The sequence below is a fragment of the Marmota monax genome, unplaced genomic scaffold, assembly GCF_021218885.2.
Source record: "Marmota monax isolate L192 unplaced genomic scaffold, Marmota_monax_Labrador192_F-V1.1 WCK01_AAM20220418_F8-fsc00044, whole genome shotgun sequence".
NCBI classification, from domain to species: domain Eukaryota; kingdom Metazoa; phylum Chordata; class Mammalia; order Rodentia; family Sciuridae; genus Marmota; species Marmota monax.
This window is the reverse complement of record NW_026695198.1, coordinates 8,893,736-8,965,824: the sequence shown is the minus strand read 5'-3', so window position 1 is coordinate 8,965,824 and position 72,089 is coordinate 8,893,736. Positions and strand designations below refer to the sequence as shown.

The 72,089-nt window shown below is 38.6% G+C and overlaps 2 pseudogenes; both read right to left on the bottom strand.

The window, feature by feature from the left end:
• Positions 1 to 43,610: 43,610 nt before the first annotated feature.
• Positions 43,611 to 59,896, bottom strand: LOC131423585 (small ribosomal subunit protein uS10-like; annotated as a pseudogene).
• Positions 59,897 to 60,521: 625 nt separating this feature from the next.
• Positions 60,522 to 60,580, bottom strand: LOC124082178 (U6 spliceosomal RNA; annotated as a pseudogene).
• Between the last annotated feature and the right edge of the window lie 11,509 nt (positions 60,581 to 72,089).

The window sequence follows — 72,089 nt, the reverse complement described above, 5'->3', positions numbered from 1 at the left end:
AGCCAAATGATAGCAAGTGTGCAAGGTGACTCCTTGGGCCCCATTATACTTAATACCTTCTGTATGGTCTTCATATATGGGGCGGGCGGGGGGGTATATGCCCAACTGTAAAGACTACTGTTCTAGAAAATCAAGTTAGTGCACGGAAAGGAAATACACAGACTCATATAGGGAACTCTTCCTACTCTCTGACTATAGGCTGAGACTTAACAAATGACAATGACTCATTCCACTTCTAAACATGTTCAGCACATGAAATGCTGCAAAAACTTGAACAATGTCATTCTTTTATTCAACCAACAGACATTGAGCATTTACTCTGTCAAGCCCTGTCCTACTGAAACACTGAGAATCTAGTGCTGAAAAGAAGAGCCAGGCACGGTGGCACATGCCTGTAATACCAGCAACTTGGGAGGCTGAGCCAGGAGGATCGCAAGTTCCAGACTAGCTTCAGTAACTTAGTGAGACCCTGTCTCAAAATTAAAATAAAAATAATAAGGGTTGAGGATTCACCGAAGGGTAAAGTGCCCTGAGGTTCAACTGCAATATAAAAGAAAAACAGAGTTGAAAGGAAGAATGTTGGGCACTGAGACAATAGAACATGGAGAGGTGAGATAATGGGATAATGAAGGATGAGGGGCATAGGGATTATAAGATGGTCCCCATAGTTCAGTTCAAAGCCCCTAAAAGGAAGTCAGAAAAGAAGCATGAATGGAAGGAGATAGTCATGAGTTTGACCTGTAGTCCTGGGACGGAGATGTTTGGAGGCAATAGAGATTGATGCAAGTCATTCAATGTGCCTGTGATGTAATTGGAAGACATATATATATATATATATATATATATATCTCCTATAAAAATATATATATATATATATATTTTTTTTTTTTTAAACTGAAAGGCTAAGAAGGCTCATTGAACATGTATTTTATTCCATGCAGTGTGCACGTTTTGTGTACTTCACAGATAGAGATGATCCTTGGTATCCTGATGCTCACAGGCAAGTGGATGAGCCAAGTATGGAAAGAAGGCAAAAGAGGAGGTTTGGATTTATCTCTTAGGCCAGACCTGGGCCTGGACCAACCAAACTTCAGAAATTGGAACACCAATAGAGCAGAAGAGCATATCTAACAGAATCCTCTTATTGTACTGATAAATTTTAAGGTAGTTTCTCACAGCACTGACGTTCAGCCTCAGTTGATATCCAAAGGACTTCTTTTTGCTTTATGCACTGCAACATTCTTCAGTTTACAACATCTTCAAGCCACAGAGAAAAATTAAGGGACCTTCTACAGACGAAAAGAAAGGTCACCCCCAACCCGGGAAGAGAGCTCTATAGGGGTCCGTCTGCTTGCCATCCAGCAAAGCAAGCAGAACCTGGGCTATTTTGGGGGACTCTCAGAAGAAATTAGTCTACATTTAAATGTAGACTATACTTTTCCTAAAAGGAAACCTGGGTTCTTCATTTTGAACAAATCCATTTTTAAGGCAAGAGGAGATGAACAAATATCTAAAAATCAAATATAAAAGATGACAAAATGCCTCAAAAATTCTCTTGTCCCCCACTTTCCCCTGCCCTGCTCTCTGATGGCTCTCTGGGTTCCTCAGCAAGAGGTGGGTTATTGCATTCTTGAGTTCATCCTTTTCCACATAGTCCAGCAATTCACCTCTCATTCCTTATGAGAACCTCACCTGCACACCAGCCCAATTGTGGACAGGCCATGGGGGCATGGACACGGGGTTGCCTCTAGGTCACCATGTTGATAAGGCCAGCAGTACCATGGGTCCAATTAATACTAATACGCCTCAAGAGCCTCTTTCAAAGTTCACATTTTATAGAAGCTCAGGGGACTTCCTTTACTGGCTCATATACAGGCATAAGCTTTTGTTATGTTGCATGGGAGGATCTTTCAAAGATTCAGCTCAGGCAGACTATTTCCTTCTATTCTCTGCAGGATTGTCTGGCTCTAGGACACCAAGCCTGGCTGGAGCTTGAACTTCCCTCATTGACAAATGGATCGCCTAGCACATTGTTTTGGGTCCCGAGAGCCTATTTTAAAGCATCCTCAATTTTTTTTCATTTGCTTATAATGACTTAATATTTTTTAAAAGTATGTATTCCTTTTTCACATTCATATATACTGAAATAAAATAATTTTGTTTCCTTTTTTTCTTAACTTGGTATTTTCCCCCTACAAATCCAGATTGTAGGTCAAGGCCATACTGGCTGACTGAACTCCAGTAGATGAAGGCATCATAAAGAGAGAGAAAGAAAGAGAATAGTTTTCCAGATGGATTGGCAAGTTGTAAGACGTATGGATTCTGATAAACTGTCCACTTCAGTAGAATACTCAACAACCAAAATGGTTAAGTATGGATTTCATAAAAAAATTTTCACAGAGAAGCTAAAAACAGAAACTTGAAACTAGTTCACATTTACTAGTGTTACTAGTTCAGATGTGTTCTATTGATATTTGTTTCACATAAGGCCAACTACTGTTTAAAAACCCATAATTGTGTTGGAGATGTAAAATGGTGTAGCCACTATGGGAAACAATATGGTAGCTCCTCAAAAAATCAGACACGATCCAGAAATTCCACTTCTGAGTATATACCCAAAAGAAGTGGAGGCAAGTCTCAAATAGATCTGTAGACTTGTACTCATTATAGCAGTAGTCATAATAGCCCCAAAGGAGAAGCAACTCGTGTGTTCATGAACTTATGAATGGATAAGCAAAATGTAATATATATACCTACAAGGGAATGTTATTCAGCCTTAAAAAGAAAGAAAATTCTGACACATGCAACAACATGGATGAACCTTGACATGATGCTAAATGTAATGAGCTAATCACAAAAAAAGAAAAATACTATTGATTCCATTTATGTGAGGTCAACTAGAGTAGTCAAATTTATAAAGACAGAAAGTAGAAGAGTGGTTTCCCGGGACGGGAAGGAGAGAAGAATGGGAAGTTATTGTAAGGCATACAACTTCAGTTTCAAGATGAAAAGGCATAGAATTTGGGAGTTGAATGGTGATTACCAGCTGCTAGCAAAAGCAGAAGGTAGGGAGAGAAGGGGAAGGCTGATCGGTGTACACCAAGGTAGAGTTAGAAAACAGCAAGGTTATGAGAATATATTGTACATTTCAGAAGGCTAGAAGAAAAGATTTAAAATGTTTTCACCATAAGGAAATGAAAAATGTTTGAGGAGACAGGTACGTTTAACCTGGTTTAAACATCACACAATCTATCTATGTATCAAAACATCACGTTACTCTGTTAACATGGACAATTTTTATGTCTTCACTAACCAGTTACAATAGCTTTAAGTAAAAAGATAATATACAAAAAGAAGAAGATAGAACGTGTTCTAGAGATTGGCTGCACAACAACATGAATATATTTATACTAAACAGCATGCTTAAAAATGGTCAAGATGGGGGCTTAGAGTGTACAGCACTTTCCTAGCATGTGCAAGGTCCTGAGTTTAATCCCCACCATAACACAAACAAAAGAAAAATGAAAAGAAAAACAGAGGGAAATGGTTCATGTGGTAAATATCATGTCATATGTATTTTACATGATTTGTGTGAGTGCACACATGTGCTAAGGATTGAACCCAGGGCCTCTACGGTGCTCTACTGCTGAGCTACATCCCCAGTCCTATAATTTTTATAATTGACAACTTTAAATTCAGATGTCATCTTAAGAGGAATTCTCAAAATACAAGTATAAAGGCATGAATTGGCGTGAACAAACTTTGTATACAAAGACATGAAAAATTGTGCTCTATATGTGTAATAAGAATTGTAATACATTCTGCTGTCATGTATATAAAAAATAAAATCAATAAAAAGAGGAATTAAATACATTTAATGGTGTACTAAACCATCTAAGAAAGACAACAAACTAATTTTCTCTAAAAATCATTTTTTTTAAAATCAGGACTTTTCTGGTTGCAGGTAACAGAAAATCCACCTGAAACTGGAAGGAAAACACATCTTGTGCATAAAGTGGAACAAGAGAGGAGGGAATCTGAGAAGGATCTCCAGGTCACAGCCTGCTTTCTTCCATAATGGCTCTAGTCTCAAACAGGTGCACCCTTGGAGTGGAAGAACTATTTCCAGCAACTCTAAAATTATGACTCACAACTCCAAATCCAGCTGGAAATATGTGTGTACCTTCTCTCAATCATCCAGTGACAGCCCCACAGCTGTATCTCCTCAGTTTTGATGAACCTACTATCCCAATACCAAGGTACTGTGGCCACAGTGGTGCTTGTGGGCCAGGGATAAAATGAAGATGCTGATTAATTAAAATAAAAAGAAATAGATAATGGGCAAATGCTTGATGGGAAAGAAAAATGCTTGATGTTATGGCTCAAATATAATTTGTCCCCCTCTAAATCTCAGGTTGAAATTCAATCTCCATATGAGATATCAAGCAGAGGAACCAGGTAGAACCTTTAAGAAGTGATTCGAGCTCTACCCTCATAAATGGATTAATGTATTGATCCAATAAATGGATTAATGGGTAACCTCAAGAGTGGGTCTTCCACAAAAGCCAGTTTGTCTAGGTATCACATGTTCTCTGTCTCTCAACTGGTGATGTCCTCTCTCAGGACTCTGCCAGCAAGAAGATCGTCACCAGATGTGTCCCCTCAACCTGGGACCATGAGCCAAAACAAACCTCTGCTTTGTAACTCTCCCAGTCTGTGATATTGTGATATTAGCAATAGAAAATGAACTAAGACACTCATTATCTTCATAAGCTATAAAAGGGGCCATTGGTTGTAAAACTTGGGAAAGTTATTTTGTAGGCATTGCTTCCAAGACCTTTCTAAAAAAATTTTCCTGTGATTTCTATGTTGAAAATACAATGTCCTCAGGAACATACCCATGGTGGTAAGTGGAGTTACAGACTCTTCCCAGGTCCGACGATCATGGAGTTCAAGTGAGGTCATAGCTAAACACTGCAACATTATTAATTAGATTAGAAAAGAAGTCACCTACCAAAGCAAACAGTACAGAGACGACAGAAACCAAAGTGGGCATGCTGACATTTCCTGCGGTTCACTAACTTGACTTTGTGGCCTCCATAAATTTCACTCAGAATTACTGTCATTGAAATTAATGAAATCACAGGCGGCTCAACAAAAGAAGGCTCAATCTACAGTTTTATGTGGGGTCAGAGAGACCTTAAGAGAGGTGTGCTTCCTGTCATTAAGGGCTGGGTGCCCAGTTTAAAAACTTAAACTATCTTTTAGGAATTTCATGAAAATTCTGTATCAGCTTTTAAAGCTGGAAATTCTTCATTAAAAACAAAAATTAAGTCTTTGGGTTTTGTAAATCAATATACATATACATCTATATATGCATATACATCCGTATACATATCATATCAAACAGAGAAAACAAGGGTTCTTTGAAACATACTTTTAAAATTCAAGATGAAAAATAGACATCATAAAAATGTTATCATATGTGTTTCTTTCCTAAAGTCTATGGAATGAGCAATTACTCATATGCGTGTGCATGAAGGTGTACGAATACATAGTTGTGGTTTTTTTTAATTAAATTATTTATTTATTCTAATTTGGTATACACAGTGGCAGAATGCAATTCATTTCAGATTGCACATAAAGAGCACAATTTTTCAAGTCACTGATTGTACACAAAGTATTTTCACACCATTCGTGTCTTTATACATGAACTTAGGGTAATAATGTCTAACTCATTCCACCATCATTCCTACCCCCTTGCCCCCCACCATAGTTGGGTTTAAGTGAATAAATAGTACTCTTGAGTTTTTAAGAAAATTCCTACTAGTACATTATAACCATTTTCCACAATATTGCTAAATTTCTGAGCTGAGCACTGTGGCACGAGCCTATAATGGCATTTACTCAAGAGGCTGAGGCAGAAGAATCACAAGTTCAAAGCCAGCCTGGGAAACTTAGAACCTGCCACAAAATAAGAAATTGTTTTAAAAGGGCTGGGGATGTAGTTTAGTGATAGAGCACCCCTAGGTTCAATCCCCATTTAGAAGGAGGAGGAGGAAGACGATGAGGAAGAGGGGAAGGGGAAGAGGAAGAAGGAACTAGAATCTTTGTTTTACTTAAATAGAGAATTCATTCACATACATTATTTAAAATATATTATCAAGTCTTATATTAGAGACAAACTCAGCACGATTGTTCCAGACCAAAGGATGATAATAAAAAGAATGGGCCAAATTGCCACTGGAATTTAAAATTTTAATTTTTTTTTTGGCCAGGTCTACAATATGCTAGTTCGAAATATAATTCAGGTAATTGTTTCTATTATTCTATTTGTCCATGTGCAGAAGTCGGTTCTTTACTTAATTATTCTAACATGCAAAAAAAAAAAATAGCAAGATCCTAAGGGAGGAAGAAATAATGTTCTGCTTTATTCGAGAATTTTGTTTTCTTTCCCAGCCCAGGTCCTCATCCTCTGACCCCACTTCTTGGCTGAACTTGCCATGGTCTTACTCCTGCCCTTATTTCCACCTTTCAAAACTGGAGAACCATGTCTCTCCAGTTAGCTTTTGTTGCCAAGAATTACTCTCATCTTCCATCCATCAGAGTCTCATCTCCCAGGTGAGATCAAAATGAAATCTCAGAAGTTCCTGTGTACGTGTATATTTGTATAATGAAGGGACATTTCAAAGATGGAAATAAAATATGCACTAGTTGAATTAGCAAGCTGCAGCATTCTTTTTAAAAATATTTTTAGTTGCAGATGGACATAATACCTTTATTTTATTTGTTTATTTATTTGTATGTGGTACTGAGGATGGAACCCAGTGCCTCATATGTGCTCTACCACTGAGCCACAAGGCTAGCCCCCTGTGGCATTCTTAAATGAGCATTTTCTGAAGAAGAAAATCTCCTTGGTTCTATCTTTTATGACATGTAGAGAGAGACTAATATTCTTACAGTTCCTGGCAAAATGGCATCACTTAGTTGTCTTCTCCATTTTCTCTTTCTGTTTCCTTAGTCCGGTAGCTTTCGCTCTTCTTCTCCCCATCTCCTCCACAATCTACACACACACACACACACACACCAAGGAAAGAAGCAGGAGCTTAGGGATACTATCCTGCCAACACCCCACTGTCAGATGTGAACTGAGGTTCAAAATCTGGTATTGTGAGCAGGTGCAGGACTTTTGTTGAGAGTGTGTGGCCTAAAACAACACCGTTTTGTTATACTCCTGGATTCTATAGGGTCAGGGTTCAGAAAAGGCACTGAAGGATAGGCTGTTTCTATTCCATGATGCCTGAGACCTCAGATGAGAAGACCAGGGATGACTCCATGGCTGACAGGTCTGGCAACTGTGTGTTCACTCATGAACTTGTCTGGTGCTCTTGCTGGCAAGCAGCTGGGACCTCAAAACGACAGACAAATTGTCCCCTGGGTATGGATGACTCAGGTTTTCTCCTACACTGGCGACTGAGTTCCAAGAGTGAGAGACCCGAAAGAACGAGGACAAAGCTGTACCACCTTTTCTGACCAAGATTTAAAGGTCAAATAGCATCACACAGTTGTCACAAGCCCAGCCAGTTTCAGGAAATGTCATGTTGTAGGAAGAGCATGAATGATGGGAAGTGTTTTTCCTCACTATCTTTAGAAAATACAATTATGAACAACAATATTTTCAAATGAAAGACACCAAAATTCCAATAGTTAAATTTGTTAGGAATCCCCAGAAAGAGGTGCCACACATAGTTTATAAAATTTGAGAAGAGCTTAGTAGAAATTGTTTACAAATATTTGATGATGGGGAAGAAAAACTATGAAAGCTAGTGGACCATGCAGGGCACGACTCTTTAACCACTCTTAAATTTGAAAGAGCACACATGGTTTTGAATCTTACAATCTGCATTATTTTATGCCCTGCTCCTTTTTTTTCAATAGGGTATTTGTAGATCTGCAATGCATGGAGCTCAGTTTCACTCATTTTCAATATTGTATGAAATTCTCTTTTATAAATACATTATAATCTATTTATCCATTTCCCTGTTGATAGACAATTGGGTTAGGTTTGGCCATGGTTTGCATATGTGCAATGGATTTCCCAGGACATGTACCCGGAGTAGAATGGACCCAAAATACATAATGACATCTGACAAAGTAAGAAGGGTAAGATGGAAAAAATAAAAAGAATATTAAACAGAAGACTTGAACTGTATAGACAGGGAGGTCAAATGGCCAATGCATATTTAAAAATACACAATCATTAGTTACCAGGATAAAAATTAAACCAAATCATTTTACCAGAGTGGTAAGCAAAAAGAGAAAAGATAAACAATACTGTTATCAAGGATATGGACCAACCAAAATATACTCTGGGGGCTGGGGATGTGGCTCAAGCAGTAGCACGCTCGCCTGGTATGCGTGCGGCCCGGGTTCGATCCTCAGCACCACATACAAACAAAGATGTTGTGTCCGCCGAAAACTAAAAAATTAATATTAAAAAATATATATACTCTGATATGGTGGGAAAATAAATTGATGCAATTATGCTGGAAAATGTCTTGCCATCATCCAGTAAAACTGACGATACACATGGTCAGTGGTTCAGCCATTCCATTCCAGGTGCAGGACTTTCTGACCAGTGCCATAGCCTCACACAGCACACCCACAAGGCACTCTCAGAAATCATCAACAAAAGTTGTCATATGCAAGTTCCTTGTGACCAATTTTGTTAAGTACTTCATAATGGATATCTCATTTAAACTTCAAAATGATATTATGAGGCTCAGTTTATGTATAAGTTGGCTGAAGTTCAGAAAAGCCACAGCACTTGCCCAAGGTCAGACAGCTAGCAGACACCACACCGAGAGTTGAGTCCAGTTGTGTTTCTGTTACAAAGCTGAGCTTAGGAGTACTATTGTTTTTCATAACATCTCAACATCTAATATGTTTTAAAATGAGAGTAATATGTAAGTCTCTCCTAATAGCCATTGTGTACATGTCTGGTGACACTTAGAAGTCAGACTTGCCAAAAGTGTTGGTGAGAATATGGAGAATAGGAACCTTTGTGTATTGCTAGTGGGCATGTACAATGGCTCAGCCAAGAATCAGTGATTCTTCAAAAAATTAAACATAGAATCAAGTAGAATCGCAAAGAATTACCAGATGATCCAGCAATTCATCTTCTGAGTGTATACCTCAAAAGTGAAATTAGGGACCTCAAGAGATATTTGTCCACCCATGTTTATAGAAGCATTACTCACAATAACCAAAAGATGAACATTACCCAAGTGTCCACTGATGGGTGAGCAGATGAAAAGCATTTGATATATATATTCACAGTGGAATATTATATAGCCTTAATAAGGGAGGAAATTCTGACACATGCTACAACATGGGTGCACCTTGAAGACATTATGTGAAATTAATAGATCAGTCAAAAAGGAGAAATACTGTATGATTTCACTTATTTGAGGTACCCAGAGGTGTCAAATTCATAAAGACAGAAAGAAGATGGTGGCTACCCAGGAGCAGGATGCGAAGTTATTGAATAATAGGTACAGAGTTTGGGTTTGGGAAAATGGAACAGTTCTGCACATAAATAGGGATGATGTTTTCACAACATGAATGTGCCCAGTGTCACTGACCTGTACAATTAAAAATTATTGTGCACACCTGTAATCCCAGGGGCTTGGGAGGCTGAGGTAGGAGGATTGTGAGTTCAAAGCCAGCCTCAGCAACTTAGTGATGCCCTATTCCAAAACAAAATATAAAAAGGGGCTGGGATGCGACTCAGTGGTTGAGCACCCCTGGGTTCAATACCTAGTACCCAAAAATATAAATATTATTACGATGATGTTATTTTACCACAATAAAAATGGAAGAAGACATCAAAGCCAAGCAACTTGTTACAGAGAGTTCACAGTCACCTCTCACTGAAGTCTCACTTGACTCTTTTTTAGAGCTACTCCAGTATGAAGAGTCAATAATTAGATTTCATCTGCTAATCACCTTAACTCTTCATTATGTCTGTTTGGTGAACCTTGGTACCCTCTGAGTTGATAATGCTCCAAGAGCTTATTTGTGAAGTCAAAGACTGCCCCTGCCTTCATGTAACTACAAAGCATATGAGTTCACAAATAAGCACACTCCAAGGTAAAGACAGGTGATAAGCACTGACATTGGTGGGCACCAGCCCAATGGCAGAAACTGTTCTAAGCCAGTTACATCCACCAATCCCTTTAATCCTCCTCATGATCTTAGAAGCCAGTTTCTATTGACTATTCCATTTACACTCAAGACACTTCTCAGAAAGACAGCGACTAATTGTAGAGACTGAAAAATCCAAGAGTAAAAAAATAAGAAGAAGTTCAGGCTGTGGGGAAAGTTTTCCCAAGGCAGGATGAGGTTTGAAGGGTGGTATGATCTCTAAGGGAAAAAAGAGAGGAAACAAGAAAATGAGTACATTTAACTTAAAAGCTAAAACCACACCTTCCTATGAACACTTGGAAAGCCACTTTGCAAGATAAACAATGCCAGCAAACTAGGAACATAAAAGATACGATTTCAACTAAAGAAATAATGAACTTGAGTCCTAATTCAAGATACAATTTCAACTAAAACATAATGAACTTGAGTCCTAATTCTAATTCCAAACATCTAAAGGATCTGACTCATGATTTAGATTAGTTACATTTTTCCCCATATTTTTAAAATAGTGAAACAAACACTGAGAAATATCCAGAGAATGACATAAGAAAAATTCTTGCATCCATTATACATTTGGTCGATTTTTTTTTATTTGCTTTGGTTGTGCATGATAGCTATCTGAATCTATTTAATCTGTAACATTGTAGACAATCCCCACCAACAACATAAAATGCCTCAGCTTCATCACATCCGTCCTGGGAACTGGCAAATGAAAAAGGTGAATTCAGAGTTCCAAAAATAAGATCATTTAAATAAAAGAACTACTAACTGTGAGATATAAAAGGATGGTCACTAAGGGGTGCAAGGTTAATTTTCAAAGATATATGCAACTCTAGATAGAGAAGACTCTGTAGAAAACAGAGTTTGATTGACATAAATTCCCTTACCTCGTTCCTTTGTGACAACTAGTGATACACATTTCAACTAGAATTCTATATCAAGCCCACAAAGAGGGGACTAAGGGAAATTTCCATTGGATGAGATGGTCTTACTATAAAGCCACGAGTTAAAGAGGGCTGCAGAGCACCTGCTGATACAGTGATCCTTAAGGGATCTAAAAACTTGAAATTTGTCAAGATTCATGGAAATTTTATTTTGAATTTTCCTATGAGAGCACTTGCTAAGGAAATTTTGTTTGTGTGTTTGGTGGAGGGCTGGGGGTGTTCCACGGATTGAACTCAGGGGCACTTAATTCCCCAGCCCATTTTATTTTTTTATATCTCGAAGAGTTGCTTAGGGCCTCGCTAAGTTGCTGAGGCTGGCTTTGAACTCGCCATCCTCCTGCCTGAGCCTCCTGAGCCACTGGGATTACAGGCGTGTGCCACAGCACCAGGCTCACCAAGGAAATTTTTTAAAGTAAACCAAGAAAAATAAATAAATAAATAGTAACCAAGGAAATGTGTAACCTGCTTAAAAGTAGTCTCAATACCAGAAGGAACTTGTAGAAAATCAGCCTGTATAAACTTTGTTGCAACCACCAATGTGAGAGTCGTGATGATTTTTTTATCTTCTTAATAATAATAATAATAATAAAGGTAATAAAATAAAGAATATCACTATGTAGTTCTGTCTACCTAATCTACTGATCTTTATCTTTATTAAGTAAAATTATCAAATATATTCTAACTTTTCCTTTTATATTAGTAGAACCACTCTATGAACATAAAAGCAATAAAATTATATTTCTTCAAAATATTCTGCATATCATTTTTTACCTTCTCTCTAGTTAAGGAAAATTTCGGAAATTTCAATACAGTCAAGGAAATCTGCCCATACTTTCACAGATATTTTTCAAGATATATTTTATGTACATAACCATTTCTTTAGTAATTTCTGTATTTTTTTAAAAAATATTTTTATAGTAGATAGACACAATACCTTTATTTTATTTTTATGTGGTGCTGAGGATCGAACCCAGTGCCTCACACATGCTAGGCAAGTGCCCTATCAACTGAGCTACAGCCCTAGCCCTAGTAATTTCTATATTTACAAAGGTATATATTTGCCAAATCTCTCCATAATGATTTATGCCAAAGAATTTAAGTCATGGTTTCCTGTAGATGGTCAATATATTTAGTAAATGGCTGCTACCACTGTTTGGAACCGTTTTTTTTTTTTTTTTTTTTTTTACTAAGTAGACAAAATCTTAGCTTTTAAAAAGGATGGGGTAAGTAGGGTGATAGGAATGTTCTGGGACTAGGGCTGAGGATGTGGCTTAGTGGTAGAGCGCTTGCCTAGCACGTACAAGGCTCTGGGTTTGATCCTCAACACCACATAATAAATAAATAAATAAATAAATAAAATAAAGGTATTGTGTTCAACTGGAACTAAAAAAATAAATATTTTTTTAAAAAAATGTTCTGGGACTAGATGGTGGGGACAGTTAGACAATGCTGTGAATTTACTAAGTGCCATTGAGTCGTGTATTCTGGAATGGTTGAAATATGCATTTTGCCACAATAATAAAAGAAAGGAGCATATTTTGTTCTGCTTGAGGATGACACCTGTTCAGCTTGACTGTTTTTGTTGTTGTTGTTACTGGGGATTAAACCCAAGGGCCCTTAGCCACTGAGCTCTATCCCCAGCCCTTTTTTTCTTCTTTAATTTTGAGACAGGTTTTCACTTTTGCTTAAGTCCTCCCTAAATGACTGAGGTTGTCCCTGCCTCAGCCTCCAAGTCACTAGGATTACAGGCATGCACCACCGCATCTGGCCCTTTAAAATTTTTATAGTGGAGATATCTGCTCTGAATTGTGCTGCACCGAATTTAAATCCTAATTATAGACCTTACTTTCGAGGATCATCGCAAGAGGAATGGGAAAATTGGTAATTTGCCAGAAGACTGAAAGCACTTCAGCTCTCTTTGAGGGAATTTTGGCTTAAAATGTTAATTTTGTTTTAAAATACTGAGCTCCCTTCAAGCCGGAAAAATACAAAAAGAAGACCAGATACACGGTGGCCTACCCCACAGACATGTCCCCAGGCAGGTTGACCTCCCTCCCTGGCGGCTAGCAGCTTCTAGACGACACATAAACAGTGTCTCTAACAGCAGGAGCAGAGGCTCCAGGCATGGATGATAGCGCTCACCAACAAAGCAGGGAAGTGGAGACCCCGGTTTATTTACAAAGCCTACGTGCTAGAAACGACGAGATAAAGTCGTTCCCAGGAGGAACAACATCTGCCCTACCCTAGCGCAGAGATGCTCCCCTTTCTCCGGTTTCCAAGATGAGCAGAGACACCAACAAAAGGAAAAAAAAAAAAAAAAAAAAAAAAACCAACCACTGGTCTTATCACAAGGCAGGAGAAATTCTCACTCTGGCCCTTGTGGGATGACACTCCAGAAACTCAGGGAGAGTTTCACCTCTCTACTCCACCCATCTCCAAATTGATCTTCAAGGTGCACCTATTAAAATGCAAATGCCAACACGCTAAACTCCAGCAAGCATGCAAAAGAGGCTGCTGTTCAGGTTGATAAAGGAGAACCATCCCGAAGCTTTGAAGAGATAAACTGTTGAGCTTAGAAGAGCTCCTTTCAGGGCTGGGATTTGTCTCAGTGGCAGAGCACTTGCCTACCATATATGAGGCATTGGGTCTGATCCTCAGCACCACATAGAAATAAATAAAGGTATTGTGTCCAACTATAACTAAAAAATACATATTAAAGAGAGAGAGAGAGAGAGAGAGAGAGAGAGAGAGCTCATTTCCCATGCACGATTGAATGTCTCTGCAGACCTTTTAATGTGAACGACTTGGGAGATGATCCTGGAAAAATCAAAAACCCTATAGCTTATCCTTCCGATCCAGTGACAATGGATGCTGTGACAAATTCCTCCAAAGCTTAGTCTTCCTCTATACACAGTCGTCTTCCTCTATATACACATCTGACAAGTAACACAGGTTCATGGGTGTCCATCTGCCCCTTTCTGGGAGACAGAATCAGTAGTAAACTCATCTTCACCCATACTCTTAACAAACTCTCTCTCTCTCTCTCTCTCTCTCTCTCTCTCTCTCCTTCTTTCCCTCTCCCTCTCCCTTCAATTTCTCAATAGTTGCTTTGTGCCCAGTGTGTAATAGGTGCTAAAATAAAGCTATGAATACAAGAAAGAAGTCCCCTGCTTTTGAACTTTAGTAAAGGATGAAGACAAGCAAAGAGGTATTTGAATGATGGTGTGGGTTTTGGATGCTATTACCTGGAAATGCACAAAGGCCAAGAGAACCCAGGAAGAGCCAGCCTACCTCCCCCAAAGCTTTGCAATTTGAGTTAAGATTGTGGAAGCCATTGGTTCCAGCTACTGTGGGATGGAAGCCTGGGTGCGCTGGAGCCAGGATTGCAGAAAAGATTTAAGGGAGTGCCCAGAGCCTTGGCTGTGGTTTGGATGAGGGGTCAGGGTAGCATTCCTTCACAGGGTAGCACTGCCTTGTGACCCACTGTTTACCCATGAGTCTTCTCTGCCACTGTGACTACTGTCAATTCCAAAATGATGAATCCCCATTACCTAATATTCACAAGGAAGCTAGAAACACTTAGAACAATTACCAAAGGACAGTTTGAGTGATTTTCAATATTTAAACTTAATTATCTATTTATTTCATTAGCTAAATCCATAAAAAATGCAGAAATGGCTAATAGCCCCTCTGTTTCTTAGATTCTGGAGTTGGGGATTCAGCCAATCACACATCAAAAATGAAGTCACATTAGTACTGAATTTGTGCAGATGTTTTTTCTTGGCATTATTCTCCAAACAACATAGCATAGCAATATTTACACAGCATTTACACTGTGTTAGGTGTTATAAGTAATCTGGAGATAGTTTAAGATATACAGAAGAATGTTTGTAGATTCTATGCAAATACTATACCACTTTATTGAGTCAAATTCTTCTCAACTTCAAAGGGAACTAGCATACAGTGAGCCCCACCTCTTGGACAGTAACTGGGCTCTCATACAAATTATAAATTGAATTCCCAACTCTGAGAGGTATTATCCACATGTTATACATAAGAAAATAGACCTAGGGAGTGAATGATTTTCCCAAGACATAGATAATAAGTGACAGAAACAACCGTTAGCTTATTGGGATGAGATTCTGTATGTCTCAGTTCATTTGTGCTGCTATGGAAAATACCTGAGCCTGGGTAATTTTTAAAGTAAAATTTATTTTCACACAGGTCTAAAGGTTGATAAATCCAAGATGAAGATGCCAACAGGTTCAGTTTTCTGGTGAGGGCTACACTCTGTGTCCAAGATAGCACCTGGTGACCTGGTGGCTGCGTCCTGTGGGGAGAGGAACACTGGGTCCTCACATGGTGGAAGTCACAAGAGCAAGCCAGTGAAATGCTACTTAAAGCCTCTTTTATAAGGACCTTAATCCTATTCATGAGGGAGGAGTCCTCACAGTCTAAAGGCAATACTTAAAACTATCACCTCACAGTCTAAAGACAATACTTAAAACTATCACATTGGGAACACCAAAATGTTTTGGAGGGGCACATTCAAACCACAGCATGGCAGAAAACAAACTAAGATTATTTTAAAGCAGAATTGGACTTCTTGGGAAATGCTTTTGCTAACACTACATTTATATTACTTTCAATTAAACCAATTAAACCACTACCTGGTTGGTCTCCCAAGCCAAACACTGGGTATTAGCACAGCTTCAAATCCTAACAATCATGCCTTAAGTCCAAGTTCACCTTCACCTGCAAGCCCTGAGGGACCCCTCAGGTCCACTCAGGGTTCCCTGAGGTCTCTCTGAGCCTATAGCCATCTTCCACAATGCCACCAAGAAGGGGCACAATGGCCAGGCTGCTGAAACAATGCTCATGCCACACAGTTCTCAAACCTCAACTGGGTCCCTGACACCTACAGTGTTCTTCCTCCAACAGGACGCAGTCACCAGATGCCATCTTAGAAGCAGAGCATAACCCTCACCAGAAAACCACACCTGCCATGCACCTTGATCTTGGACTTCTCAGCCTCTAGAAGTATGGAAAAATAAATGTTCTTTGTGAATTACCCAGTCTCAGGAAGCATCAGGGACCCAGGAAATAAATGGCCATTTGTGGGCAGTCCTAGGTCATTTTTGGAGCAAATAGAGTTAAGCAAGAAATTAACATAGACAATCATTAACAATCTGGCTAGGACCTGCCTTCTAGCTGTATGGACCACCACTCTTTCTTCTCAGTTTCCCTCTCCCCCTCATTTGTCAACCTTGAACCTGACAGATGGACCTCATGATTCCTTTTAGGGTCCACTGTATTTGCTCACACTGACCTCTGCCTGGCATCCTCTCCCACTCCCTTCCTCACTTGGCACATACCTGCTCATCCACCCTTCATGATCTAGCTCAGTATGGTCTCTATGGAAGGTTTGCTCTCCTCTACAGGCAGAGTAAAAGGAGCTTAAATATGTAGCAATGCTCCATCCCTCAACCTCCAAAGCACAGGACAGAAACACACCCCCAAAAGGCACGTTCTGCGCTGTTCTTTAAGCTTCAAGCCTGTCTTCCCCACCGAATTGTGCATTTCTAGATTGTGCTTTACTAACCTTTTACTCCCACGTGCAAGTAGTTGGCACATACAAAGTGTTTGGTAAGCTTGCTAAATGAAGATAAGCTTGAATAGCTGAGATCCTGAATCCGGTTTCTCCAGAAACAGAATTCAGAGGGCTGCCTACCGGATGTGCCTGTACTTTTAGAACTTAATGGAACAATTTCATCACTCTTTTACTATATTATTAATGTTATTTTCAAAGAGGCCTAGGATTTTAATTGCCAGTACAGCAGGGGGCTGAGCATTATTCTGTGAGAATGGGGAGGGGGGTAGTGGTAAATTCAAGCCTCTGGTGATGCCTCTCTAAGGAAAAGAAAGTCTCAGGCCTGAGAGCAACTGCCCCGCACATCCCTAGCTGGCCATCCTGGAGAATACGTTCAACTTCTCAGAACCTCAGAATCTGTGTATACCAAGAAGGCTTCAGACAGCGTCCTTGCTGAGTTTATCTCACTACCCTGAGCTTTTATTTATTTATTTATTTATTTATTTTCCCCTTAGACTCTATTTCTTTTTTTTCCCATTGTTTTACATTACAAATTTTAGTATTCCATTCAAATTCTTTTTCTTTCATCAGATATAAATAAATATACAAAGTAAATCTTTAAAGAGTATAAGGATTTGACTAGATACATCTCTAATGGGTTTAGCTCAGTGCCTGGGAAGAGGATTTGATGTTCAATGTTTGTTCGTTCTCTTCCCAGTTCTTGCATAAAATTGCCGATGACTTATTTCTCAAAATTATCCTAAAAATTAAAGGAAATACCATGAGAGGTAAAATATACGAAATTATCCTTGCTCCTCACCAAGAAGTTCCTCTGCTTTCCTCTTTTTTTTCTTCTGCATTATCTTAATCACTCACGAGTTCTTGCCTTCTGACATGAACTGGTTATGACAACTATTCATAGGAACAGACCTCTGTTTAGTGCTATGTGATGCCCTGTTGTAAAATTCTAAAGATATTCTTAGCTCATTTAATACTGCAAAGGACCCTCCTAAGAACCTTTGGAAGTATTTCTATTCTCTTCTCCGTCCTTTGTTTGTTCTCAATCCTGGGAATGAAACCCTGAGATTCATACATGGTAGGGAAGCGCTCTACCGTTGGTCTGCATTGCCAGCCCTTTTTTTCTCACAAAGTAGCCCCAGTGGCCGGGAACTTGCTATCCTCCTGCCTTCACCTCCTGAGTAGCTGGGATGACAGGTGTGCACCACTGCATCTGGCTCATGCCTATTTTTATAGGTGCGACAAAACTGAAGCAACACGGTTTCCAAGGTAGTGCGAATCTATGTAGGCTCCTCCTTAGCCTGAGATTTGGATCCCAGCACTGAGCTTTCCCTACGCAGCAACAGAGCAGGGATGAATTATCCCTGTCAACAGCAATCCCTCCCTGTATGTAGGTAAAGCAAGGCATTTTGGTCTGCCCAATTCCAAGACACACTCAGGAATGCTCTGCTGCACTGCCCGTAGCAAGTACGACTGCATATTTTGATTTAACTTTTTTCCTCCTTACCTGCGAGAGCTTTTCTCATAATCCATGGACTCCAGCGCTACTGACTTTGCAAGAGCTCCCTTCTCGAAGATTGAGCCTGACAGCCAAAAGAGCCGCAGAGGAAGCCCTGCGTGGTGAGATGGATGGAAGTTGATGGGTCATCCAGCCACAGGAAACCTTCCAGACCTGGGTCAGGAGTGGCGTGTATACAGACAGACCCTGGGGAAAGGCACTCCTGTTCTTTCTTCTGGTTTACAAACTGGGGCAGCTTTCATGCCACCTCTGCAATCCAGTAGGGTGAGCACGAAAACTATTCGGAGAAGGGACTAAGATGTGGAATTCCTGGTTCCAGGCAGAGAAAGTATGTTTCTCCTTCCCCTTCTCCAGCTCCATCCAAGCTCCCTTCTTATATGAGAAAGGATCATCCTTTTCAGACAGAGAACCCCTAGAATTGAGGGCCAACACCACTCACACGGTCAGGTCTCCAGTCTCAGAAGTGGGCCACTCACTGCCACCTTCACTGTGTCTCGTGGGCTCTCCCTCCCCACCCCAGGCTGATGGGCTCACTGAAAGGAGGAAAAAAAAAAGGGAACTTTTTAGCGGGTAGAACTGTAATAATCAAAAAGCAAAGTACTAAGTCCACACACACCATAGCACCTCAGAGCAATTTGAAGTTTGGGGTGCCGATAGTTTTAATTGAAGGATGTTTTCATAATTTGGTATTTTAGCTTCATCCACCGACCTGCATAACTATGTTTCCCCTTGAAATTCTTCTAGCAAGTAAGCCTTCTTTTGACTTGAGTGACAAGATAAGCATGATTTGTTATTCACATCTTCAGGCCTCATAGGAGTGTATTGCCTGAGAGGAGCAAATGTTTTTATTTCCTTGATGCTGTAAAATTGTTGAGCAAATCCCTTCTCCTTAGATATGGTAGGCTGCATGCAGATGAGGTTTTGTGGGGCTCCCGAAAACTAGGATCTTTATTAATAAATGTGTTTGATAATTCTGTTTCTACCCCTGGTAATGCAATAAATCCAGGACTTGATTCTTACTTAGGTCAGCTTCTTGCTCTGAGATCTAAAGGCAAAGTTGAAAACTATTAACTGGATTTGCACAATATAGAGAATACATGCTACATACACATTTGCTGAAGATGAAAAAGATACAGATGGAAAGAAGAAGGAAGAAGAGGTGGAGAACAAAACAAATGGGATGAAAAAGCAGAGTAATGATTGTAGCTTCTGAAACAGCTGAGAGTCAAAATTAGTCACCATACTCATTGATCAGAATATGTCTTTTAAGCAAGTCAGTTTTCTAGATGTTTTTTAATTATCACAAACGCTTCAGGATTATAAAGAATCCTGAATATATCCTTAAATTCACAGCATATAAAAATAAACATGAAATAGACATTTTATTATTTAGACATACAATGTCATTAGATAGTTAACACAGTTATCGGATAATATCATCAAAATATTGGATAGAAATAGGATAAGATATTAGAATGCTAAAAAAAAATCTGTGAAACAATTTTTGTGAAGTTCACCAAAAAAATTATAACCTTCAAAGTCGAAGGTTATTTGTACATGAGAAAATATGTTCTTGTTAAATAGATGTTTAATTTTCACTTGGGCCAACTTTTTATATAAACGTGTTCCTTTTTACATATCTGCAGTAAAACAAGAACACTAAAAAAAAATTCCTGTAAAACCAGAAAAAAAAATCTGATGACTACCTTATTTTCACTATTTTTTTAGAGGCATGCTGCTCCAAATATCTGGGTGATTACATACCCACTCATGTATTTCCCTTCTGTGTTTATTTTGGAAAGATGGCAAGTTATTTTGAAAGAAAGGAAGAAAAAACAGACTGTAGAGGAAATAGAGCTACCTTGTATCTCAGAGGGCAACGGACTACTAAAATTACCAGACTCCACGGAAGGGAACGGAAAATTCATTGCCTTTGCAAATTTTCTAAAGTTTCATAGAAGTTATATTAAGAGCATTGAGAAAAAAAATCCGAAGGCTAAATACTAGTAATAATCTTTAATTTGAGGAATTTACCCTCAAACACAAAACCAGTGGTAATAAGAACGTTCTCCCACCCCTGGCTTAAGCTATGAGGCAAAACTTTCTTCTAATATTTTTCAGACAAATTCAGCTTTATAACTGATGATAGCACTGATGAATCAGAGTTTAGAGATCAATATGAAAAACATAGTACAAGTATTACAGGTCAAGTTTTGTTTTAGTTAATATTCCTGCCTAGTAAGTGTTTATTTGAAGCTTCTATTCAACCAACAGGAATTTATAAGGTACTTACTCCAGTGCCACAGAACTATACCCAGCATGCAAAAGTGAGTATCACAGAGTGTCCACCCCAGGATGTCCACAGTCTGCCCAGGTGGCTTTGGATATGATAGGAAAAGTTATGATGAACAGCAGCAGTTGGATACTGATATGTGTGATAAACGTTAACCCTCATACCATTCATGGAGTGAACTTCTAAAAATATTAGTTTTTAATCTCTCTGGAAAGGAGATTTTTGCACTAATTTACCTCTGTAAAAAAAGCATCCTTCCTTCAACAATAAAACATTTCTACTGTACGACATTGATTTAATTGTGTCTCTGCAGGAAGGAACAAGCCCCAAATGATCAAGACAGTTGTAATCCATGACCTCTTCCAAGATACCTTGAACTTTCTTTTGTTGATCAGACCTTCTAGAAGTGCTCTGGGAGTCAAGCTCTCCTGGCTTGCACCCATTTTAAACATCGCTTAATCTCATGATGCGACAATTCGTTATCTGATGACCTGTGCTCATACACAAACACAGCCACTATCAGGCACAGACAGGCCATAATCTGGCAAAACCTTGATGAAACAGAAATAAACACAATGTGTAGTGCATATTAATAAACTCAACACTAAGATTACAAACACCCTTGAGAGGAAAGTGCTGTGAGGCTCGGTTTCCTTATATGAACCTTTTCATTTATATAAACAAGGACAGAGAAAAGGGAAAGAGGTGAATCTTTGGAAATAGTGTATCTCCTCTTCAATTTTAGAAATAGCAACTCCTCTCTCAAAAACTAATTGTTTCCGTAGAGTGACATTTTTTTCAGGAGGAGGGCATTAAGGTACAGCCAGCCTTTCTCCTCCTGTCTGGGAACTTGCTCATTTAAAGATAACTAAAGAGTAAATTAGGATGTAAATTCTCAAAAACCAATTTGCAGTCCCCCCCGCCAAAAAAAGTTTCTGTTGGTCCAAGACAAAATGAAAAACAGAAACAGTGGCACATTCCTGTAATCCCAGCAGCTCGGAGGCTGAGATAGGAGGATTGCAAGTTCAAGGCCAGCCTCAGCAATTTCCCAAGGCCCTAAGTAACTTAGTGAGACCCTGTCTCAAAAGACAAAGGGTTGGGAATGTGGCTCAGTGGGAAGTTGCCCCTGGGTTAAATCCCCAGTAAACCGCCCCCCCTCAAAAAAACACAAAGACATAGAAATGATTTTTCACCAGGTTTACTTTTAAGATCAGATTTATTTATTTTTAAATGTACATGTAAACTTCAAAAAGTGTAAAAGGATATTCAGCGAAAAATCTATTCCCCAATCTACTTGGCAAGCTCCATTATTACCGGGTTTTCACGGACCCATTCATGCATCCCAATGAACATGTATTTTTTATATATTTGTCCTATACATAATATCTTGTACCTTGCCTTTCATTGATCTGTTTGTTTGTTGTGTGTTTTTGCTTTTGTTTTGTTTTGTTTTTCAGTGCTGGGATGGAATTCAGGGTTCCTGCATACTAGGCCACCACTCAACAGCCCTCATTTTTTTTTTTTAATTTTATCCTGATTATATTACTAGTAGATAGGATTGCCTCATTCCCTAAGCTAAATGTACTGGCATGGTTTTGTATAATCATGACATTTCTTGGATCCAATGTCACTATTAATAAGTGGAGCTCTTGAAAAAAATATTTGTTCCTACTTATCATGATAAAATTATGTTATGTGAATGTATGAATATGGCATCATGAATCCTACTATTAAGTATAATTATAATGCACCAATAAAAATTTAAAATTTTTTTTTCAATTAAATAAGGAATTCAGCTCTGTGCTGGGATTGTAGAGAAAAGTCCCAAAAGCAACAGGACACCTATGCTTTCAATCAGCCAACGTCTTCTTAAGATGTGGATAGACCTCATATGAACAGTGGGAAAGAAAACTCATGGTTGTGATAATGCTTCAAAAACAAAGCAGTTAAAAAGCTGAACCAAACAAATACTGGTCATAAATAAGTTGAACTCATCAGCCGCTCATCAAAGAGGTCAAAGGGTTATTTTAGGAGCTGATCTCAATAGCAAGAAGTGCATCCTTAATTTCCCAAGGATTCCTTGGGAATTTGTTGACAGCTTGTGTTCAACAGTATGTGTGGGAGCTGGGGGGTGGGGTGCACACGCATGCGTGTGTGTTCTTCATCCTTTCACCTGCTAAAAAGGCACATTGTATACTGTGAAAGGAAAAGAGAAAGGGGGAAAGGCTCATATAGCTACAATTACTGAGAGCCACCACTGATTAGTAGCTGAAGATGAACCCAAATGTAACTCAACACTTTAGATGCCTCTCAAAATCCCATGACAGAGGATTCCAAGAACATCACCTGTCCTTACCAAAGAATTCTAGGCCTTTAAAATCATTACATTATTAACTTATTCTTTGGCAGTCATTAATTATGCAGTAGCATATGCACAAAAAAAGAGTGTTGTTTTAATTTGTGCAAGTCTTTGATGTATTCAATGCATGAAATGTCACTAAATTGTCAAGAAAACTGGACATTCAAGAACAGAGCATTGTTCTAGTCCATAAGTTTAGTATCACCTCTCTACAGTCCCTGACATACACACATGCACACACACACACACACATACACACCGATAAATTACCAAACCATCCTTTCTCTCGAGGGCTCTGATTTTCTCCAGAGGTAAAACATTCACCCAATAGTCATTGCAATCATGATTTTAAAAAAAAACAAAAAACTACTCTTTATTACACTAGGTCCTTTACTAATCTGTCACAATACACCTCAGATACAGGCATCAAGGTTTTTGGTGGTTTTGTGCGTATTGTTGCTGTTTGTTTGCTTGTTTACAGGTGGTAAAATTGAATGTTGGAGAGATTAAATAACCAGCCTGAGGACACCTTGCTGGTTGGTGGGTTCAAACTTGTTTCTGTCTAATTTCAGACTCTCTGTTCTTAACCTTTGTAGGCCCTTCTCTTCTGGTTCAATCCTTACGTCTGTCTTAGCATCCCTTCTCTTGTATGAATATTTCTGTATCAAGTAATAAGAAGAGATCAGCCCTCTTGTGTAACATGCATTCAATATTCACTGGCGCCAAAGACTTCTGGAAGAAATGGGTTCACTGCTTCCCAGCAATAGGCAACTGGATTTACTGAATCCCATTAAGAGACATTCTCTGTTGAATTGTTGTCCATCTTATTCTAAATTGGTTGTTTTATTTTTTCTCAAAAGCTCTCCAAGTTTTGCGTTGTAAACTTCACACTGATATAGAGTATGCCTCCCTTTTATTGCTAGAAACTTTCCCAAGTAGATTAATAAAATCAATGGTCCAAACACCTGGAAATTGAGCTGCTCTGACTGGAAAGGGATAACTCAAAATGGATAAGACCAGGCTAAATAGTCAGACAAGTTTGCATCTTGACTCTGTGACTTTCACTTTGTCCTATGTGATCTTAAGTTACCTAGTTAGCCTAGTTAGCCTGAGTTGGTTTCCATAGTTCCCATTCTATCAATCCAATTTTCTGTTTCTTAAAGTTTCCATTGAATGGTATGACCATTTGCTTTCCATTAGTATGAGACCCTAACCTCTGAAACTAGTACCACCACCTACCCACTTGTTTACACCACAAACCTCAAGTCATTATTGATTTTCTTCTCTCTCAGCCACTCCAACATCCAATCCATCTCCAAAGACCAACAAATTTTACTTCTAAAGCATATCTTGAAACTTTGTGCCTCTCTTCCTCAAAACTACTCTCTTAGCACATGGCACCATCATCCCTTTCCTAGACACCAAAACACCTTCATAATTAGTCTGCACAATTGCTTTCTTCTGTCCCTTTAATCTATTCCATATCCAGCAACCAGAGTGGTCATTTTAAAAAGAAAAAGAATTGCAACATTCCTTTGGGAAAATCATGCAATAGCTCCAACTTAATAATTTCGAACTCTTCTTCACATCCATTAGGATGGTTATTATAAAAAACAAAACGTATAATGACAAGGATTGAGAAGGATGGGTGGAAGAATGGAAACCCTCGTATTGCTGGTGGGAATATAAAATGGAGCAGCTGCTATGGAAAACAGGGTGGCAGTTCCTCAGAAAATTGCCATGTGATCTAGCAATTTCATCTCTGAGAATGCACCCTGAAGAACTGAAAGTGGCAACTCACACAGATATTTAGACACCAATGTCTATACAGCTTTATTGATAGTCAAAATATAGGAACAACCCAAATGTCCACCAACAGATATTCATGCAAAATGAAGCATCTTCGGGAAATATTAGTTAGCCTTTGACAAGGATGAAATTCTGCCACATTTGATTGAATGAATGAAGCTCAGGGCATTGTGCCAAGTGAAGTAAGCCTGTCACAGAAGCACAAACACTGCATGATCGATCCCACTTACACGAGTGACCTAGAGCAACTAAATCCAGAGGAACAGAAAGCAGAATGGTGGTCGCCAGGCACAGGGAGGGAAAGCGGGGAGTTTAGTGGGTATGGAGTTTCAGTTTGGAGAGATGAAAAAGTTCTGGAGATGCATGTTGCACAACAGTGTGAGTGTGCTTAATGTCACTGCATGTACACGCAGAAATCATTAAATTGACACATTTTATATAGATTTACTGCAATAAACATAAATATCCCAGATCCTCACTGTGACCTATCCTTTGTGGTATAAACAAGTGGGTAGGTGACTCATAACCTAGCCCTTGCCTTCCTCCTGGTCATCCCCTCCCTCGTTCTCACCCCAGGGACTCTGGGCTCAGGTACTGAAGTGCCTCTGAACCCACAGGCTCTTTCCTGCCTTCCAGCCTCAGCCTCCTCTCCAGACCACCCTGGGGGAGGGGGGGTGGCTTCTCCTTCTTTGGGCCTCAGCAAATCATATTCCACAGCAAAGCCCTCAGTTCCCCAGGCTTTTGGGTTGGGCTCTACTCCTTCATAAGGCATCACAGAGGAGCTCAGATTCACAACTAGTAGCTTCATGAAAACTGCCTCATCATAAAAGAATCAATCCAAGCCCTAAGCCACTGCCACCCGCAGGGCCCATGGGGCTTCCTCACAGGATTGAAGGAATGTTCACCCGGAAATAATAACTCAGGCCGGTTGTGTGCCCTTCAAGAAAGCTCTTAGTACAGGTCACTTGTTTAATTTACTCATCCTGAGAAGGAGACTTCAAAATGTTTTTCCCTGACTCTGTCTTTAATAGTTTCCACAGGCGGAAAAAAAAAAAAAAAAACCTGTTCAACTTTAAGGCTGAAAAATAAATACATTTCAAAAGGCTTCCTCCATCCCCTGCCCTCCATCGTGGGAGTTGCTCTTCAAGGGGGAATTCCTCTGAAATAAACTCGGGAATGGCTCCAAGAGAGTTCGTGTTTCCAATATTAAGTCTTCTGACTTCTGAGGACATGGCCCCGCCCACTCTTTAATCATATCTGAGGAAATTCCCCTGGCCTGTGTAAAAGATCATAATATCTTAAGAAGGCTGATGAGCTCATGAAAGGCAATTGAATTTAGAAAGCCAAGACACTCCCAGAAGCCTCCTTGAAGCTGTTTTTCCCTCTTATTAACTCCTTGAATTTTCCAGATCAGGACTATGCCAAAAATTTCAAATGATTTGCAAAATGGCTTTCACTCAATACGTGGAAAAAATGCAGAATCCCTTGTCTCTGTTGCCCTCTGTCTCTTTCTCTTGCACAGTTTTCGTGAATATTAACTGCAGGGAAAATCTTATGAGCCCCATCTGATCTTTAGTGGATTTGGTGTTACCAACTGGAACCTGTCAGTGTGAGGTTTAACTCACGTCCACCTCCAAATTTGATGACAGAAAGCAACACAGCGGATTTCAGATGATGGGATGCTCAAAGTGCCTTCTGGATTACTCAGACACTTAAAATATGCAAGGGAAACCAAAGATGCCAATGGATTTGTTCCCATCGCATTCAAAACCCATCCACGTACGTTCCTCCTTTAAGGGAGGTGGGTAATAAAATGAAGGAAATGGCATAAAGGATAAGTCACATGTGTGGGAAAGCCATTCCCCCAAAGCTGCAGCTTCTCACTGCTTCTCTCGGATTACCTCTGACTTACACAGATGTTATGTTTATTATTTATTTTCTTGGCTCATAAAATAGGAGATTAAAACTTCAGGTGCAAACGAGGCTGGAGAGAGAAAGGGTACTACAGGGATCCTACCCGGCTAGAGTAGAGCAAGAGGAGATATGGGAATAAAGAATGCGTTTGGTAGAACGACAGTTATTTGTAAATGTAGAAAGCAAGAGATTTCCATTTATGGACCATGAGTGCATTCCAGCACAGCATCAAGTTCTGTGGGGCGATAAGGCCAGAGCAGGAAGCCACGCGAGGCCAGGAAGGAAATGCTATCAAGCTTGGAGCAGGCAGGGTTGAGCTGTGCGCTGGGCAGGCTCAGGGCTTCGGTTGTGTAACCACTGCCCTATTTTTAAAAGATAAACAGCCTGAATAGCACAGAATCGGCATGGTGCTGCTTCAAATCCATCCAAGCCACACAAGGAGCTCACTCTTCCCTTTTGACAGGCTTTGCAAATCTCCCCCAAAGGTGCACAGGGCAGAGATTGCTTCTGATGATCTGATTATGGCCTCTTATCCAATATCCACAGCCAGCCAGAGGGCCTCTTGCTATCCTAGCTGGTTTCTAGGGGTCCTGTTTCTCTCATCCACCATCACCAGCACCAGTATATTGAGAAATAAATCCTCATCTGAGTTAGTGATAGAAAACTCATCATATCCATGAGTCAACAGGCATCTCTAAAATGTAGTCAGTCAATGCTGACGACCTTGGTGGTGATTTTCGGAGTTCACGTCCAGATAAGGAGAAATATGTTTGCTCTTTTGTTTTTTCTTTATATTAGTACTTAGCATGCACTGTGATCAGTGCAGTGATAATGGTATAGAATGGGCCCAACAAGAACATTGATGAGGCACACTATTCCAAGTTTGGACAGGAGTGGGGACCAAGAGAGACTCGAGGATGAGTGGACACTGCCCAAAGGAAGTGGGAAGAAAAGCAAAGGAAGGAAAGTGTGTCTCACCCAGACCAGCAGCGTCCTCTGAGGCACAGGGACCAGAGACAGAACACAGTCAATTGCAATGTCTCAGAGAGAAAAAAAATGGGCTTTGGAGGGTCAAAAGTCCCCTGGAACTTGGAAAATGATGAATTATCAAAGGTATAGATGTAAGGGCCCAGACCCACCCTGAAAGTCCATGGTCTAATATCTTGAGGCTGTGCCACCCATGGGACAGTGGGGATACAGCATCAGAATGCAGTTACTAGATTACAATATAGAAATCAAGTCACAGAAAAACTCAACAACAGCACAGCTTTATGCAGGAAAAAATGATAAACCTGACTGAACAAGTTTAATTTTGTTTATCAAAAGATGTCATTAAGAGCGTGACAGCCAGGTGTGAGGGTACATATCTGTACTCCAAGCTACTTGGGAGGCTGAGGCAGGAGGATCAAAATAACAAACAAAAACAAAAAAAAAATTTTTTTTTAAGGTCTTGGGATGTAGCTCAGTGGTAGAGCACTTTCCTAGTACATGCAAGATCCTAGTTTTTATTCCCCAATACTGGAAAAAAAGAAAGAAAGAAAAGAGAGAGTGAGAAAATAGTGAAATATTTTTGATTAATGAAGAAAATAAAGAGAGAGAATACAAAAACGGATGAAAGGCTTTCACAAAAGCTTCACAAAAGGGGAAATTCAAATAGCCAAGGAAAATACTCATATCATTAGTAATTGAAGAAATGTAAACTAAAACCAACATAAGGACACAGTTCTATTTTTAAGACTGTATTTTAAGAGCAGCATTAGGTTCACAGCAAAATGGAGTGCACAGCCCTCCCCATCAACACCCCCACCAGAGTGGGACATGTGTTACAACTGATGAAACTACAGTGACACATCATTCTCACCCAAAGTCCAAACTTACCAAGGGATTTGCTCTTGGTGTCGTACTTTCTGTGGGTTTGGACCAATGCATGCCTCCATCATTATAATATCACACAGAGTAGTTTTACTGCCCTAAAAATCCTCTACGCTCCACCTATCTATCCCTACCTCCTCCCAAGCCCCCTGACAATCACTAATCTTACTGCCTCCATAGTTTTGCCTTTGCTGGTGTGTCAAAGAGTTGGAATCATGCAGTATGTAGCCTTCCTAGATTGGCTTCATTCTCTTCGTAATATACACTTAAATTTCCTCCATGCCTTTTTGACTTAAAAACTCATTTTTTTTTAGCACTGAATAATATTACATGGTCTAGAAGTGCCACAGTTTAACCATTCACCTATTGATGGACATCTCAGTTGCTTCCAAGTTTGGATGATTATGAATAAAGCAGCTCGAAATGTCCATGCACAGGCTTTTGTGTGAACATAAGTTTTCAACTGCTCTGGGTAAGTACTAAGGAGCATGACTGCTGGTTCGTGTGGTAAGGGTATGTATGCTTAGTTTTGTCAGAAATCACCAAACCAATCTTCCAAAGTGGCGAATGAATGGAAATTCCTGTTACTCCAGTCCTTGACAGCATTTGGCATTGTCAGTATCCAAGATTTTCGTCGTTCTAATTGGTGGGTAATGGTAACTCATCCTTAATTTACATGTTGTTGATGACATGTTGTGGAACATCTTTTCACATGTATATTCGCCATCTGTAAGTCTTCTTTGGAGAGCATCTGTCAAGGTCTTTGGTTCATTTTTAATCAGCTTATTTGATTTCTAATTGGTGAATTTTTTAAGATCTCTTTGCAATTTTTGGATAACAGTCCTTCATCAGATATGTCTTTTGCAAATGCTTTCTCCTAGTCTGTGACTTGTCTTTTCACTCTCTTGACCTTATCTTTCACCAACTACAATTTTGAGTCATTTTGAGTTTATTTTTGTGAAGTGTATAAGGTCTGTGTCTAGATTTCTTTTTTATATGAATGTCCACTTATTCCAGAACCATTTGTTGGAAAGACTATCTCATAGTAATGAGACTATCTCATTACACTACCTTTGCCCAATTGTCCAAAATTAACTGACCACATTCATAGGGGTCTATTTCTGGGTTCTCTATTCTGCTCCATTTATTTATTTGTCTGTTCTTTTGCTAATACTACAACATACTGATTACTCTAGTTTTTTAGGAATTATAGAAGTTGGATGGTGTCAGTCCTCCAACTTTACTTTTCTCTCTATATATTTTGTTGGCTCTTCTAGGTTTTTTGCCTCTTAGCATAAGCTTTGTAATCCGTTTATCATTATCCACAAAGTAACTTCTTGATACTTTGATTGGGTTTGCATTTATTCTATAGATCAAGTTGGGAAGAATTGACTGACATCTCCACAATTGATTCTTCCTATCCATGACCATAAGATATCTCTCCATTTATTTAGATTTCTATTTCATTCATCAGAGTTTTATAGTTTCTCACATACTCATCTTGTACATATTTTGTTAAATAAGTATTTTGGTTTTTTCAGGGCCCTTTGGTATGTACATCTTATAAATTTATCTTAATAACTGAAAATTATATACTACTTAAAAATGATTACTATTATGGGGCCTTCAGTGTCGTAGTCATCTGGGTGGGGGAGGGGATATTCTATAGTCATTTGATTAGGTCTCAGGCTTTTAGTATGCCTTTACCTGTAGTCTGTGAGCTTCACAAGAACTCCTTAGTATTTTCTCCCATCTTAAGCGAAATAATCTAGTAAGAGTGGACTGTATTTGGGTATTTACCATCCCCTAAACCAATAAGGATATGACCAAATCCCAGCAATTTAGGCTCTGGTTAACTAGTTTATCCTGAAAGCAAGCCTTGTTAAGAAAAACGGAGTGCTTTGGTATATTTTCTCCAAGTGGTTTATTTCCCCCTCCCCCTGTCAGAAGCACAGGGAGATTTTTTTTTTCTTTATATTTAGTGTAGGAACCTGGTCAAGATCCTAAAGGTAGACAGAACAATATTGTGGTGGCCCACTGTGATGGGCTTTCTTGGGAATCTTATCTCTCAGACTTTCCAAGGGGATCCTTCAGCAGTCTGTGGATTACAGCTCAGGTTTTCTTCCACCCACATGGGTTCAGAGTCTCTGCTCTCACATACGCACCTCTTTGTTTTTCTGATCTTGGGGCAGTGGTATTGTGTTCTCCCCTCTTTTAAGAGATGCAAGAAAAATTGTTGACATTTTAGTCTATTCAGCATTTTACTTTTTACGACAGAGTAATGACTTGCCATCATTATACAAAGTACATGTATGAAGAGTTGAATTGGGTGTCAACATACCTTATATACAAACGAGATATGAAAAATTGTGGTATATATGTGTATTAAGAATTGTAATGCAAAAAAGTACATGTATAATGGCATAAATTGATGTGAACATACTTTATACATAGAGATATTGTGCTCTGTATGTGTAATAAGGACTATAATGCATTCCGCTGTTGTCGTGTATTTAAAAAAATAATAAAATCAATTTTTAAAAAAAGGAATAATGACTTGCCAGCCCCTTACACGGAATACCAGAGGCCAGAAGATCAAGGGTACAATTCTTTGAATCTGACCTCTTTGGAGAAGCAGAAAATCCTCTCCAATCTCTTTGTTTAAAGGAACACATGACTCTTCTTACCTTCTTCGCTCTATGATTTATTATTGTCCCATTTCTTTTACTATTGAAATGTTATATCATTATTGATTATTTGTAACCACCCCCTAGAATATAAACATAACAAGGACAGAGAATATGACTGATTAGTTCATCACTTTCTGTCCAAGACTTAAATCATGCAGTAGGTCATTAATGAATCCTGACTTATTTGGCAGGACTATAAGTTGATAAAAAAAAATTAGGAAAAATTTTTGGCAGAGTGACCCATCCATTAATGAAACTCCTACAGGTACAGCCATAGAAACTCTTTGCACATGTATAGAGCCCCATAGAAAAGCATTCACCATAGACTTGTTTATAATAATTAGAAATGGAAACAAACCAAATACCATCAATACTAGCGCAGATGGACAGATAGTGGAGTGTTTGTAATAAAGTCGTCCCTCTATATCCCACAGACCCAAAAATCCAAAAAATGTTCAAGTCTCTTAAGTCAGTCCATGGATGCAGAACCTCTAGAGAGCAGACTGTATATAGTAATGATGGTGCCCAGTCATAACTGTTCACACTGCAAATGAATTCTACTAACACACAGTGAGCAATAAAAGCAAAGACCCAAATGAACACATGCAAAATAATTTTTATTTAAATTTTAAAAAGGCCAAACTAATTGTGCCCAACTACAACTAAAAATATATATTTAATAAAAGGCCAAACTAAAGTCTAATATTTAGGGTAAGTCTATAGGTGGTAAAAATTATAAAGACAAACAAGGAAATGATGTCTGTACAATCTAGTCTTTACCTCTGGAGGGAAGAGGAAACACACAGGGATTCTGGGGAACTTAACAACATCCTGTATCTTGATCTGGCTGATATTTTTATGGGTGTTGTGTGATTACTTGTTAAACCATATGTATGTGTTTGATGTTTGATGTTTAGCATTTACATTCTACTACAATTACAACTGACATGTTTTTAAAAATAGAACTGCACTAATTTTTTTTAATGATGGGATTCAAAAGGAAAATTAACTACCTTTGAGGTCAAAAGCCAAAAAAAAAAAAAAAAATTGATGTCACTGGGAATCTATCCAGATAAGTGTGTGTTGTCTGTCCTTCAAGAAATGAGAGCCTGGCCAGTTTAAACTCAATTCTTTCCTCACTGAAAGTAGTTTATCTTCTTGTATAGTTTGAGGTCAACATTTCCACATCCAAAATCATTTTGGTGGCCTGCCCCAGGAGATGCAAAATGTTGTAGGAATGTTTCCCTCATTTCTTTTGCATATGTTTTTCTTATAGCATTATGGCAAAGAAATCTGAGAGTAGAGGAAGTCTAGCGGATGAGCCAATGAAGGTAGGAAAACACCCCCACCCATCGTGTTTCCAGGGAGGAAAGGGAAAGAGTGTAGAATTTGAGCAATAACAGAAAATATCACTTGCTCAGTGGTGTGGACTCTCTGGTTATGTTATGCACATAACCATAAAATTTGGAAAAGAATACTTGACTCCTTGGATTTAGGTAGGAATGCAGGATTGTTTTAAGGAAAGTCTAAGAAGGTACAGTTACATTTCATGCATGTCCCTGTAACGTGGCTGAGGCTTACCATCCTATGTTGGGTGGCTGCCTCTTGGGGCTGACTCCACTCTGGCTTAAACATCTGCCCAAGAACAGGTTAAATCATAAAAAAAAAATGGCCTGGAAATCTGGAATCCAGAAATTTTCTCGAATGCAGGGCTCCCCACATTCCAGGGCTCTCCATTCCCTGAGCCCCAGCTCACAGTATCCAACCTTAGCTCTTTGATTGACAGCCTGCTCTCCCTTTTAGAGGGGTGTTCCTTTTTGCATTGTGTGGGAAAGCAACCTTTCTTCCCTTCCCTCTACTCCAGTACTTTTCCAGTTCATTAAACACATGCTGTTCCCTCTGCCTGGACTTCCCCATCCATATTGCACCAGGATAGTATCTACTTATAACTTTGATCTTAGGGCTGACATCACTTACGGTAGGAAGCGTCCCTTTTTATCCCCATACGTCCACCACATTTGAACATCACTGCTCTTGTGCTTATCCACCGTACAGCATGTTATCTTAGTTGACTGATTAATACCATATTAACTGCACTCATTGTCACTAGACTGTAGGTTCTGTAAAGATGTTTAGCTAATCTTTCTTGTTTGCTATCGATTCCTTGATTCTTAATATTGTGATCAGTATTTACAGAATCATGAAGAGATTGTTGTCTAGTTGATTTCTTTAGGACCCAAAAGACTCTTGAGGAAGGCCACACATAGAAGCTGAGCATTGGACTGAATCTCTGCAGTCAGCTCAGTTCTGATGTCCTTGACCATGCTGCTAGTCCAAGTTGAAGCTGGGCTGGACCGAAGGGCTTCGAAGTGGTGCCTCTGTCTTCATAGATCTCTGAAGCATATAGGGGAAACAACACTTCTAGGGACCCTGGAGAAGACAGGGTGGTGGTTTTATCATTTGAAATATGGGAGACTGGGATGTTACAGATAAAGTGTCAAAGTTAAGGGACATTTGGATTGGAGATACAGTATTCTCCTCTAATCCTCACAACAATCTTGCAATCTTTCCATTCTACAGATGAGGAAACAGAGGCCGAGAAAGATTAAGATACTAACTCAAAGTCGTGTACCTAGTAAGAACAGAAGCAATCAGTAGTCACACCCAGTCTGACTTCCAAACTCCATGTTCCCAACAACCCATTTCCCATAGTGCCTCATATCTATAATCAGCAATTGCTTCAAGACACTTTTGTCAAAAAACTGGGTTTTGCAAAAAATTTATGAGACTATATAAGTAAGAAAATTCTGATTTGAGAAGAAATTGACATCAGGAGGTAAGAGGCCCTGAAGCAATCAGAGTGACAAAGGAGAAATCAAGCCTGCAGAGACTCCCTTCCCTTCTGTTTCTATGGATTCGATTATTGCACATCCCATCTTTAAGTCCAGCTTGGTGCACCACACCATAGATTAGAAATACAGGGGATTTTTCAGAAATTGTGTTTTGAAAAGCTCTGTGCCCACCAAATTTTACAGCATGAGCCCTTTTTACTCCACATGTTCCCATGGTCTTGCACCCAATGTTTTAAAAGCATAATTTTGGCAATATTTCCATTCCTGGACATTTTGGCTCAAAAAATAAAAGTGGATCTCAGGTTTCAAACACACAATAGGGAATAGGGTTGCTACTGAGCACACCAATATTTATTATTGGACCAACAATATTTGGGCTGTCAAACTAGGCTTTTATTTTAATATTCCTGGGTGAGGAAAGTACATGTTTTTGATAGCAGTATTTCTTTCATCCTGGTTTTAGTGTTTTACCCATGTCCCTTAATCGCAGTCCAAAAGCACACATTTTAAAAGCAACAGTGTAAGTATGAGGAGTCAATAGTCTGCTTTGTTTCCCAGAGTAAATTGTTAATCACATATTTCTAAGTTTGATTTGGTTTTTTAGCATGGGTCTGGTGATTTATGTAATATTTATTTTGAAGTTTTCATTTAAAAATTTAAACACGTCAAAGTTTTGTATTTTTTTTACAAAACATTCCTTTAAAAAGCACATCAACAATGTGCAGAGAAGCCAAAAAGTTGAATTAGATGGCAGTCTAGAAACTTCACAGCTACACTATTTATTACAGAATATTTCCAGCATAAATATCACTAGCTTATTGGCCCCCAAAATGTTATGGAAGCATAATTTGTATTCAAAAAAATTCCTCTTTTTTTTTTTTTTTGCAAAGCTGTGAATCAAACTCAGGGTCTCTAGCCTACAAGCCAAGCACTCTACCACTGAATTACCTCCCCAGCATAATTTCCCTATTTAAAACCTACAGTCCAATGGATTTTGACAAGTGTATGCAGTTATATAACTAACAACTCAATCAGGATATACACTTTTTCACCCTTACAATTTCCTGTCTATTATTTTGCAATTTTCTCCCATGACTGATGCCTCCCAAGAATGATGATAGCCCTCCCTTACATCAGTATAGTTTTTGCCATTTCTAGAATTTTACATCAGTTAAATCATACATATGAGTCTTCTCTGAGTTAGCATAATATGTTTGAGATCCTTTCATACATGTGTCAACATTTTATTCTTTTTTTCTTGCTGTAGTTGTCTATAGTGTGGTCGTATCACAATTTGTCTATAAATCTCTTAATAGACATTTGGGTTTTTCAGTTCTGGGTTATGAATAATACTTCTGTGAGCATTCACATAAAGGCCTGTGTGTGAACAAGTGCTTTCATCTCCAAAGGAAAAACATCTAGAACCAGGATTGGTGGTTCATGGGATAGAGACTTTAACATATGATGCTGATGCTTGTAACAGCATGGAAGGATCTCAAAAATATCATGCTAATTCAGAGAAAATGACTCATATGTATGATTTAATTTATATAAAAATCCTACAAATAGCAAATTTAACATTATAAAACACTGTCGCACTGTTTTCCAAAGTGGCTGTACAATAGTACATTTCCATCAGCCGTGTATGAGAGTTCTAGTTCCTCCACGTCTTATCTGACATTGACATTGTCAGTCCCTTTTGTAAGAGGCATTCTGATGGATGTGTAGAGGTATTGCTGTAGTTTTAATTTTCATTTTCTGGTGACTAGAAACGATGTGCATCCTTGTATGTGTTATTTTTTGGCCATTCACATAGCTCCTCTGGTGAAGTGTTTGTTAACATTATTTGACCATTATACTTTTAAGTTATATAAAGCTGAACATGTTGCAAATATTTTCTCCCAATCTGTAGTTTGCCTTATTGCTTTCTTAACTTTTATTCATTAATTCTTCAGTTCTGACAAAGCCCATTTTGTCATTTGTTTTCTTTTATCCAGTATACTCGTAATATAACACCAAAAGTCAATCTCTACCTGGAATGAAATGTTATTCTCACTCTCTATCCTTCCCTCTCATTTACTCTCTTAATTATTTGGGGTATCCTGATTACTAAACTACAGTTTTGGAACATCGTTTAGGTACTCAGGCACTTTTAAAGAAAGTGAACAAACCAGGATAAACAAAGATAACAGTATAAACTCTTACTAAGTTAACTAATGTTAAAAGCCAAAACCAAGAAAATTAAAAGTGTAAGGATCAGAAATTGAAGAAAGAGTCATAGATAGATAATAGCAAGGAATTGTATGATTATGAGCAACTGCAAGAAAAAACGTGTGTGGGGTTGACAGCCCTGGAAGCCAAGACAGACTATCAGGGATCAGACTTACCCTTCAATTGAAACTAAAGGAAAATCTGAATAAACCTTTCATTTCTCTTGCTTTTAGTTATTTCCTGTTAGTGGATTTTTAAAATCACTAATTTTGGAGGTCACATAGCTGAACAATATATTATTAGTCCCCTCTAGCTTTGCTGTAGACAATACCTCTAATGTGTGGGTCATGATAGCAATTGCCAAGGCTACTTTCAAGGACTTGAAGACCATTTTTGTCAAAACCACCAATTCTTTACTTGGGCCTGTTTAGATGATCTTTTAATGTCAGGTGGCTGAAAAGTCTACACGCAAATCAAGCTAACGCCACCATTTTGTGAACAGGGATTCTATAAAGAGCCATGAAGTTTGATTACACATGTGCAGACCACTGATAACTTTCCCTTCAATCACCTTTCCCCATGCCTTCGACCACCTGCTTCTTTATCCCATAAATATCCCTAAGCCCTGTTCTTGGGAAGGTATGTTTGAGGCTTGGCTTTGCATAACCACCCCTCTCCCTTTGCATAACCACCTTGTGAATAAACTGTGCAAAACTCATTGTTTCAGTGAATGTCATACAACAAACAAAATGGCCCTGGATTGGTCACACAATCTGAAACTAGCAAAACCTGAGCAAATTAATAGAAAATAGTTTTGAAGACATTGGCCATCAGGCTATAAAGAACAATGACCTGAGCGACTCCACCAAAGATATGCATATGAAGATGCTCAACATTGTTAGTTATTAGGAAAATGCAAATTTAAACCACAATAAGATATTATTTCACTCCTATGGGAATTTCTTTCTTTCTTTTTTTTTTTAAAGAGAGAGAGAGAGAGAGAGGGAATTTTTAAATATTTATTTTTCAGTTTTCGGCGGATACAACATCTTCATTTTTATTTTTTTTATGTGGTGCTGAGGATGGAACCCAGCGCCCGCGCATGCCAGGCAAGTGGGTTACTGCTTGAGCCACATCCCCAGCCCCTCCTATGGGAAATTCTAAAATTATAAAGACTGACCATATAAATGTTTGCAAGGATATTGAGGAACTCAAACTCTCCCACACTGTTGGCAGGAACTTTCAACCACTTTTGAAAACCATTTATTGGTTTTTCAAAAAGTTTTAACGTATGTACAGGGAGTGGTGGTGCACACCTGTATCCCCAGAGATCCAGGAGGCTGAGGCAGGAGGATTGCAAGTTCAGGATCAATCTGGGCAAACTTAGTGAGACCCTCTTTCAAAATAAAAAACAAAAAGGGACTGGGGAGGGACTGGGGTTGTGGCTCAAAGGTAGAGTGCCCACCTAGCATGCGTGAGGCACTGGGTTCAATCCTTAGCACCACATAAAAATAAAATAAATGTGTTGTGTCCACTTATAACTAAAAAATAAATATTTTTTTAAAAAGGACTGGAGATGTAGGTCAGTGGTAAAGCATCCCTAGGTTTAATCTACAGTAAAAATAATAAAATAAAACAAGTATTTAAATATATACCTGTATGACCTCACCATTTCACTTTGTATTTACCCTAAAGAAATGAAAGTCTTCTGCCTAAATATTTGTTCATAGCAGTGCTATTAGTTGCTCAATGGTCCTCAACTTAGGAGATTTTGCTTCACAGGGTATATATGGCAATATCTGAAGATGCTTCTGGTTGTCATATCTGGGGTGGGGGTGCCATTGGCATATACTTGTAGATACCAGGAACTCTGCTAAATGTCCTGTGGTACACAGAACAGCATCTTACAACAAAGAATTATCCAGCCCAAGATGTCGATAATGCCAGACGTTGAAAAACTATGTCTAACAGCCTCAAAAGGGAACAACAAACATGTCCAGCAACAGGTGAAGGGAAAAAGATAATTATGGTCTATCCATAGAATGGGACACTGCTTAGCAATGAAGTGAAACAAAAAACTGATTCAGAGAACAGTGTGGATGAGTCTCAAAGCATTGCACTGAGTGAAAAAAAAAAAAGGAGGTAAAAAGAAGTACACATTTTGTGTTTCCATGTAGATAAAATTCTAGGGAATACAAACTAACATATGGTGACAAAAAACAAATCAGCAGCTGTCAACTTTGGAGGCCTGAGAGGGGGAAAAAAAAGTAATGGAAGAAGGATGACAAAAGGGCTCAAGGAAGTTCACGCAATGAGCACATTAGTCATTGTACTTTGTGGTTGTTGTGAGTGAGCTAAGTTCTGCACTCTAAAAAGCTAAACAAAATTTTAAAAAAGTGATCCAACTAATTCACAGATTTTAAATAGATTGAACTTAATGAAACAATCCCTAATATTTATTTACATTAATGAGCTTGAAATAGAAAAGCACTGACCACATTTGTGGCATATATACACAATGGAATATTACTCAGCAATAAAAGAGAATAAAATCATGGCATTTGCAGGTAAATGGATGCAATTGGAGAAGATAATGCTAAGTGAAGTTAGCCAATCCCAAAAAAACAAATGCTGAATGTTTTCTTTGATATAAGGAGGCTGATTCATAGTGGGATAGGGAGGGGGAGCATGGGAGGAATAGCCAAACTCTAGATAGGTAGGGCAGAGGGGTGGGAGGGGAAGGGAGAGGGCATGGGGTAATTAATGATGGTTGAATGTGACAATCATTATTATCCAAAGTACATGTATGAAGACACGAATTGGTGTGAATATACTATGTATACAACCAGAGATATGAAAAATTGAGCTCTATATATGTAATAAGAATTGTGATGCATTCTGCTGTCATATATAAATTAAAATAAATAAATATATTAAAAATAAAAAAAATTAAAAAGCACTGACCAAAAAGTCCATAGGCCTGAGCTATGGTCCTACTTGTAGTTAATTTGAAAACAGCCTACTAAAAACTGCCATGATTTAGCCTGGCACAGTGGCACACACCTGTAATTCAAGGTATTCAGGAGGCTGATGAAGGAGGATCTCAACCAGGCAAAGTCAGCCTGGTCAATTTTTTGAGGCCCTGCCTCATAAAAAGGGCTGGGATGTAGTTCAGAGGCAGAGTGAGTGCTCCTCAATCCCCAGCAGCACAAAAAGATAAAAAGGGGGAAAAGCCACAGTAGGACTCAGTATCTTCAATCCTTCTACCTTTAAAGATCCCTCTTTTTTCCCTCTAAAGTATATTTTTATAGATTTTGGTGATATTTAGAGTAACCCAATCAGCCTACTGTTATACACTGAAATCATGATGACACCCAAACACAAAGAAAATAAACAGTTGCGTAGGTCACTCCTGCTCAAGGCCACCTGCTCATTGATGGACTTCCTCCTCTCAATCCTGCCTACGGAGACCAAGGGCATTTAACAATAACCAAACCTAGATAAACTGTTCTAACTTCTCTCTGTACAACTTGTGGGTCTGGCAGGACAAATGTTCCAGTAAAAGCTAAGAACAGGCGATCATAAGTAGGAGATGGATCCTCACCTAGAAAAAAAGGACTTTGTGGATTGATTGGAAAAAGTGGAGTCTGGAGTAGAGAATTTAGGGGCACAGAGAAAACTCAAAGGAAACCTTGGATTAATGCAGGTACTCAGTACTCAGGTACTGAGTACCTTGGATTAATGCAGGTACTCAGGACTCAGGTACCCAATGGAGGAGAGAAGACACAAGGGGGCAGGGGAGGAGGAGAAAGGACAGGAGGCAGCCACTGAGAGGTGAAATGTGCTTCTGGAGAAACCATGGAAGAGCCCCAGCAGTGGAAGGAGGAGAGGAGGAGGAGGAGGAGAGGTAAAGGGAGGAAAAAAACAGGGTAGAGTTTCCCCCAGGAACAAAGCCTACAGGTCACTGATCAATTCAGCTAGAATTTCTGAAGTTCCTTCCAGCATTTGTCATCATGTTATGTGATAGAAAAGGTCAAATTAATACAATTCTCTTTCCTCCAAAAATGGCCATTTTTAAGAGAGGACTTTTCGTCTGTGAATCGTATTTTTCTTTGATTTACTTCACTTGAAACGCCGGTCCACTGCTCAATGGGAAAAACAAGATTGGAATTTGGCAGAAATACAGATTAGATGTAGATCACAAACAGAACAATCTGTCACCATCAAGGAACATAAACCAGAGCAAAGGACATTAAGTAGCAGTTCTAATTGCACTGCCTAGATGGCAGGAAGAGATCAAAGAAACAAATTTTTTGCTAGGCGAGAAAAACGAGAGACGTTACACTATGAGAAAGAGACATATAAGATCAGCATGGGTGTTTATCCACATTTTAAATACAACTTTATACTGAAAAATAAGCAGAAAGTAGCTAAGCAGTGGGTGACACCTGCTCCATTTCAGGGGAAGGGACAGAAAGAGTCTTACATGAACACTAAGAATTCATTCTATAGATTAACTCTCCATTCAGGTGCCAGTTCATTTTGGTTGGTCTCTGTGAGTTGTAACTCAAATGCTTCCATTTGCATTGGCTTTATTTTTATATTTTATGTATTTGTATTTATACACAGTTGACGTGTTCTCCTTGAAGAAAAGAAAATGTGTATGCTCAAGCAAACTCTCTCGAACTGTTTAAGGGATGAGATCCACAAGTAAAAGAATGAGAGTCAAGATGCCAAGAGAGGCCAAGTGTGGTAGCGCATGCCTGTAATCCCAGCAGCTTGGGAGGCTGAAGAAGGAAGATGGCAAGTTCAAAGTCAGCCTCAGCAATTGAGCAAGGTCCTAAGCAACTCAGTGAGACCCTGTCTCTAAATAAAATGCAAAAAAAAAATGGACAGGGGTGCTAAGGACGTCGCTTGTCGTTCAATGGTTAAGTGCCACTAGCTGCTACAATAATATATATATATATGTATAGAGAGAGAGAGAGAGAGAGAATAAAATAATATTAACAACAATAAAAACAGAGAAAATTAGTGGCAAGGAGAGCAAGTGGAATCCATGCATCTACCGAATGAAAGTACTCACTGAATATTTCTACCAAAATCTCAGTAAAGTGACAGAAATAGATTTTAAGGCAGAAATATACAAAAAGGAGAAGACAAAAAGAAGATAAGAACAATGACTTTGGAGCTAGAAAGCAGAGCTGAAGCCAAAATGAATCAGCATAATTCTTACATAATCCTGCAGAGATAGCTAAGAATCAAACTGATGAATATGAATGCTTCTAAGCCTCCATAAATGCAATATTTGCCTCTGAAAATGGGGATAAAAGAATGACCTAAATATATAGGATTGGTTAATAGTTTGCATAAGAAACTATCAGATTACCAGTTGCCCTCCCCAACCCAAACAAAAAAACTAGAGTCTTTTTCCCTAAAGAGAGCTAAGCAAGTTGGCTACTCCTGAGCCATTTTAGGCATGGTGATGGGATTACAACCTCACAAGGTTGCTGAGGCCTGGTTCTTCTTCCTCCACTGTGTTTCCAGAATCCTGGCTAGCAGACTTCACCTTCCAGGCAGGAAATAAGAGTCTTCTTCAGAGAATATGACCTTACCAGGATAAAACACCTAAAACAGGGAGGGGAGGGGGAGATAGAAGGGCAGCACAATACAATAGACACTAGTATGGCCCTGTGTATAAACGTGGCTGTATAACCAATGTGATCCTGCAATCTGTACCCCATTTGAATCAAATGTATGATATGTCAAGATCATCGTAATGTTTTGAGCAACTAATAAAAAAATTTAAAAAAAAAACACCGAAAACACTTTATATTTGAGGTTGCTCAACTCATCTACCCAAACCTATCACTTCACAACAACAAGTTCGGGTATCAGGGCTTCCTATCCCTTTTTATTTTTCATTCCATCTTTTAACTATTTTAATAATATTACTATATTATTACTATACTATACTATCACTAAAGAATAAGAGAGAGAGTGAGTGAGGGGGCAAAAGAAAAAGAAAAAAAAAAGCAACTTGGAAGAAACAAGAGACTGTTAGAGGACAATATTTCCAGAAAAAAGAAAGAGAAAGTAATAAAGCCTATTATATTAACTAAGATAAGATATTGTAAGCATGAAACATAAACAGGTAGCGTGAAAAAAAGAAAAAAGAATACACATAGGAAGAAACTATGAACAAGGAAAAGATGATGTATACTTCCAGAGGAAAACCACAAACATCCCTAACAAAGATTCGTGATGAGAATGGCCTCAGATATCCCAACATACTGTCGGAATTGTGTTAAGAGCCGTTGGTGGGCTGTTGTGGACTGTGTTGCACAGTGTAGCCTAATGGAGAGATAAGTCTGGCATTGAACTTCCCCTGGCACCCCCATAGGATTGACTGATGCAAATGAACTTTCCCCTCAAGCTCTGCCAAAGATCCCACAGAGCACTTGAGATGGGTGTGACCTGCCAAGATGTCAATTAACCTGCTATCTGCAAGACATCAGGAAGCAAGACTCATCCCTGAAACTTTATCCCTGATTTTGATGTATCTCCTTAAATAAACCACCAGAGCCATCTTTCCTTTGTCTAGTTTCAGCTCCCATGTGGACTAGATCCGTCAGGGGCTCTGCTTTATGTAAATATATTTCTGACTATTTGTGTTCTCTTCTTCACTAATTACTTGAGACTTTAAGTTTTCAGGTGGCTTATCCTCTCCTCAGCAGGAAAAAGAGACCCCCCCATAAGCGCGGGCTGCTTTGTTCTAAGTTGCCACTAAGTCGCCACCAAGTCGCTGCCTCGGACCTAACAGTCCCCATTAGAATTGAAAGGGGGGCTGGGGTTGTGGCTCAGCAGAAGAGGGCTCGCCTAGCATGTTCGAGGCCCTGGGTTGGATCCTCAACACCACATAAAAATAAATAAATAAAATAAAGGTATTGGGTCCAACTACAACTAAAAAGTAAATCTTTTTTTAAAAAAGAGTTGAAAGGGAAAATTCTGTATACAACCATTTTATAAATCAAGTATGAATAAGAATATTTTTAGACCTTCAAATTTTATTTCCCAGGTACTTTTTTTCCTCAGAAAGCTATTTTAAAAGCTTGTGAATATATAAACCAAGAAAGAGGGAAATACTAGTTTTAGGAACAAGATATCTAGCCCAAAAGATAGGAGAGGAGAATCCTTGGGCAGGAAGGGCAGCTGGTTGAGATTAGAGTAGAATGCAGAGGAACTTCCTTAGGAATATTAAATTAACAGATTACTTGATGTGTCTGAACACTTTTTTTTTTTAACAACTGATAATCAACTTATCAAAGCAGTTGATTTAGGCATCTGCAATGGTGAATTCCATCTCCATTCCTGGCTCACTAGTGATGGAAGTTATCTGCTTAACAATCTTAAAAGGACTGTGCAAGTCAATGAGTGGCTTGTAGATTCTCATCTGGACATGAGCCCATGTCTTGCAACCTTCACTACAAGTGTTTTTCTTCTAGTGATTCCCAAAGTCTTGGTTGGTGTGCAAAAGGGTCCTTCCACTTAGAGATTCTTTTCCTTTGCGGCTCTGATCAAGTCAGCACACACTTTCTCCAGTGATTTCAGGTTGCAACTGGTGAGGGTAATTCTAATTCAATGAATCCACCTCTGGTCCCACGGAGTCACAAATGTATCTTTCCATGGCTGTGGTGCAGCCTCCTGATGGACTTGTTCCTCAACAACAGAGAACAGTGGTGAGTCAGTAGCAAGAGCAGGCAGAAGGGAGCTCTGTTGCACACAAAATCACAAGAGTGATTTGCTCATAGTGTTTAACTAATGTGCACTGAATGCTAGTTGGGGTTCTCCAGCACATCTAACACTTTTTGCATTGTTTGTGTTTGATGACTGCTGTAATGGAATACATGCTTACATTCAAAGACAATACGACTTTGAGTAATTATTAATAGCGCTGCTCATGACAGCCCTCTTAACTGAAATGTACTCTGGAGGTAGGGTGGCCAAAAAAACTGATAACTTACATAAGACATAAATTTTGGCCATCTTGAAACATTTTATGCATGATTTTGATCCTTGTATTTTCAGAGACTGAAATACAGAAAGCCCCATTATCAGATGCCTTGGGCTGAACTTAAGTAGAATCAAGATGCAGCTATCTTTATATATATATATATATATATTAGGTGTAGATGGACACAACACAATGCCTTTATTTATTTATTTATTTATTTTTGAGAGAGAGAGAATTTTTTTTTTAATATTTATTTTTTAGTTTTCAGCAGACACAACATCTTTATTTTATTTTTATGTGGTGCTGAGGATCAAACCCAGTGCCCCGTGCATGCCAGGCAAGGGCGCTACTGCTTGAGCCACATCCCCAGTCCACAATGCCTTTATTTTTATGGGGTGCTGAGGATCAAACCCGGGTCCCACCTGTGCTAGGCGAGTGCTCCACCGCTGAGCCACAATCCCAGCCCCAAGATGCAGCTTATCTTGAGGTCATATTGTTATTTGGGTTTTTTTCCCTGTTAGCTGTATCCTTATCTTCATATTTTGATGCTTCCAAAGTGCAGAAGGCTTTCTAATCATTCCAAGATCACACTTCATACACAGGAGCTCCTCCTCATTTATTTATATTCTAGAGGGGTTGATTTACCCCCACTTCCTCCCAGGCCAATTTTTCACTAACTTCTGTGTATTCATAAATGGCAAGGAATAGTGAGAGGAAATCTTTTGCTCAAAGTGCTTTTACTTTGGAAGGACAGGGCTCAAAAAAATTCAACTGTTTGCAAAGAAAAAACTTCAAAGTCTCTAAGAATTAGTCACCTCCCTTTAATTTAATGTATGACACTGTTTCCCTATTTAAAAGGTAAAAAGATGAAAGCAAGTTAATCCTTCAAAAATTCTTTCTCTTGTTTTAACCAGACTTTCCATACAATATCTCTTTGCTAGTAGTTCTAATGGTAAAAGATAGGCAAGAGCCAACCATTAGCTGAGATGCAAATTGCTATTGTTTGGGGGTGGAGTACTCCAGACATACCTTACCCTCAAGCCTCTAACAGACTCTCTCTCCTTTTCCTTGAGTTAGTCCAACTTTATGAGAACGGCCCAGAAGGTGGCATTGCTTGCTAGTCTAGTCTTAGGTAGAAAAAAGCAGGGGGTGGGGCGCGGAAATAATACCATGTAAAAAGACTTAGAGGTAAAAAAGCAAAATACATTTAAGAAACTGGGTGTGTTTCAGAATGGTATCATTATAGAATGCCAGGGGAGTGTAGAAAGAACTACATGTGTTACCAAGTTGCTACCAGACAAAGTACAGGTGGAGCATCCCTAATCTGAAAATCCAAACTCTGCCATGCTCCAAATCCCAAACTTTTTGAAATTCCACATGTGACCTCATGTGATGGGTTGCAGTCAAAACTCAGGCACACTAAAAATGTTGCATAAGATCACTTTCCGACAACCATGTGAATGAAGCATAAATAAACTTGGTGTTTATACTTGGGTACTGTCCCCAAAGTATCTCATAGGCAAACATTCCAAAATCTGAAGAAAAAGAAAAAAAGAAAAAAAACCTCCAAATGTGGAACACTTCTGGTCTCAGATAAGGGACACTCACCCTGGGGATGCCTCCTGGAGGTGGGAGGAGGTCAACGCAGTACTGTGAAGAGAGTGAAGTTGAACTGTGACACAGAGGCAGTAAGAACTCGCCAAGTCCACAGGCAACTGGGGAACTGCTCCAACCTGTGAAGTTGTCCCTAGTTCAGTGGGTCATTGTGGCTCCTCCTCAGGCCTGGGATGAGTGGGCCCTTGGAGGGGTGGTCTGCAATGGCTGGCAACCTTCCCCACTGCAGTGTCCTCCCTTGAGAGAGACATGCTTGGCTTATCTCCAGGCACCACAAACAAAGTTCTTTCTTTCCTTTCTACCTCTGAATGTGTCTTGCATCAGTCTCTCTTTCCACTTTCCAAAACTCACTGGGGGGCCCCCTTCCTGGTGTCATTGTCTCACCCTACCACCTCTCCCAGCCCCCACTCTAATCTTTGGTCATAGTAATTTCCCCAAAACTAAATCCAATAACCATTCCCCTGCTCAAAACCCTTTCATAGTTCCTCAACATACTTAGGGTAAAGTCTGAACTTCCAGGTTCAGTGTTGAAAGGTCAAGGGCAACTGAAAACCAACATGCCTGCAATGTGGGGTATGCAGGATGCTCTGGGCTCATTCACCTTTGCTCTGGGTCTGGTTGGTTCTGACTTCTCTCAAGTCTCATCTGAAAAATTCGTCTTCCAAAAAAGCTACACTTCTATTACACAACTGTTCTTCTTCTTCATGGTGGAGTGTATTTCAGCTTCCTCTTTCCTTGTCTAAACTACAAGCTTTGTCATGGCAAGGACTCCCCATGTTGATCATGTGGATGAATATGGCCAGAAGCATTACAGTTAGCCTAGAAACCAGGAGAGCGCAGAGTCCTGACAGGGAAACGTGTGCAGGATGCATAATTCCTTGAGAAAGAAAGACCTCTTTTCAGACAAGATTAATGTTTCTACCCCACTTGGCAAAGCAGAACTTTCTCAGAAAAAAAAAATGTTTTTTCAAAGTACAAATGCCAACATGATAATTTAAATTGTCTCAGGTACATGAATGACCTACTTGGTAAAGGAACGAGGCTACCAATCTTTTCTTGGGTTTTTGTTTATCTGTGCTTACTGGAATTTTAGGAAGCACGAACATCTTTCTTAATTTAATAATAAAAAGATTATTTTTTGTAGAAAAGTAATTAAGGAAATTCAAGATTCTGAGCTGCGAAAACCTATTATTCCTGAATGCATAACTTTGCCAAGAACAGATTCCTGAATTAATTTGTTAAATCTACAAAAATAATGTAATTTACTTAACTCTTGACTCTGAAGTTCAAGGATTGGAATTCTAGAGGTTCCCTGTAATGTTCTGTTTCTATTGAAAATGTAAATATTGCTGCTTCCCTAGAAACAGGCTTTGTTTTTCAATGATGGTGTTATCATCTCTAAATTTTTCCTCTTTTCATTAAATCTGTATATTTTGGAAGAATGTTTTAAGCACTATCAGAAAGCACTTCGCCTTCAAGTTATTTTTCTTGCACGAATTGAACATTTCTCAAAATACTCGGGTCTACAGCAAAGCAAGACTAAGCACACCTCGGTCCTTCTCACTAGGTGGGACCTATTGTGAAGTCTCTTAGGTTGTTAATCAGGATGAGACAATCACATATTTAGGTTGTGCTTATTCAATTCAATATCAAAATTTCAAGAAGTGGGGGCTATCATTTGTCTGTGAAAAACACTTCAGGGCATGGAGTTGATCTTCTTTTGTAGATTTTCTCAGAGATCTTTGTTTCCTGATTTCTTTCTTTCCTACCCCCATCCCCATGAAGAACAGCAGGACAGCTACTTTTAGGGGGTGTGGGGTGGGCCCCCTGGCTGCTGAATGCAGGTTGATTTGAGAAGGTTAACCAAATTCCTGCTAGCACTGTAACAGTTTATTTTGGCACGTGGCTGAGAATGGTGTTTGCAAAACTGCAACAGAAACCCAGCAAGATGTGTAAATGTTCTTTTCTCATTCCCCATCCCATCAGCATTTATTATTATTTGTATTCATGATGGCTGCCATTGTAACTGAGGTAAGAGGAAATCTCAGCCTAGTTTGATTTGCATTTCCCTGATAACAAGGATGTTGAAAACGTTTTTTCATATAATTGGTGACCCTTTGTATTTCTTCTTTTGGAAATGTGTTTAGTTTATTTGCCCCTTTATTGATTGCGTTATTTGGCTTTTGAGTTCTTTATATGTTCTAGATATTTCCTAGCTAGAGTAGCTAACAAATATTTTTCCTCATTCTGTAGGTCTTCTCTTCATGTTCTTGTTTCCTTTGCTGTGCAAAAGCTGTTTGATTTGATGGCATCCCATTTGTTGATTATTGGCTTTATTTCTTGAGCTTCAGAAGTCTTATTAAGGAAGTTGATGCCTGCAACTGTTGCTGAGACTGTAAATTAGTACAATCGCTATAGAAATCAGTTGGAGACTAGGAATGGAAACATTGTGTGACCCAGCTATTCCACTCCTTGGTACTTGTCCTAAAGAACTGAAATCAGCATACTATAGTAATACAGGCACATCAATGTTTATAGCAGCATAATTCACAATAGTCAAGTTATGAAATTAGCCCAGGTGCCCATCCGGAGATGAAAGGTTAAAGAAAATGTGATATATATATATATATATATATATATATATATATACAATATATGATATATATATATGATATATATATATAAGATATATATATATATATATATATATATATATATATATACAATGGAGTTTTACTCAGCCATAAAGAAGAATGAAATTATGACATTTGCTGGTAAATGGATGAAATTAGAAAACATTGGGATAAGTGAAATAAGACAGATTCAGAAAGTCAAGGGTCAAATATTTTTTTCACATGCAAAACCAGTGGGCAGGGAGGGGACCAGCTCTGTCATTTCCCAGGCTTCTCAGAGAGGCTGTTTGCTAAGAGCAGGTCCCTGAAGGCCTCCTCACCAAGGGCTCCCTCTTAGGGTTTCCTCAGATGCCCAGGGGCAGACATGCCCAACTCTCCTTCTGCTGGGTGCTCTTCCACTTAACACATGCTTTGCCAGACTGTCACTCAGGGAGGGCTTCCCTCATACTTTCTTAAAAATAGCACCGCCCTGGCATACTCTCCCTGCCTCTCTCCAATATGACTTCCCTACTGAGTCCTGAGCACCGTCTGCTCTGATACAGGTGCTCTTTGACTTGTGATGGGGTTACATCCCAAGAAGCCCATCATAAATAGAAAACACCTAAGCAAAAAAATGCAATGAGGGCTGGGGATATAGCTCAGTTTAGAGCACCTGTCTAGCATGCCCAATGTCCTGGGTTTAATACCCAGTACAGGAAAACATTTTTTTTAAAAAATGTAATGAATCTACCTAGCCTACTTACTGTCCTGGTTTAGCAGCACAGCACACTGTAGCTCTTCCACCCCAAATGGTGAGCCCTGTAATCCCTTTTTGTTTAATTGTGGTAAAGTGATACATATGGTAAACTTGTCATTTTAACCAACTCTAAGTGTTTAGTTCAGTGACATTTAGGTATATTCATGATGTCATGCAATCATCACCCATTTCCAGAATTTTCATCTTTCCAAACTGAAATTCTGTGCCCATTAAATTTGCTCACATCCCCGTTCCCTTCAGTCCCTAGCAGCTGAAAATATTTTTTCTCTACGATTCTGGGCATATTATATAAGTGGAATTATATAGTATTTGTACTTTTGTGACTCATTTATTTCATTTAGCATAACATCTTCATGGTTCATGCATACTGTAACATATGACAGAATTCCCTCCCTTTTTAAGGCTAAATAATGTTGCATGGTGTGTAAGTATGTGGATACATAAATGTGCATGTCTCTGTGTTTATATACATGATTTTTTAAAATATATTCACCTCTTGATGGACACGTGGGTTGTTTCTGCCTTACCACTATTGTGAATAATGTTGCTATGAACATAGGTATACAAATATCTGTTGGAGTTCCTGCTTTCAATTTTGGGGAGTTAGGTACCCAGAAGTAGCATTTCTGGATCATATGTTGTCTTATTCTATTTGAGATTCCATATCATGGTACCATAGACTGGGTGGCTTGAACAACAGAAACTTGGTGCAAGAAGATTCCATATCTGATGAGGGCACTCCTCCTGTTTGGAGATTTCCACTTTCTGGTTGTATCTTCCCATGGGCGTCTTAAAAGGGGACTAATTGCATAAGGGTACTCATCAGTTTAGGAGGACACTGCCCTCATGACTTAGCTATCTCCCAAAGGCCCCCCTCCATGTACCACTACATTAGGGATTTAGCTTCACCATGTGAATTTGAAGGAGACAAACATTCAGTCCATAGTTTGTGGTAATTTTGTTTAATTTTTGAGAAATCATCACACTGCTCAGCGACTCCAGGGCTGACTGGGGTCCTGGTTGACTATATCCCCCATATTCCCTCACCAGCTAGCTTTTCTTTTTTTTATAATTTTTTTAAGAGAGAGAGAGAGAGGGAGAGAGAGAATTTTTTTTAATATTTATTTTTTAGTTCTCGGCAGACACAACATCTTTGTTGGTATGTGGTGCTGGGGATCGAACCCGGGCCGCACGCATGCCAGGCGAGCGCACTACCGCTTGAGCCACATCCCAAGCCCCTTTTCATAGTTTTCTCCCAGTGAGAGTAGAAGAGAAACTGGAAGATAGAGAAACTGGAAGAGAGAGCAGAAAGGCTTACTCTGTGTTTCTAGCTCTTATTGAATGCCTGGCACCAGGGGAAACTGCAACTCCAAATTCCCTTGGCACTCCCAGGAACAGATGCTGTCCAGCCAGAAGCACCCCTCTTCTAACCAAGCACTAGCTGCATGACGTCTGCCTCAGGGATGCAATGTTCAGGCACAGGGAACCCCTTCTCTTCTTTCCAAAGTTCTGGCAACACCACCTCTTCCCTTCTGCTCCCCAAGCCATGAGGGCAATGGCTGCTTGCTGTAGCTCCTAATATCTAGGTCATTTCAGCATGACCGGTTTTTCTTTCTGCCTTCTAATGCTCCTGTAACTAATTTACTGAATTAAATCTCTCTAGTTGCAATAGCTGCATGGATTTCGTTTCCATGACTGGACCCATATTTTCTCTTTGTCTCTAGAGACACATTCTGTAATCAAGGCCAGTCTACATTCGGAAATGTTTGCATCGTCTGTAGAATTAGTCTACCATCTTTGTCGTATTTACAAAGTTTGCCAAATTAGCAAAAACACAGCGGCTCTCTGTTTTGATTTAAAACCAATTCATTTCCTCCAAGACTTTTATCTCACCCAGAATCAATTTGCCTTCCAAAGAAAAACAAAGATGGGGCTTTTTGGAAGTGCATAGAGAAAAGGAGAAAGAAATAGAGATAATAAAAGACAATGGTATTTATGTTATGAAAGAGGGAGAGAAGCAATAGAAGGTGCCCAGGATGCAGGTCTGTGGTAGAGTGTGTCTAGCATGCTAATAGGTCAAGTCCACTTCCAACTTCTGAGGAAGAATTACAAAGCAATTTCATCCTTGAGGGAGTGAAAAGTTACTAAAGATCCTGAATAATTTAAGGAAAGGAAACAATCATTAAAAACTCTCAAAATGGACAGTATTTATTTATGATCAATTGAGACTAATTCTTTGAAAGTCACTTGTATTATATTGCAAAATAACCAGGAAAAAGAGATGGAAAGATAAAATCCAAGAAATAGATGAGAAAACCTACAAAAACATAATACTTACCAAATTGTCAAGTATAACATAAATATCTTCACAACCTTCTACTCAGAAAGATATATGAATAAAAAGATATTTCACATCATTCACATTGAACAATTAAAAATAGCTCAACATTAGTTTACCTGGTGTTTTATTAGTGTTTTTGTCTTGGCGTTTGGCAGTGCTGGGTTCAAACCCTGGGACTTTGCAGGTCCTAGGCAAGTGCTCTACCCCTCAGCTACACCCCCAGCCCTGATGTTTTATTTATTTATTTCAAGAAAACAGTTTATTAAAAGACAATGTTCAGCTGGGTTATAGCTCCTGCCTGCAATGCCAACTACTTGGCCCAGGTTGGAGGATGTCCAGTGCAGAAAGCCACCTTCCCAAGCAGATCTCAGCCATGGCCAAGCCTCTGGCAGTTCCCCACACTCCCAGTCTCCCTTGGAGGCCTTTGGAAACAGGGATCAAAGCACAGGGAACCCAGGTAACACTGAAAGTCTGTAAAAACTCTGAATTCCCTCTGTAGCTGAAGGGTTAAGATTAGACATTTCCCCAATTGGAAAATGAATGCCTAAACCACTGGCTGCTAGAAATTAGGCATATTGAAAATAGGCTAGAGTTAGAGGGCCACAGCTGGGTACCCAGTAAGAATGCCTCTAGGGGAAACCAGATTCCCATTTCACCCCTGTCTGTCCTGTCTAATGAGGGAGCCCAGTAGGACCCAGGAGACCAGGGTTCTCTACCCCCCACTCCCAACCCTCTCATTCAATATGCTAGTCTTATTTTCATGTGAAGAAGTAGCTGAGGCCAGGGTGGCATGGTGCTCAAGCCTGTAATCCCCAGAGAGGACTGCAGCAAGTGTAGGCGAGCCTGGACAATTTAGCCAGACTGTCTCTAAGGGTTGGAATGTGGCTCAGTGATTAGCACCACTGGGTTCAATTGCAGGAACCAAAGAAGGAAGAATTGGTTTACTATGGGGGCATGAAGTCTTATTTTTTGAGGGCTGGACGGCGGTGCAGAAGTCACAGACATCCAGAAGTGTGGCTGTGGCAGGTCAAAGGGACACTGGCTCCCAGGACGCCTCCTCAGGCAGCAAGCCCTGATGTTTTCATTGTCTATTGCTGATCAGCAAAATGCCTCCAAATTTAATAACTTAAAGCAATATCCATTCATTTGCTCATGATTCTGGAACCTGGGCTGGGTGGCATGCTGTGACAGCTGGTCCTGTCAGGGGCCATGTCACGTGGACACATTTCTTTGCATGTTAGTGAGGGCTGGGGCTCAGCTGGAACAAGGAACAGCAGAACTTCTCTTTACAGTTGCAGGACTCCTCCCTCCACAGGTGGCCCCTCCACGTGGTCTTTCCAGCAGCCAGATTGCTTACAGGGTGACTCAGCACCTCCAAGAATAGAAGAAACCATGGGCCCTTTGTCACTCCTGGGCTTAAAGTCCCAGAGCACAATTCTCTTACACTGCTTTACAGCAGCAAAAGCAATCAGAAGGCCAGCCCTGGGATGGAGGTAATAGAAAGAGACAATACCTCTTGTGACAAGGCCACATTGCAAAAAAGCCTGTGAGATGTGAGCTATTGCTGCAGCATTCTTGGAAATGTGATCTGTGAAGAGATAATCAAATGACATCATTTGACAATCAAATGAGATATGTTAAAGGACCACAGGGATCACATTGAATCCACCTTAAAGGAAACTCACTACAAGCATCTTGCCTGGAAGTTGCATTTTATCATAAGGAAATGGAAGAAAATAGGGTTTCTGCCCTATTGTGTAGTTAAGAGAAAAAATATATATATGTAAAGCAGAAAAACCATAAAAATATTTGTTCATTCAACAAATGTTCCTGAATATTTAATGAATTCATCTTATACCCCCAGATAAAGTGTAACTTTTTACAGATAGCTTCATGCTTCTTTTCTAACTAGAATTACAGGGCACTAGAGGTGTAGCTCAGTGGTACAGAATTTGCTTTGAATGAATAAGACCCTGGGTCTAATTCCTAGCACTGAAAAAAAAAAGAAGAAGAAGAAAGAAAGAAAAGACAAGGAAAAAGAAAAAATATATAACTAATATAACTACAACCACCATAATTTTTTTTTTAACAAGAAGTGATGAGACAGCCTGGCATAATGGCACATTTATAATCCCAGCTACTCAGGAGGCTGAGGCAGCAGGAACACACTTTCAAAGCCAGCAGGGTGACTTCAACAAGACCCTGTCTCAAAATAAAATAAAAGGATCTGGGAATGTAGCTCAGAGATGGCATGTGCAAGATCCTGGATTTCATTCCCAGTACCATTAAAAAAAGAAAAGCAATGAGCGCCCAGGAATCACAAGCCAGCTATCATTTTGGGGGAGAACACTAGGTGTTAGGAACTCTTCTTTCTGAATCCTTTCAAAATCCTACAATGCACACCCCATCGTTAGTCATTTTACCAGAGAGAAAACTGGTGCTTTGAGGAATAAAATCTCCCAAAGTAATTCAGACTCCCTAAAATATTTGTTAACGGATAAACAAAGGAAGTCTTTGTTATTGAGAACACAAAAACATATTTTTGAAATGTTTTTATGTAAACATACTTTTTTTTTCCAATTGTAAGTTTTATCCAATCAAGTTTCCCTGAGACTTGAATAATTCTTCATGAAGATGTGAGGCTGTGGGTCAGTCTTCAGGGTGTCTGGTGTCTTTACATAAGACTAGAAAGCATTCCTGAAGTATCCACATGTAAATCCAAGAGGCTGGTGAAAACTTCTATCTGATGACTCCCAACACTATTCCAGAGTCTGGGTGGGAAAACACAAAGCTTTTCTCAAATAACCATACAATTGTCTTGGGCTCAAACTGGAAAATGCTCTTTCTCCCTCTTCCTGCCTTTGCCTCCACAAGGCTGTGGCAAGGATCTTTGCTGATCCAGGCTTTTCCCCTCTGTAGGGTGGGATGCTTCCTCACACATTCAGTAGGAGGAAGACGGGGACAGAGAGAGGAGGCGGCCCCTGGGCACTGGGGCTCTCCAAGCTGCAAGCTGAAGCCAGAAGTCCCCTGAGGGAGGTTGTGAGAAGGGGGAAAGAATGGCAGGGGCTGGGGCGAGGCCCGGGGCAGATAAGAATCTCTCATTCTCCCTCCTTTTCCTTGTTCCTCAGTACTGGATGCTGGGCTCACCCACCCTGTGCCTTTTAACTGTCAGGGAGCCAGAGCCAAGCTCTGGGCCAAGTCATCGTCGATGACATGTGAGTTGTGTGTGTTCCAAATTGGCCTTCCTGCCTTTCTGCAATAAAAACAAACTTGAGTTGGACCCCAACAAACATGACAGGAAAAATAACAACCCTTGTGGAGGACTGATACTGAAAACGGCTGGTCTCCCCACCCCGAGCCAGCCCTGCTGAGGACAGGAGCATGTCCTCAACTCAGAAGCGCAGGGCCTCCTGTGTCCATGTATAGGGACAACCAGGAAGAGGCCCTCTCCAAACCCCAGGATGACGCCAGAAATATCTAGCCCCTTTCACAGAGAAGAAAGTGCAGACTGAGTGTACCTCACCTGAAATGCTTAGGACTACAAGTATCTAGGATTGGGGATTTTTTTCAGATTCTATACTATTTGCATCATGGTATATCTTTGGGATGACCCCCCAGGTCTCAAGTTTATTTAAGTTTCACACACAATACGCATGGGATAAAGGAATTTTTATACAATATTTTAAAGAGTTTTGTGCATGAAACAAAGGTCATGGTATGAAATTTTCCACTTGGGATGTAATAATGATGTTCAATAAGTTTCAGATTTTGGAGCATTTCAGGTTTGGGATTTTTAGAGTAGGGATGCTCAACCTGTATGTGGCTTTGAATAGCACAGTGATTAAGCAAGCAAACCACATTCACCCTCACCAGTCTCTGTAGTTCCTACTTTTATTTTTTTAGCTATATTAGAAAGACAAAAATTCAGAATGAACAGTCATGGGGCCTCGATGATATGTTAGAAAGTCATTAATGAACACTACTGGCATATATATCAAAGCAATGATATGAGATATTATTATTTATTTTGAATAATGCTCCTTTGTAAAAAATTATAAGCACTCCACAAGTCAGACTCTGCCCTAGTTTTCAATGGCATCTTCCTCTTGACTCAACTTGATGCAAAAGTGCTCAATTAAATACTACAGTGAATTAAACTGAAAGTGTCATTTTTCTGGACTGCAAGAATCAATATTTATATACACCTAATGAAAGCAGAGACTCGAAAAGATATTTGTACATCTTTAGCCAAAAGGTGGAAACAACCCAAATGTCATCAAAGGATGAGTAGAGAGACCAAAGGTGGTAGATGCTTATGCTGGAATATCATTCAGCTTTAAAAAGGAAGGGAATTCTGACCCAGGCTACAACAGGGTTGAACTTCAAAAATGTTATGCTAAGTGAACTAAATCCACCAATCACAAAAGGACACATGTTGCAGGAGTTCACTTGTATGAGATACCAAGAGAAGTCAAATCCACAGAGACAGAAAGTAGGATGGTGGTTGCCAGGGGGCAGGGAGGAGGAATGGAGACTTAGTACTTGGCTGGGGACAGTTTCAGTTAGGGAAAATGATCAGGTTCTGGAGATGGATGGTGGCAATGGTTGCACAGCAACGTGAAGGTGCTTAATGCCAATGTCCTGTACACTTAACAATGGCGAAGTAGTTAAATTTTATATATGCATATTTCACTACAATTTCTTTGTAAAAATAAAAGAACCAATATGGAGGTGTCTCATAGATCTGTATCCAGTCCTGGCTGAAAGAGAAAAAATACTAAATTATGCTGAAATTTCCAATGTGTGTATATGTTCCTGGAGGGTTCAGTTGACAGTAATGACACAGTCAAAACGTCATTATCATCCGACCCGAACTCTAAAATGAGATCCAGGATGACTGCATTGGGAATTTTTCACATTTGTTTTCTCAAGATTTTGTGACATTCCTGAGAGGCCGGCTCCATGGGCTAAGGGGACAGCGTGCTACTGACTCTTATGGTTTGATATGAAAAACACCAACCAAACCTTTCATTTATGCACTAGTCATTATTTCCGAAAGAGATGAAAACTTTTTGCCTTGAGCTGTTTCCTATCTTGAAAAGTTCTTCTAAACATAAACTCTTCTGCTCCTTCAGGGCTTTTTTTTAGGTGGCTGATATAATTTCATTCCAAAAAATGACAGGGATATTATAATAAAGGAAAAGTATGGACTCATCTCATTCATAACTTTCTAAACCAAATATTAATATGCTGATACCAGCAATATAGAAAAATGTAGTAATACTTTACATATTAACTGAGTATATTTCATTAGTGCAAGTTTTGTTGAAAATTCAATATCAATTAGTCAATTAATCACTGAATTACTCAATGAATTAAGAGAAAAATCATGTGAATATCTCAGTACATACAGAGAGTTCAGTATCTTTTTTTGTTTTTTTTTGAGTACTAGGATTGAATCCAGTGGTGCTCTACCATTGAGCTACATCCTCAACCCTCATGTTTTCCATTTTTTATTTTGATAGAGAGTTTTGCTAAAATGCCAAGGCTGGTCTTGAACTTGCAATCCTCCTGCCTCAGCTGGGATTACTGACAGGCACCACCAAGCCTGGCTTGTTTTTTTAATCTTAGTATTTTTCAACAACCATTCTTCTTTGGAAAAAACAAAACAAAACAAAACAAAACTACTCACAGACTAAAAATAGAGAAGAACTTCCTTTACCCACCAAAGGGTACTTAAAAATCCTACTGCAAACATTATACATAATGGGGAAAAGTTGACCCCTTACCTTCAGGAATGGATTGATGGGAGAATGTCTACTAGCACCACTTCTATTCAACACTGCTGGTTGCATCTGAATGGCAAGGTAAGAAAAGCAGTAAGCAAAATACATGCGCACTAAGAAGTAAGGAAAACAAATCCTATTCAACAAGGATTTTGTATTTAAAAAAATTCAAAAGGATTTCAATATACACTTTTAGAATTAGTAAGTTCGATTAATACCAACATAGATACAAATGAAATAATGGGATATTAGGAATGCACTTCCTCAACATCTGTATGTTTTGGAAAAGAAAAGCAGATAAGGATAGAGAAGAAACAAGAGTGTATGATTTAATGACTGCTAAGACTGGGGGTAAGTAGTACTCTGTTACATACTTCTGCTTACTTTTGTTGATGTTTGGGATTTTTACAATAAAAAAATTCTTAAAAAATGCAAATGAGGCCAGCGATGGTGGTGCACGCCTGTAATCCCAGCAGCTCAGAAGGCAGAGGCAGGAGGGTGGCAAGTTCAAAGCCAGTCTCAGAAACTTAGTGACTCAGCGAAACCCTGTCTCTAATAAAATATTTTTCCAAAGGGCTGGGGATGTGGTTCAGTGGTTAAGCACTCTAGGTTCAATCCCCAGTACCAAAAAAATAAAATAAAATACAAATGAGTTTGCTGGATACAAGGTCAATAGTCAAAAACTATTATATTCCTCTAAGTCAGTAAAAGAGCTGCAAAGCATTTTTTAATACATCATATCAAGTAACTATATTTCTAACAGAAATATATAAAGTATAGTCACAGAAAATCATAAACATTACTCAGGAAAATGCATAAGCAAATGGATAGGTATATTGCATTTATGGATTGGAAAACTGTGCTTTACTCTAAAAACACCATTCTTCTCCCAAATATTCCACAGCTCAAAGGCAATGCCTATCGAAATTGTATCAGCATATGTACATAACTTGAGAAACTAATTAAAATAGAAGTGCTAAGGACTAAGAAGAGTGGAGAAGATATCTTTTTTATCTGACACATAGTAATTATACATATTTATGGGGTAGAGAGTGATAATCTGATGCATGTAATGTGTAATGATCAGATCAGATCTACCCCTCTCTTCTAGTTCTTTATAAAACATATGCTACATTCCTGTAAACTAAAAATCTAAATAGGTAAGAAAAATAAAGCCAGTAGGAAAACAGGCAAAGTATTTGATGGGCATTGACAAATTAGTCAATAAGTAGATGACCATGTGCTCAACCTAGTAGGTAATTGGAAAAATATGGATTAAAATGGCAATGGTTTAGGGCTGGGGATATAGCTCAGTTGGTAGAGTGCTGGCCTCACATGTACAAGACCCTGGGTTCGATCCCCAGCACCACCAAAACAAACAAACAAAAATGATGACGGTTTAAACTAAAAAGACTGATAATCCCAGATTATGCTAAGAGTGTAGAACAATGTGAATACCCACATAATAGTGGTGGAGTATGAACTGGTGTAATATTTTGGACACCAGGGGCTTTGTCTATCTTAGTGGTTCTCAAAGACCTTGCTCTCAGGATCCATTACACTCTTAAGAATTTATGACTTAATTTCAGCAGCTTGGGAGGCTAAGGCAAGAGGATCGTAAGTTCAAAGCCAGCTTCAGCAATTGTGAGGCACTTAGCAACTCAGTGAGACCCTGTCTCTAATAAGATACAAAAATAGGGCTGGGGATGTGGCTCAGTGGTCGAATGTCCCTGAGTTCAATCCCTGGTACCAAAATAATAATAATAATGATAATAAATTATTATTAATGACTCAAAAGAACATGTTGTATGTGCTGTATTAGTTTGCTATCACTGCCATAATAAAATGCCAAGACCAAGTGACTCCAATAGCACATATTTGTTTTGTCACAATTGTGGAGAGTAGAGTCCATGATCAAGGTGTCAGCAGGGTGGGTTTCCTCTGAGGCCTCAATGTTTGGCTTGCAGATGTGACCTCCTAGGTCTTTTCTCTGTATGCTCACACTCCGGTTGGTCCCTTGGTGTATCCCTTTATATGTTCTTCATATAGGAACACCAGTCAAGTTGGATGAGGGCCCACCTCAACAGCCTCATTTAATCTTTCCTAAGGGCCCTATCTCCAAATATGGTCCCACTTGTCACATTCTGAGGTGTTCAACATATGAATTTTGGGGAAGACACACTTCAGCTCATAACATGTGGGCTATATTAATCAAAATGTACCATATTAGAAATTAAAACTGACAAATTTAAAACATCTATTGATTGAGGCTCTAATTCCGAGTGCACATGGACATCGAAACACTGAGTTCCTTGCAGAGTTATGGAACTGAGGACTTCAGTTTCTGCTGACTGTTGTCCAGAGGCCATCCTGAGCTATTCAGGGTGTAAAGCCATTCTGTGTGGCTCTGAGTTCTCACTTTCCATCAGCTTCTGAGGGCCACTTGCAGTTTCTGGTCGTGTGGAATTCCCCAACATGGTGGCCACTTACTTTCTCACAGCCAGCAGGGGAGACAGTCTCCATCCATAGCCCCTCATCTTCTCCGTCTTCTCTCTGGGTTAAAAACAAGTCACTTGAGGGGGTGAGGTGCTATGGTTTAGATGTGTTTTGGCCCCCAAAGGTTCATAGGCTGGAAGCTTGATCCCCAGGGCAAGGATATTGAAAGCTGGTGAGACTTAGTGGGAGGTGGGGCCTAGTGGGAGGTGGGGCCTAGTGGGAGGTGCTTGGGTCATGACGGCCCTCCTGAGAGGATCAATGGTGCTCTTGACAATGGGTTAGGTCTCACAGGAATGTGTTAGTTCTGTAAAAGTAGGTTAATACCAAGAAGGCATGCATGCATGACTTTGTCAAAATAAACTCATAAGCCAGGTGCAGGGGCACACTCCTGTATCCCAGGCCGAGGCAGGAGGATTGTGAGTTCAAAACCAGCCTCAGCAACGTAGCTCAAAATAAAATATAAAAAAGGGCTGAGGATGTGGCTCAATGATTTTAAGTAGCCATGGGTTCAATCCCTGATACCAAAAAAAAAAAAAAAAAAAAAAAAAAAAAAAAAATTATAATGCTCTAATAATAAAATAATACAAAAAAAATAACAGGAGGCCTCTATGCTAATCTTCTCTGTATCGTTCCAATTTTAGTATATGTGCTGCCGAATCGAGCACAACAGGAGGCCTCTAGCTTCCTCTCTTGCCATGTGATCTCTTCCCCACACACATTGCTTGCGATTCTTGCACATGCTCCCACCATGCCATGCCATCTACCATGTTGTAACACAGCATCATGCCCTCACTAGATGTAGTCTTCCAATCCTACCTCCAGGACTGTAAGCCAACATAGAACTATTTTCTTTATGAAGCACCCAGCCTCAATTATTTTGTTATGGCAACACAAAACAGATTACGACAGGCAATCACAAAGGCAAGAATACCAGGAGATGGGGCTGGGTCCCCCCTCCCCAAGAATCTGTCTTCCCATGCAGCAACATGTTGTCTCAGTGAATATTAATGAAGAAAATCAAACTCTACACAAATGTATAACTTAAAGAGTGAGGAGACTTTATCAGCTTTTTCAGATGACTGGAGTATTCTTTGATAATACGCTAAAAATCACCAAGTGGTTGTTTCTTAAAGGTCATTTGCAATGTAGAATCTGAAATCATATCAATGAAATTTTTGTACTCACGTTAACATTCACCCATCCAGTTTGCACTTTGCATAGATTTTATCATATGTGATTTTGTAATATCGTGCATTAGTTATTAGAAAAATATTGGTTCACTGATTTATACAGATCTTCCAAATATTAACACATTCTATCATATGAATTAAAAAGCACATTTTTTTATTTTACTATTTTTAATTATTTTCATTTGTTCTATTTAGTTGTACATGACAGCAGAATGCATTTCAATTCATCATACACGAATGGAGCACACCATTTCAATTCTCTGATTGCACATGATGTAGAGACGCACCATTTGTGCAATCATACATGTAACTAGGGTAATGACGTTCATCTCATTCCACTATCTTTCTTACACCCATAACCCCTCCTCACTCTCACCTGTGCCCAATCCAAAGTTCCTCCATTTTTCCCATGCCCCGCCCATCATAGATCAGTATCCACTAATCAGAGAAAACATTTTAAACATTTTTGGGATTGGCTTACTTCACTTAGCATAATATTCTCCAACTCCATCCATTTACCTGTAAATGCCATAATTTTATTCTCTTTTAATGCTGAGTAATGTTCCATTGTGTATATATACCACAGTTTCTTTATCTATTCATCTATTGATGGGCATCTAGGTTGGTTCCACAGTTCAGCTATTTGTGAATTCAGCTGCTATAAACATTAGTGTGGTTATGTCCCTGTAGTATGCTGTTTTAAGTCCTTTGTGTATAAACCAAGGAGTGGGATAGCTGTGTCAAATGGTTGTTCCATTTCAAGTTTTCTAAGGAATCTCCACTCTATTTTCCAAAGTGCTTTCACCAATTTGCAATCCCACAAGCAATGTATGAGTGTACCTTTTCCCCCACATACTCGCCAACACTTATTATTTCCTGTATTCTTGATAACTGCCATTCTGACTGGGTGAGATGAAATCTTAGAATAGTTTTGATTTGCATTTCACTAATTATTAAAGATGTTGAATACTTTTTCATATATTTTGTTGATTGCTTGTATATCTTTTTTTGAGAAGTGTCTGATCAGTTCCTAACCCATTTATTGATTGAGCTGTTTGTTTTTTTGGTATTAAGTTTTTTGAGTTCTTTATATATCCTGGAGATTAGTTCTCTATCTTATGTGTGTGTGGTAAAAAGTTGTTCCATACTATAGTCTCTCTCTTCACCTCAACGATTGTTTCTTTTGCTGAGAAGCTTTTTAGTTTCAGTGCATCCCATTTATTGATTCTTCATTTTATTTCTTGTGCTTTCAGAGTTTTGTTAAGGAAGTCAGAGCCTAATCTGACATGAGGAATATTTGACCCTACTTTTTCTTCTATTAGATGCAGGGTCTCTGGTTTTATTCCTAGGTCCTTGATACATTTTAAGTTGAGTTTTGTGCATGGTGAGAGACAGAGGTTTAATTTCATTTTGCTATATATGGACTTCCAGTTTTCCCAGCAACATTTGTTGAAGAGGCTATCATTTCTCCAATATATGTTTTTGGTGCCTTTGTCTAGTATGAGATAACTATATTTATGTGGGTTTTTTTCTGTGACTTCTATTCTGTACCATTGGTGTACATGTCTATTTTGGTGCCAATACCATGCTGTTTTTGTTACTATTGCTCTGTAGTATAGTTTAAGCTCTGGTATTGTGATGTCTCCTGCTTCACTTTTCTCGCTAAGAATTGCTTTGGTTATTCTGGGTCTCTTTTTTTTTCCAAGTGAATTTCATGATTGCTTTTTCAAATTCTATGAAGAATGTCATTATAATAGGAATTACATTAAATCTGTACTACAGTTTGTGTAGTATGGCCATTTTGACAATATTAACTCTGCCTATCCAAGAGCACAGGAGATCTTTCCATCTTCTAAGGTCTTCTTCAAATTCCTTCTTTAATGTTCTGTACTTTTCATTGTAGAGGTCTTTCACCTCTTTTGTTAGATTGATTCCCAAGTATTTTAGGTTTTTTGAGGCTATTTTTGTGGGGAAGTTTTCCTAATTTCTCTTTCAGTGAATTCATCACTTATGTATAAAAATACATTTGATTTATGGGTATTGATTTTATATCCTGCTACTTTTCTGAATTCATTCATTAGTTCTAGAAATTTCTGGTAGGATTTTTTGGATCATCTAAATACAGACTCATATCTTCAGCAAATAATGATAGTTTGAGTTCTTCTTTTCCTATGTGTATCCCTTTAATTTCTTTTGTCTGTCTGATTGCTCTGGCTAGAATTTCAAGGACTATGTTGAATAGAAGTGGTGAAAGAGGGCACCCCTGTCTTGTTCCAGTTTTTAGAGGGAATGCTTCTAATTTTTCTCCATTTAGACTGATCTTGGCCTTGGGCTTAGCATAGATATATTTTACAATGTTGATTATGTGCCTACTATTCCTAGTTTTTCTAGTGTTTGAACATGAAGAGGTGCTGTATTTTACCAAATTCTTTTTCAGTATCTATTGAAATAATCATATGATTCTTGTCTTTAAGTCTATTGATGTGATGAATTACATTTATTGATTTCCATATGTTGAACCAACCTTGCATTGCTGGGATGAACCCCACTTGATCATGGTGCACTATCTTTTTTTTTTAATATTTATTTTTTAGTTTTCGGCAGACACATCTTTGTTTGTATGTGGTGCTGAGGATCGAACCCGGGCCGCACGCATGACAGGCAAGCGCGCTACCGCTTGAGCCACATCCCCAGCCCAAGGTGCACTATCTTTTGAATATGTTTTTGTATGTGATTGGCTAGGATTTTATTGAGAATTATTGTGTCTATGTTCATCAGGGATATTGGTCTGAAATTTTTTTCCTTGATGTGTCTTTGTCTGGTTTTGGTATCAGAGTGATACTAGCTTCATAGAATGAGTTTAGAAGGGTTCCTTCCTTTTTTATTTCATGGAATAATTTGAGGAGTATTGGTATTAGTTCTTCTTTGAAGGTCTTGTAGAACTCAGAAAAAGCACATTTATGCCAGGCGGGTGGCACTCACCTGTTATCCCAGCAACTTAGGAGGCTGAGGCAGGAGGATCACAAATTTGGGGCCAGCCTCAACAACTTAGTGAGACCCGAAGCAACTTAGTAAGGCCTTGTCTCAAAATAAAAGATAAAAAGGGGCTAGGGATGTTGCTTAATGGTTAAGTACCCCTAGGTTCAATCCTCAGTACCAGGCAAAAAAACACACACACACACACACACACACACATTTCTTACTACCGGCATTCAATCTCTCCAGAAAGAGGGGCTTTAATCATTGGAAATTGACAAAACTCATGGTAGGAGAAATAAGTTTCCAAAATATCCTAACAAACTCCCTCAAGAGAAGCCACATATTTTGACATGCAGATTTTTGTATACTTCTTTCAACACAGAGAAGATTGAAAGTACATTGCTCAAGGATTGAGATTTAATCTTGAGTTGGGGATATAGCTCAGCCTGGTAGAATGCTTGCCTCCCATGCACAAGGCCCTGGGTTCAATCCCCAGCACCGCAGGGAAAAAAAAAAAAATGACAATCTTTACTGCTTTCTAACAGCTGTAAAGTAAAACTGCATTAACATTTTTCTGTGAGTGCTGAGCAGTGGAGAGTGAACAATGACTACTACTAAAGTTTAGTGCCAAGCCTTGAGCCAGACTAAGGAACTACAAGCTGAGCATCCCTATTCTGAAAATCTAAAATTTGAAATGCTCCAAAATTCAAAACTTTGAACACTGACGTGATGCCACTTGGAAAATAGCAAACTATGAAATTGTTCCATGTGCAAAATTATTTAAAATATTTTGTATAAAAGATATAAAATTGTCTTATGCTCTGTGTATAAGGGGTATGTAAAATCTACATGAATTTTGCATTTAGACTTGGGTTCCATCCCCATGATATCTCATTATGTATATGCAAATATTCCAAAATCTAAAAAGAAAAAAAGTTGAAACACTTCTGGTCCCAAGCATTTTGGATAAGGGCTACTTACTTGTAGCAGTTTTGGCCATCACCACTTTGGCAACATTAGTTTGAAAATATAACATTATTTGAAAAATCTACCTACTTTGCATACACATAATCTGGCTTTTGACCCAACTGGCAGACTTCTAGGAATTTACCAAGCAGAAATGCACAAAAGGGTTTGTTAAGAAATGTGCAAGAATATTTGCAGAAATACCATGCATAAGAGCCAAAATTGAAAACAACTTAAAAGTAAAAAAAATAATAATAATAGGATAGATATATGTAGACTATCCATACAATGGAATACTATAAAGCAATGTAAATGGACAAAGTAGGCTGCATGCAACAACAGCAACCATGTGGATAATCCAAAAAATAACAATTTTACGTAGAGGGGAAAGTTACAAAAGAACAGGTAACATACAATTCCCCATACTTCTTCTAAACAGGCAAAATTAAACCATTAGGCAATAAAAGGATAAAAGTGAAACTTTACAACTCTCAACAGAGTTTATACAGGTGAACTTTTTTGGCTCTTGGTATTAGGATGGATTTCTTTTCTTTTCTTTTTTAAGCAGTCCTGGAGATTAAACCTGGGGCCTTGCACATGCCAGGCAAGTACTCAACCACTGAGCTACATCTCCAGCCCTAGGATGGATTTCTTAAGACACAAAAGAGCTACCTTTATGAGAAAATATTAATAAATTTAGCTATATTAAATTTAGAATTTTTCATTAGAAATTATCTTAAAATATATTCTCAATACACATAATTGGGAAGAATAGCATAAATTATTCCTACCAATTCATGAGAAAAGCAGATATAACCCAATTGACCAAAGGGGAACAGATGTACATTGGTATTTCACAAGAGAAAACACATTTTGACAATGAGAATATGAATAGAGGCTCAATGTCATAAAGAAGAGGGAAAATTAAGAGGACAATAAAATATTTTTAGAAACTCATTTGCTTAGCAAAACATTTAAAAGTTGTGACAATTAACAAATGTCAAAGAGAAAGTAAAATCACAAGATCAGTTATGTATTGCTGAATGGAGAGTAATTTGGAGTAGCTCCATTGTAAAATAGTGTCCTTAGACATATCCATAAATATATCAAAAGAAAGTTTTACATAGTGGGTTAGAGCAAGAATATTCACAGTAGCATTACCTACAACAGCAAAAACTCACAAATAACCCAAATGTCCACCAAAATGAAAACGCATGAAAAATAATGCAATATATTCAAACAAAGGAATATTATACAGGAGCCAAGAAAATAAATAACAGCAAGAAACAGCAATATGGAAGAATCCAGGAAAAATAATAGATAAAGATGATAAGTTTCCAATAATTGCATAAAACATGATATTCTTTGAAAGTTAATTATAAAGGTCTATTTTTGGAAATGTGGATGCAATTAAAAGCAAAAAAAAAAAATGAATGCAGAATTCTAACAACTTCCTGTGGTAGAGAGAAAAGAGACACAGGACAGAGGAATGTGGGACCCGTAGTCAGCTGTCAGCAGTTTTCAAGACCATAGATTTGTGTTCACTGGAGAGATTATGGGCATAAGATATCGTTATCAATAAGTAAATAAGTAAGCAGTACTTGAAACTGCACCATGAATGATGATATATGTAATCGAATTCTGTGCACCTCAGATTCTTCATTAAACAACAAATAAGCCAGACCCTGAAAGCCAAAAGTCCCATGTTTTCTCTGATATGTGGAAGCGAATCCAAAATAAGGGAGGAAAAGCTGGGAGGGGATTCCATCAAAATAGAAGAAGGGTAGGTGGAGTAGATGGAGGGAATTGAGGGGAAGGAGGAGGGATGGGACAAAGGAAGAACAGCGGAATGAATCCGACCTAATTTTCCTGTGTACATACAGGAATACATTGCAGTGTATCTCACTTTATATCCACAAGACACTAATTTGAAAAAAAAGAAAAACTATAAGTAAATAGCGGATCAGTGGAGTAGAGGGAAGGGAACAGAGAGAGGAAGGTGGGGAGGGAGAGGAGAAGGACTAGGGACTGAATTAGAGCAGGTTATATCCCATGCTTTTATAATGATGTCAAAACGAATCCTAATGTAACTAAAAAGAACCAATAAGAAGTACAACAAATATAAGAAATGAAATTTTTGTGTTTTTAAGAAACAACTAATTGGATAAGCATTAAAATATGAATAAATCAAGATCAAATTGAATTTGGAAGATAATAAAATTGGAAAGCTCTCCCAAAAAGAAAGAAAGAGAAGAAAGACAGAAAAAGAAAAAATATTTTAAAATTAAGATATTATAGATTGAAGTGCAAAAATCCAATAAGAGCCCTCCCCCCCAAAAAACTTAATGCACATGAATATTCCATAACCAAATAATTTGATTAAGAGTCCCTAATTTTGCACTTAATAGAAAACGCTTGAGGTGTTCATGTTAGAAATGGCTAAGATTAAACTATCACCTCTCCATACAATGGAGCAGTGACCCATTGCCTCAATTAGGGAGGCAATGGGTCACTGTGGGTCAATGGCAGGTCACTGAAAGCTTCATGGTTAGATTTCAGTGGTTCAATTTTAAGTAAAATATGCAATCCTTGCCTTATTCCTTGAAGAGTTTGCTGACATGAAAAAGAATTTTATTTTGCAGAATAATGTAAAATAATTCAGGTCTCTATCTCAGAAGAGATAGGACTTCAGAGATACAATGAAGTAAAATCTAAAAGAATTTAAAATGTATAGAGTGTCCAGATGAGCAAATGCTATGAAATACCCCATTCTGCTCAATAAGTTCATTTCCTTTCTCTTGACTACAGGATCCATGAGCAATTCAAATGAATTTAGCCTGTACGCCAGACTCCTTGATGTCAGCCCATACGTAACATTATTTCTTGACTGGAGAGCCTCTTAAATCTTTTTTCAAACTTTTCAAAAACATTTTTGCTAAAATTTTCATTTTATATAACAATATTCACCTCCAGTTTCAAAATGCAGCACCATAATCTGTCTCACACAGGATCAGCTCCCTGACTGAGGCACTGGGTCACTGTTCGATCCCATGTAGAGGTGATAGTTTAATCTTAGCCATTTCCAGTATGAACACCTCATGCATTTTCTCTGTGAGCACTGAAGTTTAATTAATTAAAAGTAACGTTCATAGCAATAATCAAATACTTAAAGAAACTAAAATTTCCCATGAGAGTTGGCTTTGCCAAAGTTTTATACTGTAAGGATTTGTATATATGAATACCATAAATGGCTTCAGTTTTGTTTCATTGCCAACAGACTTCTAGGCACTCATCAAAATGTGCCAACCTACAGAATAACAAGTGTTGGAGAAGATCTTGGGAAACCGGCACCCTGAGCATCACTAATGAGGAAGCAAAATGGTGTGGCTTGTTATGGAAAATAATAAGGTGATTCCTCATAAATTACTATATGATCCAGCAATTCCACTTGTGAAAATACACTTAAAAGAATTGAATGCAGGGACTCTAATAGTTATTTGTACACCAATGATCATAACAGTCAAAAGACGCAAGCCTTGACCAATAGATGGATAAACAAAACGTGGTATCAACATAGAAAGGGCGAGATTCTAACACTTGACACAGCATGACTGAACCATGAGGTGAACTAAGCAGGACAATCACTTATTTGAGGTGCCCATTGTTCTCAAATTCACAGAGATAGTAAGTAGAATGGTGGCAGTGAATGGTGCTGCGTGTCTAAAGATCCCAAGTTTGAGGCCAGCCTGGGCAATTGTGCAAGACCCTATCTCAAAATAAAAAGGGCTAAAGATATGTACTTAGTGGTTCATTGCAGATGTTAAACAGATGTTTTATGTTATGTCTATTTGGCCACAATAATAAAAAGATGAGTAAAAATAAAAGTATCAGTCTAGAAAACTATAATAAGGTTGCCCTAATGACACTGTATAGGAATTGAGAGTCAATACATGTCTAGCCATTAAACAGTGTCTGATACTATATATTTTTAAAAAACTGTCACCATGTAATCCATCACATCAATATACTTAAAGATAAGAATCATATGACCATCTCAATAGGTGTAGAAAAGGTATTGACAAAATACAGCACTCCTTCATGCTCAAAACACTTTAGAAAAACTAGGAACACACCTCAACATTTAAAAAGCTATCTATGCTAAACCCAAGGCCAACATCATTCTAAATGGAGAAAAATTGAAAGCATTGGAACAAGACAAGGATGCCCTCTTTCACCACTTCTATTCAACATAGTCCTGAAAACTCTAGCTAGAGAGATTAAACAGAAGAAAAAAATTAAAGGAATACAAATAGGAAAAGAGTTCAAAATGTCACTATTTGCTGATGACATGATTCTATATTTAGAAGATCCAAATAGTTTCACCAGAAAATTTCTAAAACTAACAAATGAATTCAGAAAAGTAGCAGGATATAAAATTAACATCCATAAATCAAATATGTTCCTAGATATCAGTGATTAATCCATTAAAGGAAAAATTAGGAAAACTACTCCATTCACAATAGCCTCAAAAAAAATAATAAAATATTTGGGAATCAACCTAACAAAAGAGGTGAAAACCTTCTACAATGAAAAACACAGAACACAAAAGAAAGAAATTGAAGAAGACCTTAGAAGATGGAAAGATCTCCCATGTTCTTGAATAGGCAGAATTAACATTGTCAAAATGGCTATACTACCAAACACAGATTTAATACAATTCCAATTAAAATCCCAATGACATTCTTCATAGAACTAAAAAAGGCAGTCATGAAATTCATTTGGAAAAAAAAAGAGACCCAGAATAGCCAAAACAATCCTTAGCAAGAAAAGTGAAACAGGAGGCATCACAATACCAGATCTTAAATTATACTACACAGCCATAATAACAAAAATGTCATGGTATCGGCACCACAACAAACATGTAAACCAACGGTTCAGAATAGAAGACACAGAGACAAACCCACATGAACACAGTTATCTCATACTAGACAAAGGTGCTTACATTGGAGAAGACAGCCTCTTCAACAAACGGCACTGGGAAAACTGGAAATCCATATGTAGCAAAATGAAATTAAACTCCTTCATTAAATTCAACTCAAAGTAGATCAGGGACTTCAGCACTAGACCAAAGATGCTGTGCCTAATAGAAGAAAAAGTAGGCCCAAATCTCCACCATGTTGCCTTAGGAACTGACTTCCTTAAGACTCCTAAAGCTCAAGAAGTAAAATCAAGAATCAATAAATGGGAATGGAATCAAACTAAAAAGCTTCTTCACAGCAAAAGAAACAATTAATAGCGTGAAAAGAGAGCCCACAGAATGGGAGAAAATCTTTACCATATGCAACTCAGAGTATTAATCTCCAGCATATATAAAGAACTCAAAAAACTTAACACCAAAAAAACAAACAACCCAATCAATAAACAGGCTAAGGATCTGAACAGACACTTCAGAAGAAGAAATATAATCAATTGATCCAGAAATATAATCAATGGATCAAGAAATATATGAAAAAACATTCAACATCTCTAGCAGTGCAAATCAAAACTACACTGAGATTCCATCTCACTCGAGTCAGAATAGCAATTATCAAGAATAGAAGCAACAATAAATGCTGGTGAGGATGTGGGGGGAAAGGAACACTCATACATTGCCTGTGGGATTGCAAATCAGTGCAATCACTATGGAAAGCAGTATGGAAATTCATCAGAAAACTTGATCACCCATTTGACCCATCCATCCTGCTCCTCAGTTTATACCCAGAGGACTTAAAATCAGCATGCTACAGTGACACAGTCACATCAATGTTTATAGCAGCTCAATTCACAATAGTTAAACTATGGAACTAAGTGTCCTTCAACAGATAAACATATATATATACATACATATACATACACATACACTCACACACACACATAATGGAATACTACTCAGCCTTAAAGAATGACTTAATGACATTTGCAGGTAAATGGATGAAGATGGAGAATATCACACTAAGCAAAATAAACCAACCCCCAAAGAACCAAAGGCCAAATGTTTTTCTCTGATACATGAATGCTAATTCACAATAAGGGTAGGGGGGTGCTAGGGAAGAATATAGGTACTTTAGATTAGAGTGAAGGGAGGAGAAGGGATAGAAGAGTGGGAAGAACAGTAAAATTAATCCGATGTTATCAACCTATGTACATATATGACTGCACAGCTGGTGCAGTTCTACATTGTGTACAACCAGAAACATGAGAAGTTAACTCCACTTATGTATGATATATCAAAAGGCATTCTACAGTTATGTGTAACTAATTAAAACAAATTTTTTAAAAGGAAGAATAAGTTCTAGAGATCCATCATACAACATGGGAGCTATAGTTAATAATATATAGTATTCTTGAAAAGTACTAAGAAAGTGAATATAAAGTGTTCTTATTGCAAAAATGATAACCATGTGAGGTATTACATATGTTAATTGGCTACATTTAGTCATTCACAATGTGTACATACTTCAAAAAATCATGTTGTACATGATAGACACATACAATAGTATATGCCAATTTAAAAAATAAAAATTTGAAGCTGGGTGCGGTGGCACATGCCTGTAATTCCAGCGGATCAGGAGGCTAAGGCAGGGAGATCACGAGTTCAAAGCCAGCCTCAGCAAAAGCAAGGTGCTAAGCAACTCAGTGAGACCCTGTCTCTAAATAAAATACAAAATAGGGCTGGGGATGTGGCTCAGTGGTCAAGCACCTGAATTCAATTCCCAGTACCAAAACAAGTTTAAAAATTAAAAAATAAATAAAAATTTGAATTAAAAAAAAGCTATCACTATAATACTCATTGTTAGTATTAACACTGTTATTTCTTATCAACATGTTTAATCGTATAGTTTTGCTATTTTAAATACAAAAACTTTCCTGGTGTCAGAAAAAATAGTTAATTTCAATGTCACTAGTACTTCTCCTTTTCTTCAGGAAAACTTGATATCAGTCCTTACCAAGTAGGCCCTGCCCTGTGACAGGGCAGATACCAAGGTCTGTCAAAGCTTTG